At 44.8% G+C, this 60,001-nt stretch overlaps 2 protein-coding genes across 2 annotated transcripts; one reads left to right on the forward strand and one right to left on the reverse strand.

Annotated features, from left to right (window-relative positions):
• The first annotated feature begins 31,121 nt into the window (after positions 1-31,121).
• LOC125756775 (growth hormone-inducible transmembrane protein-like) lies at positions 31,122-46,614 on the forward strand. The gene is made up of 4 exons (XM_049411714.1): positions 31,122-31,300; positions 32,359-32,656; positions 43,394-43,565; positions 46,351-46,614. Exons 1-4 carry the CDS (start codon positions 31,142-31,144, stop codon positions 46,433-46,435), a joined length of 714 nt encoding a protein of 237 aa, XP_049267671.1. The 5' UTR covers positions 31,122-31,141; the 3' UTR covers positions 46,436-46,614.
• A 5,648-nt stretch (positions 46,615-52,262) lies between these two features.
• Positions 52,263-58,093, reverse strand: LOC119378183 (SH2 domain-containing protein 4A; the record flags this gene model as incomplete). The annotated part of the gene is given in 3 exon segments (XM_037647405.2): positions 52,263-54,050; positions 55,552-55,781; positions 57,975-58,093. Coding segments are annotated over 3 exon segments (451 nt in total), but the record flags the coding sequence as incomplete, so codon positions are not given.
• Between the last annotated feature and the right edge of the window lie 1,908 nt (positions 58,094-60,001).

Raw genomic sequence — 60,001 nt, forward strand, 5'->3', positions numbered from 1 at the left:
TCTATCCCATTTTGTTCTGCTATGAATTAGCATTCCAACACCCCCACCTCTCCTTTCTGATGTGATCCTGTTACATCCTTCCCAAATATAATTGTCAATATGTGGTGGCTCTTCCAAGTCTCTAAGGTGTGTTTCTGTAACCGCATAAACACCTATCTGTTCCTTGTTTAACTGTCCCTCAATCTCTAACCATTTTTCCTTTTTTCTGCCACCCTGCATGTTAATGTAACTAATTGCAACACGCGCCTTCTCCCTTCTTTTACCTTTTCTCTGGTTTTTCGCTATACTGCCTGTCAAAGAGTCCCCCTGGTTGTTTTCCTCATTACAAGCTACCCTGGGCACCGAAGGGCCCGCGTGCCCCCCAAAAAAGCTACTGCGCGTCCCGCAAGTCGCCAACCCACCTCATGACCAAGCCTCCTATCGAAGTGTATTCCGTCTCTTTGAAAACCACCCCACCTGTGCACCTCTCTGTTTATTTCCACTACCTCGATGCCTTTCTCTCGACTCATATGCCATATCTCTTTGTTTGCGTCGACAACCGCTCTTTGCAGGTTGACGTCACGCACCGGTACCTCCGGTATTGTGCATACCACTATCTGCACCTGAGGGGAAATGGCGCGCATATCATCTACCCCTTTCGCTAATGTGGTCGCTAGTTCGGCTGATTCTTCATTCAAGACGTCGTTTAGACCTCCCGCGATTATCACGAGGTTACGTCCATTAGCCTTAGTTGCGAGTTTTGCGCTAGCTTGTCTCATCACTGATCCCATCCCATGTCCCGGGAACTTCCCTATTAAAACTCGTTTGTCGCCTCTCACCCGTTCTTTGACTGCTTCTGCGCATCTAACTAAATTCGAGTCCCCGGCGATTATCACGTGTTCCGACTTTTCTGCTGGACTCTCCCGCACCTGGCCACTGCCTCGGTTATTAGCGCGTGCCACTGCTGCTGTATTGTCCCCTCCCCTTCCCAAAACTACTTCGCGGAAGCTAGGTCCTGTGACCCTTGCACCTGTCTTTTCCAAACCTGTTTCCCCCTTCGCGTCTACCACTGTAGGGGTCGATGCCCCTCTGTTCCCGCTGTGGCTTGCTTGCTTGTTCGCCATGACTACCTTTGCTAACCCCTCCTCGGCTGACTTAAGCCTTTCCCCCATAGCCATCGTTTTTTCCCGCTCTGTCGCCAACGCATTTTCCAGCTCGGCGATTCTTACCATGAGCTCATTCTGGGCAGCCATCATTATTTCCATTTTCGCCTCTAACTCGCATTGCTTACACTTGGCGTCAGCTCCCTCTGTCTTCTCATCCGTACCAACCTCTATTTTCCATCCCATTCCGCACCCTGAACACTTTACGGTCTTTTTGACCATGGCTAGATCGTTCACACGGCGGATTAAATACACTTAAAGCCAAATGATATCACTAAACTCCGCAAGTATGCTACACTGCAAATCACATGTGTACCTTTCAGCCACGTGGTGTCCGAACAAACAAATAATAATAAAAAAAACCCCAGGCAACTGTCACTCAGGAAACAGTACAAAGTTGTAAGCCCTATTAACCTTCAATCTAGTGGCTTATGTACTCATATAACTTAAAAAACAAGCTCGAATCATGCAAAAAGCGCTATACGGTTGACAGCGCTTCTGACGGCGAAATCAGTTGTCGCGGCCGCGGCGATAACACGGACGGAAATTACATGGCGAGCGCATCAGTGACGCTGCGCATGCTCTGATGTGGCCCGTTTCAAGCTGTAGATGTCGCTCATGCAGTTCCGAGCACGACGCTCCGGCGTTATAGACATGAGAGTTGACCACTGTACCTCCAGCGACTTGAGATACAGGCGTGATTTACAGTTTCTCTTCCTGCCGATAACACTCGCATTTATCCACTCAATGGTGTGATAAGTCATAGCTGCATGCTCGGCCAGTGCATTAGACGCCACTTTCTTTTCCACATCGTTCTGATGCTGGCGCACGCGCTGTCCGAAGTTGCCGGTCTCCCCGATATAGACACTTTCGCAATCCGCACAGGGGTCTTGTACACAACACCAGGAAAGGCTTCCTTCGGTAGCTTGTCCTTCCACCTTTGCACTGCTTGATACCTTTCTCTTCTGCTTGCTGTATGACATGTGGTGTTGCTTCAGAGTGACCATTTTCTTGATGGTTCGTGATGTAAGAAGGCGTGACTAACACGGCTCACAAGGATAGAATAACACAGGATGGCGCGCTAACCTAATTGCACTGAACCTATTTTCTTGATGGTATAATCTGCACTCCATATTTTGAAGAGAGGCATGACTGCTGCTTCTGCAATTGTGAAAGGAACTTTACCGTTGTGCACCGAAAATATCTTTACGATCAAAAACCAACCAAACTGCATTTAAAGGCATTTTAGTTGGTTTATCAGTTTAGAGGGCTGACAGTACATTCATGGCCTCACTATTTTACGTTTGTGTGTAGAGCATGCATATAAACGGCGGGTTTCCTTTTCAGCAATTGAAACTGTTCTAAAAGTTTTGAATGCACCAAGATTTAAGTTGTTCATTTTGTTGATAGGTCTCGGTCGATAGTTTCAGTTTCTCGGAAAAGCAATCTTGTGGTTTACCTACTCTGAATATTTGGCTACATCGTCGCATTTTCAAGAGTAGGTTCTGACATCATTTTTGTGATGATTCTCTTGCTATTTTTTATTTTCGCCACTGCATGCTGCTTGACATTCGGGACAACTGGTTTTGTAGCAAACCGCTTGAGTTCTCTGTTGTAGCATGGATTTCGGGGTTCAGTAGAATGATATTTTTGTCTTGTTTATTTTAAATTCGGCTGATGACTGCGCTCGTACGTACACATGGGGGGGGGGACATAAATACATGCATAAGATACTTGTTTCTGAGTGTGAGTGTTGTTCTTGGACATGCTTTCTTTTTGCCAGGTTGTCTTACGAAGGAAGTGATTTGGGCGGGCTGTTTTCTTGGAGTTCGGTGTAAATCACTCTTTGCTTCTGTCCGATTCCAACTTGGAATGCTTGAAAGTTCTTCTGAATAAAGTGTTCACCATCATGCTTTTTGGCTTACGGGGTGGTTCCAGTTGAAATGCACGTGGCGCCGTGTATGTGTTAGTTTGTGGTATATCGACAACGTTCGTCTCCTGTTTCGGTTACTCGTAGGTCAAGGAAAGGGAGTGAGACATCTATTTCGCATTGTCAAGTAAACTGAATATCCACGAAGTTTAGGTGGATAAGCTTTAGAGCGCAGTTCTTAGGCGCCCGTTCCTGCATTGAGCGGCGTCGCCGTTGGCGTTGTCGGCGTAGATACAGCGAACAAGGACGAAAGAGAGCGAACGCGGAGTCTGTCGATATAACGAGCCACTGACCTCTAACCTCGCTTTCTTCCTCCGTCACGCGTGCGAGCCCCTCGGTCGGAGCTTGTGCGCATGCAAGGCTGGCACGTGCGCTGCGACTGGCTTCGCTTGTCGTAAGAGGGCTCTCAGCGTTTTGCTTGGTTTGCGACGCCTGCAATGCACAGAGTGGTGTGCGTAGCACTCGAGAGCTGGCAGTTTCTGTGGCAATACGTAACGAATGTTACATTGCTACAGCTGTGGATAGCAAAACCTTCAAACACAGTTGGCGTTGCCCCAACGCGAAGCTGCGCTTAGAATTTCCATTAGGCAGTATTGCAATCGTCGCTGAATTTTTTTGACTTGCCTCTATAATTCATGTACAGTCAACCACGAAATAATACGGGCCACGGTAGAGCGTGCCGAAATGGCCATCTACGCCGTTTAGGAGCTTGCCGTCTGCTGTCGAGAGTGCGGCTCTAGAGAATGCGTGGCCACAGCTGTGCTCTCGACAGCAGATGGCTCACCACTAGACGGTGCAGACGGCAATTTTGGCACACATTTGCGTGATCTGTACTATTTTGTGGTTGATTGTACCTGTGTGATGAAACGATAAAAAAGACGAAGACAGCAGCGAGAAATGCGACACGTTGCGGACAAAAAGGAGAGCGCGTGGTGGTGGCGGCGAAAAAAAAAAGGAAGAAGAAGCAAGGAGCTGGCGGGAGTGGCCACGGAGGCACAGCGTTCGAGAGGCCACGTTCGCGAGGGCTACCCGGGACAACCGCTGGGCAGCCTCCTGACGGGTCGCGCTCCTGCGGGCGCTGGTGACCAAGGTGTCCGTGTCCTGCCCGGTACCTGGCCGGTTCCTGCCTGCCTCTTTTCTGCGCTTGCTGGTTCCGGTTTGCCTGCCTGAACGCGTGGTCCACCACCACTCACCCTGCTGCTCACCTAGCCCACTCCGCTACGTCCCGTCTATCTGCTGAGACGGTCGACCGTCGGCCTGCTGTGCTGCAGACGTTTACCCGGGACGTGAGCAGGACGTCAACGAATGTGAGCGCATCACTCTAGGACATTCCACGCGTATTGACATTTTCGTTTGAAGTGTATTTGGGGGATATCTGTTATGCGTGTATTGTCTTCGAAGGTTGTTGCTGCTTGATAATATATGTTGCTTACCAGCCTTATCGTGCACGGCTCCTTCCTTCATTGCACCGTACATGAATCAAAGTGACGGTCCGCACATCACCTCATTCTTTACATTTCTGGCGTCCGCGACAGGACTAAGCTCTCTTAACATCTTTTGAGAGCCTCACTTTGTTCACGTGCGGTGGTTGAAAGATGGATGCCGAAAGACTGATAGGTGTTGGTAAAGAGTTGGGACTCACAGGCAAGGCACTCCAGCAGTGGATAGAGAAGGAGCGCGATAGAGAAAGTGAGCAGTACGCGCTAAAGCGTGAGGCAGCTAAAGAAGATCATGAACGAGAGTTACAGCGGCAAGCTGGAGAACGCCAGTTGCTTGAGCTTCAGCTGCGCGTGCAGGAATTAAAACAAGCTGGTCAAGCAGTCCTCGCCGAATCAACTGATCGTGACACAAGCACTCAAGGGTTTCGAAGCCCGCACAAGCTCATTCCTGCGTTCAACGAAGCCCGCGACGAGCTCGATGCTTACATTCAAAGGTTCGAGCGAGTGGCCACTAACCAGGGATGGCCTAGAGATAAGTGGGGCCTCTCCTTGAGCTTGTGCCTAACGGGGGAAGCTCTGTCGGTAGTCGGACGCATGTCCGCTGAAGATGCGACTGACTTTGTGAAGCTTAAGTCGACATTGCTTCAGAGGTTCCGGTACACAGAGGAGGGCTACCGAGTCAAGTTCCGAGAGGCCAAACCGGAAAATGGCGAAACAGGACGTCAATTTGCCGGCAGATTGCTGGGGTATTTCGACCACTGGCAAGAGATGGCGAAAGCCGAACAAACATATGACGCCTTGCGGAACCGGGTTGTCTCGGAGCAATTTTTGCTTCAGTGTGGACCAGGGGCTCGCTGTATTTTTGAAGGAGCGAGGCTGCAAAGATTTGGACAGTCTGGCTGAAACAGCAGACCACTACCTGGAAGCTCAAGGCCTCACTCATCTGGCTAGAGGTGAAGAAACTGTATATTTGAAGAGTGGGGCACCACACAAAGAGCCACCAGGCGCTCATGACAAGCCCCATTGCTTCATATGCAACAAGCGAGGGCACAAGCCATCAGATTGCTGGTCTAAGTCTACGGGAAGCAAGTCGGCGACAGGTTGGAGTGGAAAAAGCCGGACAGGTTTCCCAAAACTACGAAGGGCTGCAACGAGGCTTTGTGTTCTTTCTCTGAATCTGCCCAAACACCACAAGAAGATAATAACCTGTCCATACAACACCGAAGTGCTGCATGCATGGAAGGCGTCAATTTTGACAACATTGGATCGAGTGCACAAAGCTTTTCTGGACTAAAATGTCGATCAGAAAGAATGGCAACAGTGCAAGGGTACCTAGAAGGACAACCCGTTACGGTTCTGCGAGATTCCGGCTGCGACACAGTCGTAGTAAAGCGTGCACTCGTCCCAGCCAGCACGTTCACTGGGAAAACGCGGACTGTTTATTTATTAGATAGTTCCATTCGGTACCTTCCTGAAGCTAAGGTCTATATCGACTGTCCGTTTTTCAAGGGCACGGTACTTGCTATATGCGTGGAGCAGCCACTTTATGATGTTGTGTTGGGTAACATTAACGGCGCCTGCCCCTCCCTCATGCTTCCTGAAAGCAGAGATGACGCGAGGAAGCCTACCACGCTGGAGTCGCGAGGAACAACACAAGACATCCCGCATCACAAGCATGCAAGCTACGTTCATGGCAATTACGTGGCTGCTGCGTCACAGTGTCTTCCAACATCACCGAAGCCGTCAGTAGGCATCGCAAACCTGTTAGACGTCGATCCCGAAGCATTGGCGACGTTACAGAAGGACGATCGAAGTCTCAGAGGTTGCTTCGCGGACGTGGGCAAGACCATAACAACGCGATCTACCACTGCCACCTTCGTCGTCCTCAACGACCTTCTCTTCCGGCGCTATAAGTCCGCCACAAACAGAGAAGTGGAACAGCTCGTTGTTCCGAAGGACCTTCGAGCATCCGTCTTGAAGGTCGCGCATGAAGGTATCCTTTCCGGACACCAAGGGACAAAGAGGACGGCGGACGGAGTTTCGGAAGAGTTTTACTGGCCTGGTATGCAAGCTGATGTCAAGCGATACGTGAAGTCATGTGGCATTTGCCAGAGGACCGTTCCAAAACACCTTGTAGGACGTGTACCTCTTACACAGGGGCGGATCCAGGCGCTTGCTTTGGGGGGGGGGGGGGCGGTTGGTTGTTGGGGGGGGGGAGGGGGGGGGGGGGGGGCGTTGCCCAACTTTAAAACTTCACGTTAGTAACCAAATGCTCATTATTTTTGTTCTCAGTTGCATTGCTCAGTGCCATTTCATTATCTAAAATAATATCTTGTAGAAAACCACGTGCAGTTTTGAAAACAATTTATTGACATGGTGGGCATGGTCAAATCTTGTAATATCACAAAAACCTAAAAGTTTACGCAGGAATCTCAGTAATATCGGCGACAAATATGAACACAAGAGAGAATGCAAATCACGCAAGCAGCATTAACCAGCATAGAGCGGCGATTTGTACGTTTACACGAAGTCTCACCGAGCTTTGTACATAGGAAAGTAGAGCGACACTCATCATTCATGAGTCATACACAAGAAGTACAATGAGGTATCTAGAGTGATACAAAACAACTACAATAATGTTTACTAAAAGTAAACATAACTGCATTATACAGTGTTGATGGCAACTTTGAAGAAAAACAATTCAAGGGTTTTTAAGGACTTTCAAGCACCTAACGAAGAATTTTCAAGGACTTCAAGCAACACTTGTTGAGATCGTAGAAAAAGGAAACACCAGCTTTTACAGCATGAAGCACATCCTTCATTGCACACAAGCCAAAGTAGGAACATTTTCACAATTAATAGCTAACTAAAGGAATTCTCACCGTTCCTTTTTCGCTCATATTTTTTACACTGTTTTCCACGGGTTTCAGTGTTCTTCTGCTAAGTTGCTTAAACTGATTCACCTCACAATATGGATGTATTGCGTGAGCGCGTGTGCACATGACACATACACAAAATGTGCATTGCCAGCCTTAAAATTTTTCAACTTATATGTATATAAGACATAATCGCCGCTAATATAACACAAAAACGCAGGAAAAAACACAAACATGACAACATGGGCAGCACTTGCAACTTATTTTGTGACATTTTAGGGGCAATTATGTCACATATAGCAAGTACCAACTAGGCGATGAACACGTTCACCTGTTGAGCATATATGCCCCCACACACACACATATGCAAAGGGGTCGGGCTCCCTTCGCTCTCTACTGCCACAAAATAAAATCCTCGTCAACCCTCTGATCAAAAGTAGGCTCGTGCAAACATAACTTTCTAGGCTCAAAGTGAATGGCAATTAGTGTCGAATAATTTTGTAGTGATTTCATATAGTAGCGGGATTTGAATTGTAGTAGGATGCAAACTATATGTGGAAAAATAATTTAAGTTTTAAAATTTCTCATACGTAAGCAATATAAGACGATAATAAAAGGAATGACTGAAGTGCAGAAGTGTGGCTTCGCGCTGGGACGGATTTCCCTGACAAGGTGGTTTTTCGGCACAGCAGTCCCGTGTTGCAGTGAAACCATCTTTAAAGCGGGTTACATGTGTTAGAATATGTCTGTTCGTTCTTTTTAAATACTTTCAAATTCTAAATTAATGTCATAGCGAATTGGAACCGTGTAATATGAACTCGATTATTGGCACAGAACTATCCAAAATGCAATTGCTAAAAATTGGCGCAATAAAAGTGTATTGACAAAATTCAAGGACATTTAGGGACCTACAAGAATTTAAGAGTTTTCAAGGCCTTAAAAGTGCTATTTCAAAATTCCAGGGTTTTCAAGGGTTTCAAGGACAGCTACGACCCCTGTAGCATAAGAAAAGGCGGCAATCTTAACCAACAAAACAAAAGTCGGAAAGAAACATGTGCAGCAGAAAAACGATATTTACACACGAATGAATGTGTATATTCGTGATAAAAAGGTTCACAGGTTTGTTAGAAAAGCATGTGGGGTTGGCATCTTCGGCAATTAAGCTTGTAAAGACTCAAACTATGGAGGCTGGTTAAATCACAAGCTCTAACCTCCGCTGTCCGCTACATTTGGTTGCGAACCGCTCAATCACTTTACTCGTGTCAATGGTAATGTCCCTATGAGCATGTAATAATGCCAGCCCAGTCAAACGCTCTTCACCCATTTGAGAGCGCATCCACGTCTTCAGACGTCGTAAAGCAGAAAAAGACCTTTCGGCACTGGCCACACTTACGGGTAGAGTGGCCAGTATCTGAAGAAATGTGTGAATTAAAGGAAAGATTTCCCTGTCGCACGTGTCCAGTGCTCCCGCAGCGGTAGTGGGAACTTCCCTTCCGTCTTCGGCCTCGCGCATCCATTTCTGTCGCCATAAACCTAGCTCAGCTTCAGCCATCTTTGCTGTCGTTGACACATTTGTGCCCATGAAAGCGGAATAGCGCCGAGAAGTGTTTGCGAGATACTTTTTGTCGTCCTCTTTTGTGGCGTGACTTTGGGACGGCACAAAAAGAAAAAGTTCGTAGGCACTTTCCGCCTCAACAGTGAATCGCGATTTTAAGTCAGTCAACACATTGTCCAGTAATGGAGCGTAGACTGCCGTCCTATAGCAGCTCTCTACATCAGGCATAGGGGCGTTGCATCTGTACGTCTGTCTTTTAGTAATGCGTGGCGACCGAATCTCTGTTTCCAGTTCATCTGCCAGGACGACGGCGTCCTTGTAGAGTTGCGAAAATGTTTCGGCAGAGTCCACTCTTCGCTTATCAAGAACAGCCATGGTGTCCACCAATGCGTTCTTGGCCGTTCGGACGTCAATACACTGTCTCTGGAAGAGACGACTGAGCGGAAGCGTATGGGCCAGCATGTCGGCCAAGCAGATAATAGTAAGCAGGAATTCGCCGTCTTTTATGGCGGCAAGGAGCGTTTTAGCTTTCGCCGAACTGATGCATTTCAGTCCAAGTGGAGATGCTCTCCAAAGCCTTGGCCACGCTCCCAAGCGAATCACGAAATCTCATAACGCCGTCGTGCCTCTCAATGCATCTCGTTTCGCAAAGACCTTTCAGTTGACCACCAAGGATGGTTTTCAAAACAATATTTCGTTTCGGTGACGCTGTAAAAAAAGAAATCACCTCTTTCATAACACCAACAGCATTTCTAATGGACTGTAGCCTTGATGATTTTGACAGCGACAAGTTTAGTGCGTGGTTGAAGCAAGGACAGTGCACAGCATTGGGTGCCGAGCCTTTAATTTCAGATACAGCGCCACAAATCTGAGAGACCATGACGCTGCAGCCATCGGTACCTATACCAACGCACTTTTCGAGATCAACTCCTAATGCCTTCAGTGCCTTAATAACTTGTTGCCCGAGCGTTATTCCTGTCACAACGGGCTCACTTATGCCAGAGCCAACAGCCGTGCTACCAATATCACTACGAATGTCTACGAACTGTACGAAGTCTTCTCGTATGACGTTGTTGTGGACATATCGCAGAACAAGACACAATTGTGACATATGAGCAACGTCAGTAGTTTCATCAAACATAACACTGTACATGCCGGATTCTTGTACCTGTTGAATTATCATAGAAAGCACTTCTTCCGCACAGCACGTGATTAGTTCATTCTGGGTTGTCTTGCTTATATATGTTGCCCGAGATGACGCATTGGCGAGATGCCTCTCGAGTTCCTTGTCACCACTGGAGACCCGAAAGCGCAATAGTTCACGAAAGTTTCCCTCGTTAGCGACTGGTGAAGCCTCTTGTGAGTTGTCGAGAAGCGAGCCATCGTCTCTATGTCCACGAAGCGGTATGCCTTGACGCCTTAGAAATATGATGCTTTCTATGATGGGTATCAGACGGTTTCTATTCTCAGTCACTTGAAGTAGACGCTGTTTGGACACTTGGTTCGCGACATCTCTTTCCGGTGCACCAGCACAAGCAAGAAAGTTTTTTGCGGCTTCCACTGCTTCCTTGTGGTATCTGGCGGCTTCATGCCGAGGAAGATCGCCATCCTTGCCTAGTAGCCTCGCAAATGTCCTGAGCGGTCTCGTCACAAGTTTCTGAAGTGGAACATTTCTTTGGTAGCCTCCAACGGCGCCTGTTGCGAACAATGCGCAGTATTTGCAATATAGACCTTTCTGACTGTTCGACAGAACAAGCCACTTAAATTTAAGCAAATGTGCACTGCTCAAATATCTTTTTTCCTCTTTGCCCCCTTTCTTGTGGATGGAGTGCGGGAAGCTATAATTTTGTGGCGGCTGCCAATGGGACTCCAGCAAACACCTCTTGGAGAAGTTGTCAACTTGCTTTTCCACGAAGTTTGCAATGTCCAAAGAACCCGACACCATGGCAGTGCCTCCACTGTCGCTGGCTGTCAAGAGCGTGGCGTCCGATCTTTTGCTTTCGTGTTCGGCATTCTGCATGCAGACAACATTCGCATCAATCTCATCTACGTGCAACGAAGGAGCGGGGAATGGAGTCTCCGTACGACTGGCTTGAGAGTCTTCTTGGCGAGTCTTCTTGGCAGCTGGACGGAAGAAACTGTCGATCGTTTTAGTACTCGCCCGCTGCATTCTTCACAGTAACTGTAAAAAGAAAGGAAATTCGCACTAAACGTTTTTCACTATCGAAGAAAAAGATGTAGGCAAAACAAAGCTGAATTTTTTTTTCAACATTTCTTTTGGAATGGTTTCAGAAGTGCAGATAAGAAATTGTAAAACAGTTTTCATTTTCAAGCGGTACAAATGATTACACAAACGTACAAAATCGTTTGCAAGCGTGGTAGCAATACAAGAAACGAATAGAGCGTTTTAGAAAATTACGGTAATACCGTGCCATATATGGTACAGTATTACCGCACCACTCCTCCTTTCTAGCTCGTTGTGTTTTTGCAGCTCCCCGTACCAGTTACTGTGCGTCCCCCGAACAACAGGTTCCTCCTTCACCATACAAAGACTGAGAGGCAGCACTTAGGCGTGACAATTTCATAGTCATTTTTGAAGAAAAGCATTTGTAGAGCTGATGTACCCTTACTGGAATTAGGAGCGGCAAATGCACAAGAGAGAAAGGAGGAGTGGTGCGGTAATACCGTACCGTATAGGGCACGGTATTAGCGTAACTTGCTAAAAACACTAATAGAGCGTTTTAGCAAGTTACTGAAATACGGTACGCAAATCGGTAAGGCAGTATGGCAGCGTTCCTCCTTTCCCGCTGGTTCTTTTGCCGCTCCCCGTTCCAGTGACAGTGCGTACCCCAAACGACAGGTGTCTCGTTAACAATGTGTAGGCTGACAGGCAACGATCAGGCGTGACAACCCCACAGTAATTTTTGAAAAAGCTTTTGTGGTGTTGGGGTTTATATAGGTGATTCTGTTCAGAAATAAGAAGTGGGGTTTGGTGTGCACGATAACTGTCTCTCGAATAGGACACCTCAACCAGTACACACACGGGGAAAGGGGATGAAAGAAGACAGAGAGGAGAAAGACACTAAAGGAGAACTTGCGGGAAGGTAGGACTTGCCTTCACTGGCAAAAGGTCGACGACCGGGAAGGAGGAGCGGTACCGCCATACGGTAGCTCCCACGCTCAAGTTTGCGCAGCGCCGTCCACCGCCCCAGCGGAGAGAAAGGAAACCTCTGGTAGCTCGGACCGGGCCAACGCCACCTAGACTACTGAAGGCCCCCGCACTCCTCCTTTCCAGCCGTGTGACGTCACCCTACTCTGCCCGAGGAAGCGAGCCGCCGCTCCTCAGGCAATGTTCGGGCGACCTGCGTGAGATGGCGCTAGCTGCAACTTTCCCAGCATTCCTCGCTCTGACTGCCTCGGTGTTGGTGCTGCGTTGCCAAGAGCTCCTCGCTGGCTACGTGTGCCAATTTTCTTCGCGGTTCTTCGTGTGGTGCTAAATATTCTTGTTTTTCGTGCCTGTCTGCTACATATGCGGAAGAATGGGACGTTGCTGTGTGCCAAACTGCAAGGGAATTACGACACTGGCCCCAAAGTACGACTGTTCGAGTTCCCTCGCGATCCTGAGCGGAGATCACAATGGCAGCGAGCTGTGCGGCGCGGCGACATAGACGTTGCAAAGCTTAAGAATCCATTGGTAAGTGTGTTTTTACGTATGTCACCCAAAAATATTTGGGTACAGAAGATTACTAGAAATGTAACTTTTTGCAAAAATGCGGCTGATAGTAGGACCTGTCAATGTGTGAGAAGGGAGCTTCCTCTGTGCATATTTTCCACGTGGTACCTACGAAATATGAGGGCATTTACCTATTTTACATGCACGCGACTTGCTGTCATGTGGTTGTTTTTTTTTAGAACTCGTTGTTGAGCTAGTTGGAAACTCGTCATAGTGTAAGAACTTAGCGCAACTTCTTATTCCCTCGAAAAACACGCTCACATTCACACACATCCAAGCAAATGTGGGGTGCGTTTTTCGAGTGGATGCGTGTTTTTCGAGGAAATACGATGTTGCGCTAAGTACCTGCAACATGGGTTGTTTTTTCACTCACTAAAATTGCAAGTGTTAACGTGAGAAAACCTATATCAAACCGGAGTTGTGGCATCATTTTGTTTGGTTGCACGCATCAGCGCAATTTTGTTTACAAAGGATTGTGTTGCTGCACTCTTCCAGGCATGGAATAGGACACCGCGATTTTTAATAGTGACGCCTGAACTGTCCTGTTGTCTTCTTGCCTTTCATTGCTTAGTTTTGCTACATGTGCACAGAGGCACAATTCACATGGAAACAAACTAATTTTGATTTATGTCTTCTGTGCAGGTATGCGAACGTCACTTCAAAGAGGAATCTCTCCGCACGACGACAAAATATACCGATTGCGACGGTCGCACCATTGAAGTCAAGATGAAATTGACGCGACTCACGCACGGATGCTGTGCCTACAATTTTTCCGGACAGCCCTGACTACCTGTCGGATACTCACCAATCGAGAGAAGAACCAGGATGAGAAAAAAACGAAGAGAAGATGAGCAACTTCAGAAAGCTATTGAGGAGTCCGTGCTGGCGCACAAGAAGGAGTTGGAAGAAAACAAGTTGAACATGCCTGGACGACATAAATTCTCGCCTGCACCTGCTACAAGAAAAAAAATATTGGTCAGTTGTGAATGCCGACGGCCATGTCATCTTTGCGCACATCGAAGCAACAATTGAAGTTCCCGAATCTATTTCGTCTATAGTCATATCATCGAATAGTCTGTGCGCGTCTTTGTGGGAGGTGCTCGCCTTACGTCAGACGAACGGCTTGACATTCCAGAAGTAGTTCACGACATGCGTGTGCTGGTGCAACTTCTGGACGGCGTACAAGAGTACTGTCCGCAGAAGAGACTTGGAAAAGATGAAAAAGTGAATGGAGTGTTAAAGCTTGTGGTTTCCCTCCTCGAGGATATTTCTAGGGAAGACCTTCTGGATGATGAAAGAGTAGAAGCAGTAATGTTTTCTCAGGGAACAGTGCCAGCTCCTGATGAGACGAAGCAAAAGGTATTCAGCTGAACTATTAATTCTTTCAACTGTGTTTTACACTATTTATCCCCATGGTTACAACTTTTTGCGAAGCAGTGGTAACATCGTATTGCCTCACCCTTCGACAATTAAACGTGTGTGTGCCGCTCATGATGTGAGCCCTTTGAAGGAACAAATCAAGAAGGGTTCTTACGGTACATGAAAAGAAGGGCCAGCCTACTGCCGTTGCATGAAAGAAATGTCACATGATGCTTGATGAAATACACTTGCAACAATTCTTTGACTACAAGGCAGGCAGGTTAACAGGAGCTTCTGTTAACAGCATTGAACCAGCGAAAACAGCGCACGTTTTTATGGTTCAGAGTTTATTGTCAGCATATAAAGATGTAGCACACATATTACCAGTGTCTAAAATTACAGCTGAAGAACTACATAAAGTGCTGAGAGAAGTAATAATTATTCTTGAAGATTGTGGCCTTCACGTAGTGGCAGTAATAACAGACAATAACTCAATTAACAGAAAGGTTAATGTCACTGTTCGCAGGAAGCAACCATCTAGAAATAGTGTATCCTCATCCAGCGGATCCTCAAAAACCTTTATTTCACATTGTTGACACAGTGCATTTGCTAAAATGCATTCGTAATAACTGGATTAACCAGAAAAATGCTGACAAGTGCCTGTATTATCCTCATTTTGATTGTTATGATGAGGAGAACAAAAGGCTGGAAGGTGCATCGTTCACCACATTAAGAAAACTGCACGAAGCTGAAGAAAATAGTGTTGTGAAATTGCCTATGGGCTAACTTACAAGGCTCTGAACCCAGTAACCTAGAGCGACAAAATGTTAAGCTCGCTCTCAAGATATTTAACACCTTCGTGTCGTCTGCTTTGAGAATTCAAGATGAAACTTTGCATTTGGTCCTTGCTGACGGAACAGCAAATTTCATTGATTTAATTGTAAAGTGGTGGAACATCGTGAATGGTGAAAACTCCTCATAAAGGCTGCAGGCTAAAAGATGTGTGGCAAGAGCCAGTGCGCAATATCAGCTGCGAGCAGCTGCAATATCTGGACAAGTTTGTTAGCTGGCTTGATTCTTGGAAGGACAGAAACGTGCAAACAGGCGCTCTCACAAAAGAGACCCACACAGCTTACGGCTAACTACGTATGCCCTGATCGAGGTGTCTAGGTACTGCATGGAGGAACTTAATTTTAGATACGTGCTCCTTGGTAAATTCCAAACTGACTCGCTTGAGGCTCGGTTTGGGAGATACAGGCGACTATGTGGTTCGCACTATAATGTGTCGATAACACAAGTGTTAGAGGCGGAGGCTAAGATCCGCCTACAAAACACATTGATTTGGCAGACATGCCTGAATCACACAGTCAGAATGAAAATGAGCCTAATGCTGAAGAGACAATTAGGAAGTATGGCATACGCTTGACCAATGCTGAATTAAACAAGCCACGACAGGACATGGCTGCATTGGTCTACATCGCCGGCTACTGTGCCCACGCAGCTCTTAAGCGACAACCATGTGATGACTGCCGTGACATACTGACAGTCGCGGAACGAGAGCTGGAAGAAAGTGACCATGTGCTGATTGACAGCATCAGTCGAGGTGGACTGAAATTTCCACAGCCAGCTGTTATTCATGCAGTGCTCTGCGCGAAGGTTGTTTTCGATCGTGTCACTAGTAAGAGCATGAGCTTCAGTTTCATGCCGAAAGTAATCATCGATTGACTCTACTTAGTGTTCTTATGTATTTGTTGAATGACAACGAAGAATTTGATGCTTGTGCAGCTGGCCACACTCCAGATTCAGTAATGAAAAATGTTTTGCTGCCAGCGATAAACATCCTGCTCAAGAACTACGCTTCTCTCAGAATGAAGCGCTGAGCAAAAAAGAAATCGAATGGAACGAAAAGAAAGTTAGTTACTTTGAAATGATTTTGTGTTTGCATTTGTGTGTATGTGTTTGTGTGTGCATGTTTGTGCGTATTCACTCTCGAAATAAAATTTATTTCTTGCTCTGAAACTCTTCTCCGTTTGGTATCACTCTCCAACTGCTTGGAAATTTCGATAGTGCACATATTTAAAGAACAGTGATGACAGAATCCTCCATGCTGTAAGATTATGTTTGGTAAATTAGTCTAAACCAGGCGACGAGAAATTACAACTCATAAGATATTCCACCCTGTAAACCCAACTACAAACAACAAAAAAAAAAAAGCTTCCGGTTTGTTCATTAGATCAAAAGCGTGTCTTGCGTAGCATTCGGTGACAAACACCAGCTGTCATGTCCCGCACACAGGTAACAAAAAAAGACAGAAAAATACGAGGACGCAATACAGCTATACGTGCAAATGTACGCATGCGGTCGAAACAAAAGGCACAAAAACGGTGAAAATGCCTACGGTGAAATGCCTCAAGATATGAACCAGCCTTGCACTAGCCTCACGATCATCGCATTGACTAATTTAACGCGAATTAAGAAAAAACTGCGTTTATAGCTACAGCGGCCGCAGTCCAGAAACGCCGCGTACGGGGCTGAGTGTGGTGACGTCACGGAGGAGTGCGGGGGGCCTTCAGTAGTCTAGGTGGCGTTGACCGGGCGCGCTTGCTTGGTTTTCCCATTGCGCGCGCGGAGAACGTGCTCCCCGGGGCTTTTATTTCGCATTTTTCACGCTATGGGTGCAGCTCCTTCGTCGTACTGGAAAGCAGGCACGCAGCCCTGCTGCATTGTGAACTGTCACAGAAGTTTAAAAATGATGAAGAGCCAAAAACTCCCCGTCAAGTTCTACCGTTTGCAATGCAAAGCGTGCGAGGAGCAGAGGCGTCAAGAGTGGATTATGGCAGTTAGCCGCACTAAGAGAGGAGCTTTCGCAGTCTTGTCACCTTGAAGCAATTTTTTGTTCTACACAGTATTACGAACTATTAATGGGGAGAAACGCGATGATCGTGCTCATTTGAAAGGGAAGTGCGTTTGTGAACCGAAGCTACAACAAATAGACAACCGCTGTACATTTCGAGATTGCGCGCTTGTTTCCGAGTCAACCATTTGTAATGTGACAGCAGCGGAGCATGTTGGCTTAATGCACAACAGTTTAAATACCGCACCGTGAGTACTGCAAGTGTTTTATTCAGCTGATTGCGGTACATTTCCTGTCGCGGCTAACTGTAAACAGAATTAAGCTGCATGTTTTGCACTGAGCGTTTATATTAATTGGCCTTGCATGCAACACGCCGTGATTGCTTAGCAGGCTGAGGGTTGCGCTGCTAAGTTCGAGGTCATGGGTTCGATTCCCGCATACGGCACCTGCATTTTGAAGGGAGCGAAATGCAGTAACACCGGCGTACTTAGATTAAGTGCACGTTAAAGAATCCCAGGTGGCCGAAATTAATCCGAAGTCCCCCACCACGGCGTGACTCATAATAATGTCATGGTTTCGAATAGTAAAATATTATAGGCTTGCATGCGCGCGAGCCGCGGGCGATATACAGCTGCCGCTTTGGAAACGAGCTGACAAAAAAACCAAGGCGGCAATTAAATTTTCGATTGATTGAAATAACTTTAATGTGATTGAAATGACTTTAATTTTCGATGGCTTCGCGAAATCAGACGGGCTTAGCATCGGGCACAAAGCTCGGCATTATCATAAATATGCGCGATCCAGTGGGTATTGTATAGTATGATGCTGACAAAGCGAGCTGTCGAAACCAACCAAAGTGACATTCGAATCAGCGAACAAGGTGCATTATCAGGCTTCGATATTATCCAAAATGAAACAAGAGTCTGCAAGAAACATGCTTGGTCGAAGTGGGTATGAAACATTTTTTGCTCGCATCATTATGCTATCCAAGGGAGCTCTAAAAAATTCAAGGCGATCCGACGTTGTTATCATCCGATGCAAACCTCGGCAAAAGTGAAACTCCCACGAAACTGAACACTGCATGCGCATTGCGATCCTGCCAGGGCAGATGTAAATTTATGCTCTTCACGCTGAGCTCATAATAAATTTAAAGACACGCGACAAACTTGCATCCAAGCAATCGAAAGTTATCAATCGAAAGCGCACGCGAAAGCGTGGTGGTTGTTTGCTGACAGCTCCGAGCAGACACGACTGCCGCAACGAAGGTGTGGTTTACCGGTAACATATAATTACAGAACTCGCGCAGTCACCTCCTTATTCATGTCATAGAAATGTGGCCTTTCACCATCGGCACGCACGTAGCGCTCGCCCAAACAGCATCGTCCTTGACGACCTGCTCGGTCCCGCAAAGGTGGTCGATCAACCGCTCTCCTCTGGTGAGATTTACACCGTGAAAACGTTTTTTCCATCTTTCCACCTTTCTAAACCTTCAGAGCAAGCGACAAGTGAAGCTGCACGTGCAAGGCGAGCAGAGAACAGCGCGTGCAGGGTGCGTGAACGTGCTGAGACAGCGCAGTCCAAAAGGCAGGTGCGGGGAGCAGCGACCGGTTTTTGCAAGAAAGGCAGGCGAAACGCGCGCGACGCAGCGTCCCCTGGCCGAGCTTGGGAGGCCTGGCCGGGTAGACCTGCACGTGCGCACGCTCTTTCCTTAGCGAGCGCGCACGTGCAGTCCTAGCCCGGCCGTGCCGTAACTAGCTAAAAAAGGAACAAGAAAACACTGCATTTGAAGCACAAACACTCGACTTCGCCCATTTTTTTTTTCGCAAATGTATCGCATTTTTTAACTTTTAGAAAATTTCGGGAAGTAATCAAAACCATTTTCGTCCTGTCCTCTCCTGGCAGCTACACTCTTAAAAAACAAAGGCCGGCAACATCACTAACCTAATACTAACCGTTACTAGTCACAAAAGCACTACCGTCTTGGCAATGGAAGATAATAAAATGCGGGTTAGTGAAATTCACTACCGGGCTAGCAAGTGAATAGTAATAACTCGAACGATTAGCCCATTCTAAGTTCTTCGTACGCATAGGTCGGCAAAAAATGTGGAGCTCACTCAGACTCACTCACTAAACATATCTTACCCTTAGGGCTCACTCGGACTCAGACTCACCAAAATATAATTCATTCGAACTCACTCAGACTCAGGCTCACGGCTCGATCTGAGTCTGAGTGAGTCTGAGTGAGTCGACTCATGAGTCCGCTAGCCTATAATTAGCCTTTTTCTAGCATAATGTCAATGCTCTTTAACGCCAATATCTCGCATAATCGGTGCGCTACTTAGCATCTTTTGATTTCGTACCTTCAAATACGAGTTATCTGAGTTTGTAGTTCATAAGGACCTTTTAATTGAATGAGATGACTAAAACACGAGATATTTTATCAGTAACTTCCCGTGAAAAAGTTTGGGGGGAAGAGGTCAAGAGGCGACTCCTCCCCCTCTCCCCTCCTGACCTCACGCATCTGATCAATAAATATTGAGCTGACCTAGAACGGTAGCGCGTTGAAGTATGTGGGACTATACGTGAGTATAAACGTGAGACGACATAAGGCTGATAGCAATGCTGAAGTTGAGTAGACAGGACCATAGGTCGGCAAAAATGTGGAGCTCACTCAGACTCACTCATGCAATATATTTGGCCTTTGGGCTCACTCGGACTCAGACTCGCCAAAATTTTTTTCTACCGGACTCACTCGGACTCAGACTCACCAAAATTTTTCCCGACCGAAACTCACTCGGACTCAGACTCACAAAAACTCTACTCACCCGGAGTCACTGAGACTCAGACTCACGTCTCGATATGAGTCTGAGTGAGTCTGAGTGAGTCGACTCATGAGTGAGTTTGCCGACCTATGTTCGTACGGCACAGCCATGGAATTTTAGACTACGACTGATCGGAACGGCCTGCCCCGCGACATTGCCGAAATCACCCGTTCAACAACATTTACAATAAAACTAAGATCTAGCACCACTTAATAAATGTATGGAGCCACGAATTTGAAGAACTTTGTAAACCCACTTCTCATGTAATACCTCAAATGTGACGTTTGTAAGGAAAATAAAGTGAAGTAAAGTGATGTGAAGGGATGATCAATATTTGATACCTGATAAACGCAAAATATGGCTTTCACTTCATTAAAACCTTGCTAGGTGACACACAAAGGACAGCGCCATACATTTTACCCGCAGCATTTCATACGCAAGGATTAATAATAACAAAATTTTGAAAACTTACGCATTGGTCGCCGCAGTAGGCACCAGGAAACTCGGATAAAAAGCTGGTCACCGGCGGTTCAATCTTCCAAGTGCTAGTAGGCCGGAGTAACGGTTCCTTCCATGGGTGCCCGAAGACCACGATGGAGATTGGGCGGAGACGAAAAATGGGACTTCGGAGCTGACACTCTACAAGTGGCACCTGAGAGTCCTCACTGAGAGTACCCTCTGACAGTATTGCGCTGCTGCTTAAATACTGGTCCAAGGCAGGTGCCGCCGAGCAAGCTTGCGAGAGCAATTGAGCGTGTCGAATCAGTCCATTCAACAAAATTCAGCAGGCATTCGTCAATTCCCCCTCGGTGCATGTATAACCGTGTACTTGGGAGGACCTTTTTGCAAGTGTGCGGGGTATAATCGAGCGCGACTCCGAAAGCTCCGTTTGACCGTCCTTAGGCTGCGGAGATAGAAAGGGCATTTTCTGGCAACACGACCGGCCAGAAACGTTTCCGAGAAAAAAAAGAGAAAAAACAGGTGGTAGGACCATTAGATCGCAGAAGTCTTCTTCATTCTTAAAGTGGATAAGTAAGTTGCCCAGCGGTCGTTAACTTCGGATAAAGTAGGGATGGATTATCTTGGTGCTTACTAAAATGACCGCCACGTGTAAGGGCTAGCCACGAGAGGTCAAAAGCGTTTTTTTTTTTTTTCATGTGCTCTGGGATGAATAAAAAAATGTCAGTTGCCAGTTAGCGCCGGTGCCGTCGCCTCGTCTTCGGGCTCCCCGTTTCTTGTGCACATTTTTTTCTTCCAATGATACCAAGAAGCCCAACATTCCAGTCTCCTCAAAAAAAAAAGGCAATGGGGAGGAGGGGGCGGGGTAACAAAGGGAGGCTTACTCCGAAACTACGTTCAAGGAATACTAGAGCTCGCCGTTGTGGGAATACTCATTTATCGAGCAGGTGGCCTGCCCTTCCCTCTTTCACCCTCCTCTTACCAACAACACTGATACGTGTTCCCCAATGTTTAGCGGAAATATGCGTTTTCTTCATCATCAAACCAATACTGTTCATTCATTAAGTGGCAGCGCCAACCCAAGACAATGAACGAGAATGGAATGCAAGGGACCAGACAAGCGCCGACTCGTGCTCAGTTTACTGCGGAAAGGCAGTTACATGAATATGCAAACTCTAGTAGCGCACGTGAGCAAGGCCATACAAAAAAAAGGTATCACATTGTACAACCAATTTGCAAAATAAAGTATTTTGTCTACAAAAACCACAAAATAATCACGTGACACTGCCACAGGAAAATTCTTCGTTAGTAAGCTTTACGGCTCGCTTACGCAGTTATCTGAACGTCTCCTGATATGTAAGGCATCTGTTATATTACGTGCAATTTTGTTTCTGTAAGCAAAGAACATCTTTGAATCAGGCCAAACTGGCTCACAAATTTGACACTCTTTTGCAATGATCAGCTAAGTGTGAGTAATTAATTATTTTTGCCTGGTGGTTGTCCATGCTGTTTCAACCGGCTGTTATTATACCAGCCGGTCTAAACGATGTAAACATTATCGTAAGTTGGTGGCTACATGTAACTACATCCAGCTGAATATCTTTTGTTTTAAGACGCAGAATTTTCGTTGTTTCTTTTGTCGTTTTTTATCGCCCGCACGGCAGATTCGTTTAAAGGTATCGGGGCATTAAAAACATTAAAGGTATCGGGGGCATTAATGCCGAAACGGCTGCTTGCGTCCGTGGAAAAAGCGATGTATACATAAGGCAGAGCAGTGATGCGTTTACGTTGCGGCTTGCGTGTCGTTTCTTACACTATTGTGCTGTGGTGCAACAGGTTTCATTATCTCAATTATTCTTTAAGCCACTCACAAGTAATGTTTCCGCTAATCAAGCCGCTTTGAGTGGGTTAATTTGACGTGAAAATGCTAGATGCATTTTATAAGGGCACGATTTTTAACAAAGAACAAAAATATAATTGCAGCACGAGGCTCCAATTACGTTTTTTTATACTTTTATAATGGCCTGAGTTATGTTTAAGAAGTGATTTTATTGGTGTTAATTCATATGAGCAACAACGGTGTTTGGAGGTTAGCTGTGGTGACAAGTAAAGGAGATGTAATTCTTTATGCTGTGCAAGTTCATTTGCGAAACTAAAGTCGATGCCATTATCGCGGAACACTTTTAACGCATCAAGAACAATGCACCCTCGTACAGCTTTGACATAAATAATCAAATAATCATCTAAAAACCGAAAAACGTTTTAAGTAAACCATTTCCAATCTTTCTGTAAACTCTGGCCAAGCAAATAGCCCTGAACATTGAGGCAAACGTCGAGCCAGTACATAACCCATAATTCTGGACATACGTGGCGCTTTCGTATCTGATAAATATATATTTTACATCGGAAGCTACAATTTCAAACAATGTTTTAGCAGATCTTGTGCCATTATTTCCGAACTTGTCTTTCACAGATACTCAATATGCAGCTGTTAGCTAGTGTGAAGAATCGAGTAGTAGAAGTGCATGTATAGTGAAAACACCACAACCCACTGGATTTTTTTCTCTGAAATGCCTGACGACCACTTCAGAATTCGGTATGACAAGTGGGTCGCAGATCTTTAGCCTCGAAAGCTGATCCTGAATAAAGTGTGCTATATGTTGTCGCCACGTGGTTCTTTGAGTAAAAGTGGCTCTAAATGGCCTTGTTTTTGCGCTTTTTGCAAGAAAATTACACTTCAAGTTCAATATGAATGTTTTTCATTGGTTTATGGGGTTTAACTTCCGAAAGCGACTCAAGGTATGAGAGATGCCTTAGTGGAGAGCTTCGGAATAATTTCGACCGCCTGGAGCTCTTTAATATGTGCAGAAATCGCACAGTATACGGGTCTCTAGCTGTTTAATTGCCTCCATAGAAATGCGAGCCCGGCCGTGGTTGAATCTGCGTCGTTCGGGTTAGTAGCCTTCCACCATAACCATTAAGCCATTGCGGCGGCTCTTCAAGGTGCATATTTCTTGTTTTCTTAACCGAAGAATACAGACGTTCTGAAGTGATCAACAAGTAATTCCACAGCGTGATGCTTAACCTTCTGCAGTCTGTCGTCTATTTTCCCTTTTTTTTATTGGCATCACCATGGTTTTATACAAAACATGTCATGCGACATTAATGCACAAAGCCGCCTTCTTTTACTAGCAGTGATAATACGCCTAGAAGCGAGATCAACCTTTCGGGGCGTTGTCCATCGTCACCCCAGCTATCGCAAAATGCATCTAGCATTTTCACGTTAAATTAACAGATTCAAATAGGCTGGATTGATAAGATAATAAAAACTGCTGAACCAGAGCACTCTAGTGTAAGAAGCGATACGCAACGTAAGCGCGTCACTGTTCGCCTCATATACAGTCGGCGTCAAAGTTTAGAGACGACTAAGTCTGCATCTGACAAAACTTTGAATTTAGTGATTTGTGAGTGTATTCGGTCGAAATACACAGTACATGTTGTTAGCACATTTTTAACACTGCGGAAATCTAAATTCAACGGTGCCTGCCAAAGCAATCGGAATATTCAGCTTTTACATATGTTTCATGGTCCACAAACTTTTGACGCTGGCTGCACATGTATACATCTCATTTTCCACGGAGTTAAGCACGCAAGCAGCCGTTTCGGCATTAACGTTTGTTTTTAATGCCCCCGATACCTTTAAACGAATCTGCCGTGCGGGCGATAAAAAAACGACAAAGAAACAACGAAAATTGTGCGTCTTAAAACAAAAGATATTCAGCTGGATGTAGTTTACATGTAGCCACCAACTTACGATAATGTTTACATCGTTTAGACCGGCTGGTATAATAACAGCCGGTTGAAACAGCATGGACAACCACCAGGCAAAAATAATTAATTACTCACACTTAGCTGATCATTGCAAAGAGTGTCAAATTTGTGAGCCAGTTTGGCCTGATTCAAAGATGTTCTTTGCTTACAGAAACAAAATTGCACGTAATATAACAGAAGCCTTACATATCAGGAGACGTTCAGATAACTGCGTAAGCGAGCCGTAAAGCTTACTAACGAAGAATTTTCCCGTGGCAGTGTCACGTGATTATTTTGTGGTTTTTGTAGACAAAATACTTTATTTTGCAAATTGGTTGTACAATGTGATACCTTTTTTTTGTATGGCCTTGCTCACGTGCGCTACTAGAGTTTGCATATTCATGTAACTGCCTTTCCGCAGTAAGCTGAGCAACGAGTCGGCGCTTGTCTGGTCCCTTGCATTCCATTCTCGTTCATTGTCTTGGGTTGGCGCTGCCACTTAATGAATGAACAGTATTGGTTTGATGAAGAAGAAAACGCATATTTCCGCTAAACATTGGGGAACACGTATCAGTGTTGTTGGTAAGAGGAGGGTGAAAGAGGGAAGGGCAGGCCACCTGCTCGATAAATGAGTATTCCCACAACGGCGAGCTCTAGTATTCCTTGAACGTAGTTTCGGAGTAAGCCTCCCTTTGTTACCCCGCCCCCTCCTCCCCATTGCCTTTTTTATGGCCGGTCGTGTTGCCAGAAAATGCCCTTTCTATCTCCGCAGCCTAAGGACGGTCAAACGGAGCTTTCGGAGTCGCGCTCGATTATACCCCGCGCACGTGCTCTCGGAGGCTTGCTCGGTACTTCGGCGAATATAATTCACAGCACCACTGCCTGCCTTCCTTCTTTTTTTTTTTTTTTGGACCAGCCGCTGAAGGTTGACTAAAAGGTAACTTGTTCTGCACGCTTTGTGGGACCACGGCCGGGCTAGACTGCACGTGCGCGCTCAAGCGCGCACGTGCAGTCTAGCCCGGCCGTGGTGGGACGAAAGATGCCAGTTTGAATGACACAGAACAGACTCCTGTCTCTGAGAAAAAGATGGGAGAATTTGAAGACCCCTCGCTTTGCTGAAGAGCTGATGGCCCTGGGAGTGGGGAGGAAACTTTAGCTCGCTTCCATAAAGGCAGCAGTTGTTTTAGCAAAATAGTTGAGGCTTGTGCTCGTCGGTGCCTATTTGAAAGATGCAGGACGCAGAAGAAATCTTTTCTAGAAAGCCTGTTTCGCTCTTAACAAAAGCGCTGGGCTGTGTGAGGGGTGCTTCCCTAGTCTCGGATTGGGATGGACACAGCGACCACCTGAAAAAATTCTACGTTCTGAAAAATGGCCTTCAGTGAGGTGAAAAGCGGGGGGGGGGGGGTTGGGTTGGCTTATAGCTTTGGGGGGGGCGATCGCCCAATCGCCCCCCCCCCCCCCCCTGGATCCGCCACTGGTTGGCTTAAGAAGCTCTGAATGTACTTGTATGTTCTTTCACCACAGTTGGTGTTTGCGAGCCCCTCCAGTATTCCTTGGTGGCTGATGTTGTCGAAAGCCCCTTTAATGTCGATGGCTAAGAGGACGTGTTAACCGTTGCGGGGAACGTTGCTGAGAAACTCTTCCTTGAGTTGTATAGTAGTACGACCTGCGACGACAGGCCAGCACGGAAACCGAACATGGGGTCGGGCAGGTGCTTATTATCTTCCAAGTGCTTCTGCAGTCTTGTGTTTATGATTCTTTCGTACACCTTGCCGAGGCAGGATGTCAGCGAAATGGGTCTGAGGTCTGAGGTCTGATGTCCGATTGTAAGTGGTCCCTAGATTTTCAATATACTTCACCTCATCACACCCCGGTATTGCGGCAAAGCTGCCTTTCAAGCTCTGTTACGGTCGACCTTAGCCAAAAGACAGTCAACGTCCTGTTCACGGTGTTAGAATAGGTTAGGTGTACCGACGTTCCGCCTCCGCCGCGCAGCCTCCTCGCCGAACATGGGGACGCGCTTCACGTTTTTTCCGACAGGAGGCGCTGGGTGTATCGAGGCTTCAGGTCAGCCGCTTCAACTGGGGCCGCGTCGCCTACAAAGCTGCATTTGCGACAACTCTTCAGCTGCTGGCTCAGGGTAACCGCACATATCAATCTGATTTGAAAGTAAATGCACAACATCAAGAAATTCAGTGGCTGTAGCCAACAGATGGAAATACATAGGAAATAGAGCTTCTGCAAATAGCGATAATGAGTTTACAGGTGAACACGAATTTCAAAAATATTTTAGCTCGTGCACAAATAAGGCCACCGTGGCAAATTGGTTGAGGCCGCCGCGACAAACTGGGTTAATAATAACATCTGGTGTTTTACGTCCCAAAACCACGATATCATTATGAGAGACGCCGTAGCGGAGGGCTCCGGAAATTTCGACCATCTGGTGTTCTTTAACGTGCACTGACATCGCACAGGCCTCTACCATTTCGCCTCTACCGAAATGCGACCGCCGCGGCCAGAATCGAACCCGCGACAACGAAACACCGTGCCTGCGACCTTCGGGTCAGCAGCCGAGCACCTTTGCCACTGGTCCACCGTGGCAGACCCGAACTGGGTTAGTCAAAAAGAAAAAAGGTATTCCCTGAAAAAGAAAGCGGGGTTGAGGGGGGTTGACGTCTCACTATATGATGCTTGTAAGAAGAAAGCAACACATTTGACAATGGTAGGTTAGAAATTCCTTTCATGGGTTGTCGTTGTGCATGCACCATATCGCATGGATTCAAGCAGCCGCCCACGGTGTTAGTTGTTCAGCCGCCTTTGCAACGTTTACACGTGCTGGCTGGCGCGTGGTAGGGAAGATTAACGTCCGTTTACCGACCAATCCATCATGACTCACCATGTGCCATTCTGATTCTGCCTCTCGTTATTTGTCACAGACATGCTGTTTGTTGCAGTAGCAGAGTAGAACTTTGTGCCCTGCTCTGGGTGCCCAAACGTGAAATGGTCGTGCCCGTTTCCTTTTCAGCGTCCTAACCATTTGCTTTCCGGTTTCTTCTTTCGGGAATGACAGGAATCGAGAGTGACACCATATTCCGTGACGTCACCCGTTAAAACTAACACGCCAAACCAGACGAGGCCCCATTCGTGCACATACGTTCGCCAGTCGAAACGCCTGCCGCCTAAACGCTATAGCCTATTTGAAATAGCTTATCCTTGTTCATCGTGTCCTTATTTACACAACTTATATTGTCCAGATGGGAAAGAAGTGCTTTGGGCCGCGATGCAACTCGGGCTACAAATCGTGGAAAAAATTTTTTAGCGCTGCAAAGTTGAGGACGAAAAACACATGGACAACACAGACGAAGCGCATGCGCTTCGTCTGTGTTGTCCATGTGTTTTTCGTCCTCAACTTTGCAGCGCTAAAAAAATTTTTCTACAGTATGTTCCAACTAGCCCCCACCCAAGCTCTTCTACAAATCGTGCACGGAGAAAATTTGCTTTTGCGCTGCTCCGAAGGATAGTGACCGCTTGAAAATGTGGCCACTGCTATTCCACGGAAAAATCGCGAGTTGCAAACAACACATTTTGTTTGTGAAAAACATTTTGATGCGCGATTTGTGACCAAATCATGAGAAGCGCTATTTAAAAGGACACGCGTTCTTGTGAGGAAACATTCTCTCGTATCATTTAGCCGCACCATACAATACTCGAGCTAAAGCAGCTTTTTTGGGCAAAAATATGTAAAATTCGTAGATAGTGCCAATACTGTGATAAAATTCTCGGCGCACCATAACGTATATATCTTGCAGTCTATTTATTTTGAATATGTCAAAGAGCGGCTTCGTAGTCATCGGCCACAAGCTGTCGCCCACTTCATTGCATTCTCTTTCAATCATGTATTTTCCGACGTGGGAGCGGCGCGTCACCTGCTAGTGCACTAACGTCGAAGTCTGGGTCAGTTTCGGGGCGTGCACTAGCACGCCCCGAAAGACCTAAATAGAGTTATTTTATTCCATTACGTCAAAGCGTCCGTCTTCTCGCAAATGTTTACGGAATTTGCAAATAAGTGGTTCGTAGTAAAAGATTCTGAAGGCTCACTTGATCTCATATGCGAAATGCCCCTTAACATGACACCTGCTCTTTATATGATGTTGACCGCAAATACATTAATTAATCTTTCGAGGGCAAATGAAGGGTGAATTCAACACGCGTCACGCAACTGCAGATTTACATTTGTAGACAAATGCGGGCACGATCGCCTAGGCCATGGTGTTGCCGAGGCCGAAGGTGGTGTTTATGAGCTTCACGCCGCATGCCGAACCGTCATGCATAAAACACTACTAAGTGTTTATATCTAACTTATGTATATGATATTACAATACCACACAATCCTCACAGGGCCTTGCGATATTGCTAAACACGCTAAAACACCGAATGTTAGAAGCGTCAGGTTTGTGCTGGGTATAGCCAGGTGGCCACCGTCCCGCGCGCGCCTCCTTTCGGCAAGAAAGGGAAAGAGGTCCCCGATTTCTCCTCATTCCAATGCGCCGTTGCTCCACCTAAACTATTCTAACACCGTGGTCCTGTTAGAAGTGGTCCCTAGATTTTCAGTATGCTTCACCTCATCACAACCCCGTATTGCGGCAAAGCTGCCTTTCAAGCTGCGCTGCGGTCGCAAATGTACTAACTCAAGAAAACGCTGGTTCCAACATGGAGATGAAAGATGTGGCAGAGGTGGGGGCTCAATTTATGCTGTTTTGGACCTGAAATTCGGGCAGGAAGTCCAAATAATTGGAAGCCGAAGCTTTTTAGCATCCAAAATTTCAGATGTTCTTATATTTGACGTCTATGAGACATATTTGGAACTCCGGACTTGAAGGGAGCACACCCTTGTCCGCCACATCGGTTGGGCTTCCACAGAAGTTGAAAGAGGAGGAGAGGCTGAGGAAATGGCATCTTTGCCTATCAGGTGTAAAGTGTTGTCGGCAACCTTTTGGTTGCACCAAATCATGTACATAAATAGAATTCGGCCTCTACATTGCCTCATTCTTGATAAGACAACTATGAAACACCACCCCGCCAGTGCTTCATCAACCTTCACCACGTGGATATGCTGTGATTTTTTCTGCAATTTCGCTTCAAAGTATTTGAAAAATATTTGATTCGATTCGCACTCACACTTCAATATTCGAATTCGCTTCGCACCCAAAATTTTGCTATTCGCACAGGTCTACTTTTTAGTAATGAATGTCGTTGACCATCTTCACTGTCAGCAAGCCATTGAGAGAATGACGGCATTCTGTCTGGAAAGGGGCGTTTTCTGGACATGCTTAAGTTTTTTTTCCATTAGATTAGAAATGAACAAAAGTTTCCAAGTCTTGCAGTCTCCAACCAATTCTTGTGCTTTGTCACGGCATCGCCAATAGCCCCATTAGCCTTTTTATTTGTATGCACGTAATGATGACTATTCGAGACTCCCTGTAGTGCGCTGTTCTATCTTTCGGACTATGCCTTTGGGACAGCATGAAGACACGGGCATTACTGCAAGCAGAACGCAATTTAAAATGTAAACGTCTTGCTTTGCTACATTGCCAGTGCATCCTCGAAACCAAAGAAGTGCAAGAATGCAATTTTAATTTACACATGTTTGTTTTTAAGCAAAATGAGCCTACCTGCGAGGATTTCTGGTCCTAGCAGTAGATTGAACCACATCGGCGTTGGGTGACGCTAGCGGTTATTCTTTCACGATTTTCAACATCGAATTAAAAATATAATTCCTTTTTTATGGGACAAAAGCATGCTCGTTGCCGCCGATGTGACGAACGGTCTTCTCATTTTCACCACAATCAGAAAAATTTTTCCGAGCAGTAGACAGTCCCTTTAAGATTAATCAGTTACGCACAATGTAAGTAGCAAGAAATTAACAATAGATGCGAAAATTAGCACAAGAATCACACTTCACTAACGGTTCAAAAGTATATGGTCAACAGTGGTTAGCTGAAGCAAATGTTCAAAAGTAAACAACAGATGGCATGCAATGACCGGGTAACGTTCATGAGTCCCAAAAGCCAAGAAGTCTAGCAATCTCACAGAGTGCTGGCAAGTCTCCTTGCATAGAGTGGGATTGCAGTGCCTTTTTTGCCAGGAGTCTAGTTCTGAAGGCCACTGTCGAGCAGGTTGAATAACTTAAGATGTACCATAGACTTCTGCAGCCGCACCCCACTTTCTTGAAAGATAAAACCCTTTCATTGTCAAGCTACAATGGTGTTTAACAATGCCGACTCTACAGCTTATAATCCCCATCCTGCTAGTCAACGATACTTGCTCCTTGATGGTCGCACAGGAGCGCGGCACCCATTAATGAGTGTGACGTCAGGTCGCAAAAAATGGCAATCCGTGACGCCATGTTTATATGGCCAGCATGACAGTGGCCAGAGAGAGTATGCTGGCCTGGTGGCATCTTTATGTAAGCATGGGTACACAGCTGTAAATTCGCAAGCTCTCCTGGCCACTTCAAAAATAAACACAATTTCTTGCTGCAGTAAGTTCTTGCTTTTGCATTTTGTTTTCGCTAACTTTGTGTTTGGCATTTCTGGAAATTTCTGCCAAGTCTGAATAATTCATCAGCTATTGTATATCACCGTATATCAGTGTGCAAACGTAATTTCAGTCTTTTGGGGCATGGAACCCCAATGGCACCTTTGCCTTATGATTGAATGAACATGGTAGTTGAATGGAAAATAGCTACTGAAGAGGTTGCGCAATCTTTTTCGTTATAGTTGAGCAAGGTGGTTTGCTGGGCCAGTTAGTGCATAGCACTGTCCTGTGTGTTTTCTTTTCCAAGTGCTTGCGTAGCACGTGCTGAAACCATCGCACAGTTTTTTTTTTTGTGAATATTTTCTGTATTGACCTCAAGCAAATAACTAGCCTTGCAAATTTTGAGTGGAAGCAATTCTTTCACTTGCCAAGTCAAAATGGGAGAGACTTCCCCTTTTGTTTTACATTATGTTGTGGCTGCATCGTCTTTATTTTTATATACTATGAGGCGTGAAGTTTTGTTAGACCCAGCAGTTGCGTTTCTAAGCTCACACTCTGAGTGGTTATTCCTCCTTCATGTGCACTCTCTGATCTCACTTTTCTTTTAGTTTTGAATGAGTGTTGCATGAAAAAACATTGCAGGGTGTGGCCAGAGTACGTGCGGCAGAGGGTGCGTGACACCTACACCTACTTTGGAGGTAGCATTGTCATCACGGCAGCTTCAGCATTGGCAGTGAGCCGGCATCCAGCCATGCTGAACTTGGTGATGCGCAACTCGTGGCTGGTGAGTGTGGTGTTATCCAGGAGATGTGCAGGAGAGGGTGATTCAGTCTTCCTGTGCATGCATCCTCCTCAAGGCGACAGGTAGCCAAATGCATAGGAAGCCGGTACCCCTTGCAGGCAGAGTTCTTCACTCATACCAGTTGCGAAACTCTATTCCAAGATCCGGACATGCCCATGGACAACATCGCGGAAGATAGCGAACTGACGCGGCACCTGGGAGTGACGGTAGAAAACACACATCAGTGCCACGATCGCTGCAGTCTTCGCTGTCATTACACGAGTTGCCATGGCGAGAATTAAGAATCACTTTCAAGAAAGGTCGCGAATAGTTCTACGGCTGCAGTACCATCTGCAAGTTGCAAGCTGCAAACATAAACACACGGCTCGCTTCATCAATAACAGCATTGCTTACGGGCTTGTGCAATGCAACACAAAAATGCCATTTATTTGCTTGTTTTTCCGCATACGGGTGCCACTAAAATCTGAAGACCTTCTCAGTTTTTGCTAATGGCATGTGCGTATTTGGATACATGGAGCCAATAGGGAGCTTCACAGCTCGTATAAGTGCAGAACTCTGCTTCGCAGGTAATCTGTGGGGAGGGGGGGTACAAAGGTCGGGCAAGCTGAGACAACTGGTAGCTACATGTGCACTATTTCCTCGCATGCCTAGTATAGGTAGTTGGGCTGTGTCAAAAGCTTCAGAGGCAACTGACACAACGTTTTTCTGGAAGGCGCAAGAAAGTTTGTTCAAAATAACCTTAAAGTAGCTTTTAGAGTTTGAATTCATGGGACTTTTTTGTTCGAATGCCTACATCCTTTCAGTAACCAATTGTGCAGTTCGAATTTAGAGGTGCCCAATTATTGAGATTATATTGTAGTGTAATTCCATCCTTTGCACCTTCCCATGAGAAGCGGCATAACAAATGTAGTTGGCTTCTCCTTGTCACCTGTGCTGTGCAGACAGTGTTATGTCGTGTTCCACTGCCTTTGCAAAGCTTTCTTCTTCTCCTTTTGTGCCATACTGATGAACATTGCTTCTGTCTCCTTGCAATAATGCAGGCCATAGGGGCAAGCTTTGCAGCCATGATCGGCACAGGCATGGTCGCTCGCTCGCTGCCCTACAGAGAAGGGCTGGGTACCAAACAGGCGGCCTGGGCCTTGCACTGTGGCGTCATGGGTGCCCTTGTGGCCCCCCTCTGCCTCTTGGGTGGCCCTATAATGATGCGTGCTGCATGCTACACTGCTGGCGTGGTGACGGGCCTGTCCACGGTGGCTGCCTGTGCCCCAAGTGACAAATTCCTCAACATGGGTGGGCCCCTCGCCATCGGACTGGGATTTGTGTTCGCCTCCTCTCTTGGTGCGTGCCTTTCTCTTGCTTCTTGGCGTGTGTTTCTGGTCCGACGATAGGCAACTAATAAGTGGATCCTGCAATTGAAAGTCACAAATCTTGAGGCATGTTAGGTTTCATTAGCAGGCACCAAGATAAACTGCTAAAATTGAGTTTCAAGCTGTCTGTATGTGTAAAGTTGAACTCCTTTTATAAGAGACACTCACAGGGGAGCAGTTCTTGTCACTCTCAGTTTGTAAGGCTTGGGTCAGTTACAGTGTATACTTTGAAGTGCAGTACATTAGTGATTGAAAGGGGGTTGTCAGAAGAGGGGGGGGGGGGAGCGCACTGCGCAAGAGTTGCTTCGCTGCATGTCATTATAGTGATTGCACCCGTCTTCGTTCACTTCCTTGTTCGTGTTTCCTTTGTGCAGCGCCCTGTTTAATGATGTACGACCGACTCACCCAGCAACATGCATTATTGTCATTATAGTGTTCCTCATAATCAGGTTATTGATTTGGCGTATAAAACACAGAACTTCTTTTTATCTGTACACCTACAGTAAAACCTCATTAATTCGAACTCGGTTATTTCGAAATCCCGCTTAATTCGAAGGGTTTCTGCGGTCCCGTATTTTGCAATGTAAATCTGAGTGGATATTTTGAAGCGGCGGTCAGCGCCAGCCCGGTTAATTCGAAAACTTTGGGTGCCATGTGCCAATTCCCGATCCCGATTTCGCCGCAACTCCGCGGAAGCGACGGCCGTTAGGAGCCACAAGGCAATGCAGTGTAGCGATCTTAATGAGTGACAGTTGAAGCAACCCAGCCTTGCTAGTGCTAGCGCAAAAAAAAAGTAATAAAGAAAAAAAACGCGGTCTCGTAGTCAGCTGCAATGTGCGCCGGCTGAAAATAAGACGTGCTTCACTGCAGCACAGCGGGGACACGCGGGAAGCATGTCACATGCTTCTCACAACGTCAGCGCGTCATGAATTACCCATTCTTTTTGGGAAAAGAAAAGATAATAAAGGACGACCTAACAGAATTCATGATGTACGCGAATCTCCGACTGGCGGTTGCTCCGGCAATTTGCGCACTTGCACTGCTGGCGGAGTTCTTGCCTGTAACGCCTACTTCGAAAACTTCAATGATGATGTTTTCCAGCCAGAACAGATCGCGGATTCCGTCACACTGGCCATTATCATATTCTTTATTTTACCAGAAAGAATGGGCGAATGGTCGCATCATGACTCCGTGACGCTGCGAGGAGCAGGTGACATGCTGCCCGCGTGTCACCACTGTGCTGCAGTGAAGCACGCCGTTTTTTTTCCGCAGGCACGCATTTCAGCTGACCACGAGACTTCTTTTTTTCTTTTCTTTTCTTTTTTTGCGCTGACAGCAGCGAGGCTTGCCGTTTTCCCGGGTTTGCGGCAAAAAGGGGACCGGGTATTGCTGAAAACAACCCTTGGAGCCGCAAAATAGAAGGCCAAACGACCACCTCTGATTACTTTTAGTAATTCAAAGTTCCTTGCATCCCGCTTTTTGTATGTTTCGTTAATTCAAAAAACCGCTTAATTCGAAAGTTTTTCACAGTCCCAGTGACTTTGAATTAACGAGGTTTTACTGTATAACTCGAACTTTATTTCTGAGGCTCGTTGAAACAAGCATGCAAGCAAACCTAAAAATTGCACACTGAGCTCTTATCGTTTTCTTCAAAACGTTCACTGCTGCAGCTCAATGTCTATATGGTGCTCTGCTGCTCAGCGCAAGGTCATCGGTTCCATTCTCGGCCACTGCTATTGCACCTCGATGGCGGTGGAGTACAAAAAAAGCACCCACATACCGTGCCTTGGGTGCACATTAAAAAATAACACCTCATTGTCAAAACCAATCCAGAGCTTTCCACTACGGAGTCTGTCATAATGCACTGTGCAGCTTCGGGACATTGAACCTCACAATGCCACTGGGAGATGTAAAAATTGGTGCCGATGAGCTGCATGTAATGCGTCATGCGTTACTCAAGCATACAAAAGTTGTCTCCTTTTGATTACTTTTCATGATGCTTCCACTCATATTTCAAACAAAATTTTGCATGAACTCATGCTTTATATTTAGGGCTCCTTGTTCTCGGATAAATAAAAAGAAAAAAACTATAAGCGCTAAAATTTTAATGTTTAACTGTAAAATTTTTGACAATTCGGAGTTATCCGATCAACTCCAATTATATAAAGGCTAGAGCTGTGCGAATAGCAAAATTTTGGGTGCGAAGCGAATTCAAATATTGAGGTGTGAGTGCGAATCGAATATTTTTCAAATATTTCTAGAATATTTCTAGAATATTTTTCGAATACTTCAAAGCAAAATTGCAGAAGAAAAAGTTAGAGAGGATTCCTAAGCATATTCTTATGAGATAGCAACATGAAAGTGTTTCTTTTCGCTAGGTTGATGAAGCACTGGCGGGGTGGTGTTTCATAGTTGTCTTATCAAGAATGAGGCAATGTAGAGGCCGAATTCTATTTATGTACATGATTTGGTGCAGCCAAAGTGTTGCCGACAACACTTTACACGTGATAGGCAAGGATGCCATTTCCTCAGCCTCTCCTCCTCTTTCAACTTCTGTGGAAGCCCAACTGATGTGGCGGACAAGGGTGTGCTCCCTTCAAGTCCAGAGTTCCAAATCTGCCTCGTAGACGTCGATATATAAGACATCTGAATTTTTGGATGCTAAAAAGCTTCGGCGTCCGATTTTTCAGACTTCCTGCCCAAATTTCAGGCCAAAAACAGCATTAATTGAGCCCCCAACTCTGCCACATCTTTCATCTCCATGTTGGACCAGCGTTTTCTTGAGTTAATACATTTGCGACGTAGCGGGGCTTGAAAGGCAGCTTTGCCGCAATACCGGGGTGTGATGAGGTGAAGCATATTGAAAATCTAGCGACCCCTTTCAATCGGACGTTGACTGTGTCTTGGCAAAGTTCGACCGTAACAGAGCTCGAAAGGCAGCTTTGCCGCAATACGAGAGTATAATGAAGTGAAGCATATTAAAATAGCTAGGGACCACTTCCAATCGGACGTTGACTGTGTCTTCGCAAAGTTCGACCGTAGCGGAGCTCGAAAGGCAGCTTTGCCGCAATACGAGAGTATAATGAAGTGAAGCATATTGAAAATCTAGGGACCACTTCCAATCGGACGTTGACTGTGTCTTGGCAAAGTTCGACCGTAACGGAGCTTGAAAGGCAGCCTTGCCGCAATACCGGGGTGTGATGAGGTGAAGCATATTAAAAATCTAGGGACCACTTCTAATCAGACGTTGACTGTGTCTTGGCAAAGTTCGACCGTAACGGAGCTTGAAAGGCAGCTTTGCCGCAATATCGGGTGTGTTATCGGGGTGTGATGAGGTGAAGCATATTGAAACCTAGGGACCACTTCCAATCGGACGTTGACTGTGCCTTGGCAAAGTTCGACATTAACGGAGCTTGAAAGGCAGCTTTGCCGCAGTACGTCAGTGTAATGAGGTGAAGCATTTTGAAAATTTGAAGGGGTCACTTTCAATCGGACGTTGACTGTACTTGTTTTTGGGAAGTTCGAATAGTAAAATTCAGTGCGAATCGAATCGAATAGCAAACATTATTCGAAAAATATTCGAAATTTCGAATATTCGCACACCCCTAATAAAGGCCAATATGACCGTCTTCCATTCTTTATCCAGGGGTGGAAGTGCTGCGCCATTTGCGCCACGCTGCGCCAATGCGCTTCTGCTGCGCCAATCTGCTCCAAAACGCATTATTGCGCCGAAACTGCTCCCAGGTGGCCTTTGTTGCCTTCATGTGCCGTTGTCATCCTCGGCGTGGCGCGCCCGAGTGAGCTCATATCAACCTGGCGCGCTCTCCGTGACACTCGTGACGGCACGAAAAAGCTAGCGAGCAGAAAAGGGCAGGAGAGAGCTGGCTACTGGAAAGTAGCTGCTCAGTCGCTTTTCCGTTGTCACACCAGTGGTGACGGAATATTTTGAAGATTTCAGTTCTCTCGTCTTCTCATTTGTACATTTCAGCTAGTGTTTCGTTAATATGAACATAAAAAAAAATCTCGGAAGTGTAGTCAGGTTTAGCTACGCAGTGCATTGCTTATCTATATTTTCCTGTGGGTTATCATGTCGGCTGTGGGGCTTTAAGAACGGGAGCATTGGCTTTTTAAAGGTATATTTGTCGAGTCTCATTGTGTCTAGAATAAAGGTAACCTTTATTAGCTTAAATGTTGTCTTTCTTCAGTTGTTCATGTCAGCTGTGGAACATGAACGTTTACCGTAAAATTCAGAGCAAGTGCCCCCCCCCCCCCCCAACAAGCCAAAATATCGGCAAAGTGGGGGTCGGAAGGCGGATTCCTGGAACGGCACGTAAATTCAAGATGGCGGCTGCAAATTTCGCCCCGAAAAATAAAAATAAAAGATGCATGCGGACTTCCTCACAAGTCTTCCCGCTTTCCTTCGTGGCACGACGCATAACAACGGCCCTCGAGCACAACAAACGCAATGGCAACGCGATCAAACCGCGGGAAGCATGACATGGAAGCACCTCCGATGATGTTCCAACGCAGCAGCGCTAAGCAACAAACACCGGTCTGGAAGGCCTTACATTAGCTGACTACATCGTCATAGTTACGACCTTGGAATATAGATCTCGAAGGCCATGCTTTTGCTCACGGGACCCTGAAAATCGTCATGGATGCCTTGCGCTAAGTGCGGGGTGCAATCATTATTCGGGAGAACAAAGAATCATTTTTACAACACATTTCACCCGCAGGCGCTTAGAGATTGGGCTGCTAAGCAGGTTTGGATGGGATTCAAGGAGGCTACCGTTGCGTTGACGCTTACGTAATCGGGGTACGAAAAAGGGCGGGGGGGGGGGGGGTGAGCTTTCCCGGAACTGCGTGAAAATGTGAAATTAGCAGTGGAATTTGAAACGGCGCTTGCTCGAAATTTTACGGTAGTGCAGCTATCCAAAGCATCGCTTATCTGTTGTTTTATCTTAGTTACTGCTGCGCAAGCTGTGATGATTTTATCATGGAAACATATTTTGTGGCAAGTATGGTCGGTTCATCAATATTCAATGTTTGGTAAAAACCATTCGAATTTTTTTTGTTTACCTGAAACAGAAATTTCAATTAACAATGATGTTTTACCCTAGAAATGTGCTCCAAAACTAACTTGCATTGCTCCAAAACACACGTTTTGGTGCTCCAAAGCTGCTCCAAAAGACTGAAGCCCGCTTCCACCCCTGTTTATCGAAAGGACATGTTCTGAGCAGTAATTGATAAATGGGCCGGTTTGGCTGATATAAAGTTTGCTTCACATCAACAGTATCTCGCAGACTGCACCCATCACACATTTAACAAAGGGCTTGTCGTGCACATTGTGAGAGACGTCAATGTATGTAGGGCCCCCGGAAGCGCGAGATGACATCTTGATATACGGTCCCCTGGTGGCACTGGGGCATGCCAGACGACATCGAAAATACGGACCTCTTAAAGTATGCTTGCATCTATTACAGCAAGCTATAAGGTTGTAATATGCACAAACGTAGGTGTTTTGTAATCAAGTACTTGTGCTTGTTTGTATATGTGTTTGTGTGTTCATACCTTCCAAACAAGTGAAATACGCTTCATGTGTTCTGATGTTTTCGTTTTCAGATATCATTTCATCTAAAATATTCGAGTATTGAGAATAATGCAAAGTTAAGCTCCGAATTTCGGAGAATTGGCGATCTATGAGAAATAAACTCCGATAAATGCCGAATGTCTGCCAAAAAATAAACTCCTAAACTCCTTCGAACTTCAAGAAAAATAAACTCCGAAAACACGGAGCCCTACTTAGAGCATATCTACAGTGTCTGATACTGTGCTCTCTACACAGTCCCTTCTTTTTTTAAATGGCCTTTAAATCCACAAAGCATACTGTATTATTTTTTGTTACACTGAGTTTGATGGCTCAGAATTATAATTTTGGCCACGTGAAACATTGCAAAAAGCCCTGTAACAGCTTCAGCAAACTTATTTGCCAAAGCAAGTTTAGAAAGTTAATAATTATTGCTCTAATTACCGCGTGTTTCCAATTACAAGTAGACTCCAAAATATCCCGACAACCCCCTAATTTGCAACCCCTTTAAGTTAACTCAGAGCACAACCTAAAGCTGTGGCTCTAGCTCACAAACAAGGTTTGCAGAAGATCGAGTCCAGCAAAGAAACATCTATTTGTCCGTGAGAAATCACTTACAACTCGTCGCTTGAGAGAAGGATGCAGTCGCGGTCATTGCCATCGTGTGAGCCACTGCGGCTACTCGCCATGGGCAGCGGTGCCGGCTGTACCGAGATGCCGCACTTGGAAAACTCCACATGGACCATGTCGGTTGGCAGTCCATACCAGGCATCGCTTACCTATTGCACCACTTTTCTCAGAGAAGTACGCTTCAGTCGCCCTGTCGGTGTCTTCAGGTTTTCCTGTTGGAGTCATTCGTTGTAGAAGGTGCCGGTGAGGTCTTTTAATGGCTTATTCAGCGCCACGTCGAGCGGCTGAACAATAGGTGTCAGTCTGCCCAGAATGACGACCAGCTCACATCCAGAGTCCGCAATCGCTTTCTTCGCTCGATCCGTGACGTGGCCGCAGAAAAAATCTAGGATGACCATGCTACGGGGCTCCTGCACCACACAAGACGAAACCATTCGAGGACAGTTTCATCGTTAAAGAACCCCGTTTCATTCGTGCGCATGATAACTTTCGGCAGGAGCTTTTCTTTCATTGAGATTATTTTCCTTTGGAACAGAAGAAATAGTGGTAGCTGGTGCCCGTCGGCCGTACAGCACAATATGACAGTGAAATGGTTGGGCATGTTGCCCATTGTTAGCAGGGGAACCTGGCGCTCCCATTTTACAGACACAGTCCTCTTGAGGCAGGACTGAATGTTTTACCATCGGGTACTCGTGTAACGTAAAAACGCGCTTTCCTTCTTCTTTCTCTTTTCTCTCTCTCTCTTTTTTTTTATGCTTTGTGTAACATTTGGCATACGATCATGCATCCTCTTAGGCTCAGGCCATTGTGCTTTGTGAAGTTCGTGATCCATTGCTTGGATACTTTGAACTCAGTTTGCAAGATGCATGTATCCTCCGTGACAGTACGTTCTTTTGCTTTAATATTATCATAGCAAACACTCAGGCTTTTGCTTCTGTGGTCCTGAACCTAAATCTCGAACTGCCTCCTCAACGGCAGGATATCGTCTTGACCTCGGTCCACGAAAAAGACCGGCCTTTAGCAGCACACGCAAAGACCTTGCTTCTCTGTTTTCTGCATTCCTAACACTTTTTTTTGACACATCGAACTTGCACCTTGTTGCAACGTTTTCCAACTCTACCTGGAGGATCACTTGCTGCTTGAAAGCAGTGCTGTACTGTTGCTGGTGTGGTGGCAGTATTTTGGCGTCTGTTGAGCAGCAACAAAAATCGCACACACTACTATTTGCAAGCGAAGCATAATGCAGAAATGGAAAAAAGGCACGCAAAGAGTGCAAAAACATGCGAGAACGCTTGTGGGTGCATGGGTCTGGTCATGCGGTTTAGTTCCCCACGAAGTGCTGCCAGCTTTTCCGTGGAACGCCCACTGTCTGTCAACAAAGTGTTTCTATCGTGTGTAAACAAAACTTTGTGGCAAATCATAAGATAAACACCTCTTTTAACATCGAAGCCGTTTAAGCTAGCCATAATGTGTCCGACCCTATCTCGAAAAATAAATGGGTATGTGCCACAGAAATTGGGTAAATCCCGCTACTCACCTCTGGTCCAATAAAAATGAAGAAGGCAACAGTTAGCCCAACAAACGGGTATGTGCCACAGAAAGTGCGTAAATCCCACTGCTCACCACTGGTCCACTAAAAATGAAGGCAATAGCTAGCCCAACTGTAGTGAATGGAAAAGGCAACGGTGGCTATGAGAAGACCCCAAAGCGATTGAAGGCCTACACCAACGACGACGTGCCCATAGATCTATAAGAGGTGCGAACGTTTGGTTTCAGCGCGGGTTTCTGTCTCTGGAGTTTGGACATCCGTGTCGTGTCTGTGACTGTGTGTGGTTTAACTCGAACCTCTCTGCGCTGAAAATCAACGTAGAAACAACCTAGCATCACCTAGCGAAAGCCCAGCAACGGCCTAGAAGCAACCTAGGAACGGCCCTCATCAACCTAGAAGCAACCAGATTAGTCTTAGAATCGTCCAGTTTCGCTGTTTCAAGGCTTGCGCGGCTTAGTGCTTAGTATAAGCTTGGCCAATTTTTTTTAAGCGGCCTGCTTTCGCACCTTGTGTGATGGCTATTGCAGAATTATGCAAGCACAGTGTGTATACTACCTGCAGCTTGATCAAAACTACTTTCACCCCCACAGACAATTTGACTCTACGGCTCCGATTAAAGGTCGACCCCCAAACTTTAGAAGGTCATTTTATGAAAAAAAAATGTCGACTTATAATCTGCAATATACGATAATTTTTGTTCAAGTAATATATCATCGTTTAATTGTTTACTGATGTACTCTTCATGTTCAGAAACAAAGGTGAACATATTGTCCCGATTTTTCATATCAGATTCATACCAGGTTAGTGAAGCTGTTGCTTGCAGCATTTGTGCACTACCTTATATAGATAATTAAATTGAAGAGCCATGGGTGAATTCTCCTTGGAGCTAATTGCTAGCGATTTTCATGAGAAGTGCCAGCACCTTCATCATTTTAAAGCAGTGGCAGAATTCATCATTTAACCCTATGAGGGTTGATTTTTTTCTTGCAATGCGTCCCAAAAATGTATGTTTTTTTATTTCTGAATAAATTAAGTTCTTCAGACGAATCTATACCAGAAAAAAATTCTCTAAAATTTTTTTGGGTGACCGTAAAGTGACAAAAAAATCTTTTGTGATGTTACCATGCACATGGTTTTTTCATGAGTAACAGCAAGGTAAATTCTAAAAGAAAAAAACCTATATGACTGTTAAAAAGTTATGCGTTGCAATAAACGTCTGTTTAGTTCATAGACATACAAAAATAAGCGCACGTAGTGCCGTCAAGTGGAAACATGGAGGGAGAAAAGCCACTTTTTATCCAGTCGGCATCGTCTCGCCGTGCACGCTTTTGAGATGTCGCTCACTCCTCAACATCTGAATCTTAACTTGTAAGTAACGCCTCGTGTGACGGGCTGGCATTTACTGAATCAGATTCTGATTTGGCCGGTCGAGCGGCGATTCCTCCGAATCGCCGCTAGACTCACTTTTGCAGCCGAGAAACCGGCGTGCATTTCTTTAGCGCAAGTAAACTGCGCAGGTGAGTGCACTGAAGAAAATTGTGTAGTTGTGAGCGCGTCCAGAAAGCAAAAACAAGTCTGAAACCTATAATAATCATTTGTCTTATTGCCAACAGAACGGAAGCGGTTATTGCAAGTTCCCAAAACAGGAAACACAACCACAGCAGCACCGTTTGTGTCAGTCAGCACCTGCACGGAAACGGACGTAATCGCGTACCGGGGAGCAATGAACGAGATAGTAACAAATCGGTCACCTTTTGAAAGATTCTAAACCAGAAAGCCATCAGTTGTGCGGGCGCAACAAGCGGGAACCGGCCGAAGAACGAAACCAAAACTAGCCGGTGCACCGCTGTAGTAAAGCATAAAAAAAAAACAGACATATCGGCGCAAGGAAAAAATTCTACGCATTCCCGCAGTGTGGCAGCACATGCCAAGCAAGAGAAATGATCAAAAAAAGGTGCACGTTTTAAACATACTGGCATGATGTACATGTACAATTGGCGTCAAATGAAACCCAAACAGCGGCAAGCCTTTCCATGGTATATTGCGCGTCGTCCTGTCATCACCATTGACAGGCACACGCATCCAGTTTGACCACACTGCGCATATGCGCGCCTGTCCATGGTGATAACTGGACGGCGCGCACTATACCATTGCGAAGGCTCGCCAGTGTTGGGTTTCATTTGACGCCGATAGTACATCTTTGACCCTCAAAGGGTTAAAGCAGTGATTTCGGGAGAGTGACCTAAGCACATAAAAATGCTGCTAGGGAAAGCATTTGCTACCTTGACGAAGGCAAGTCCCCTTGTCAAAAAGTTGGCTCCAGTGACATTCATTGTTCAACGACATTTCATCATATTCTATAGACATTTCCAGTAAATTTCAGAACATTCGTATTTCATTTTATACATGTATTTAGCTTTCTGCTCACTTCTATGCATGTCTCCTCCATTTCCGTTGCAATGTATAGGAAATCTTGTCATGCGCTACCACAAGTCCAATCATACACCGTTTTTGAATTCCATTTATAAGTTGTGTAGTCGTTTGTATGTACTATGGCAGCTGAAGTTTCGAAACAATAAATTATGCTGATGATGTTGCCATGGTATCTAGCTGAAGGAAGTGCTATTAAGCTTAGAGTTAGCCAGTTTCAATTTTTCTGGAGTCTACTTTCACACCACCATGCATTGCTTGTGTTTCTCTGTGAGAAATCAAAGCTTACACAGACCACATGGGTGTGTGATGCTCGCAGAGGTAGGTTTGATCTCGTGAACATCTTCAGTTGTGTGAATGGTCTACATGTAATGGTGCAAATCAGCTCGTACCTGTGTATACGTTGTATGTGGCACTGATGACTTGCAGTGGAGTTTTATTTTGCCATTGTGCAGCCATCACTTTCTTTTCTAGGCGCGCAGTCTGAATTTGGCTCTCCTCTCGTTTTCTAGGCTCGATGTTCCTGCCTCCCACCACAGCCTTGGGTGCTGGCCTTTACTCACTGAGCATGTATGGGGGCTTGGTGTTATTCGGCGGCTTCCTCCTCTACGACACGCAACGCATTGTCAGGATGGCGGAGACTTACCCACTGTATGCTGCAAAGCCCTATGACCCTGTCAATGCGTGAGTACAGCACGCCTTGGTTCTCCGTGTCTTGGGGCGGACGGACCGCATAACAGTCACAACCGACACAAAAAGAACCTTTGTCATGTATTTTATTTCTTACTTGCCGATATTTGGGAGGATCTTCTTAGGCTTTCCTTAATTATGTGTGTCAGGGTTAGTTGTAACAATGTTTAACTCTACACTAATATCTTGCATGACATATTAAATTTTTAGATTAAGCGAGTTTTGCTTGTGTGATGTTACCAGGGTAAGGAGGCTGTAAACATGCAAGCACATACTTATAACTGAAACCCTCGCTTCTTCCACAGTAGTCTGTGGTTTCAAATGAGTCCTGATCTAAAAAAAAGTATGCAAAGGTGTCTGTTTCTGTCATGTTCCGAGTCCCTGTGCCACATATGTGGCTGCAGTTTGTAATAATTTCTGCCTCCTTCTGGGCTAAAAATTTTTGCGGGGCCTGATTTCACATAGACAGGGATGCCACAGCTGCGCCAATCGCGCCAATTTGATACAATTCCTTATTTTTGCGCCAAGCTGAGCCAAAACCGTGAAATTTGTTAAAATTGTGCCACGCTGCGCCAAAATGCCCGACCAGATTAAAATTTTTTCAGTTGCGCAAATTTGAGCGAGAAATGGAGGCCGCATTGGTCATCTGCAGTGTGGGCATCGTCATCCAATACAGACGCGCAGACCCTAACCCCCCACGAAAAGAAGAGAAAAAAAGTCAGTTTTACTGGAAGGACGAAGCAATGAATGCGATACCCAACTGAAAAAACGACCTCGGCTCTATGCTGGCCCAACGTGCATGGCCGACGTTGGAATTGGTTAATAGCCTTACACCGGCCGACCTTTGGCTGCTAACATAGGTCCAAGGTCGTAGGCCGACCTTGCAGACATCAGGCGGTGCACAGCTGGATCGAATAATCTTGTGCGAATAATGTAGTGCAAAAAATGACAGCCGACGCTCAACACTCATAAAAGAAATTTTCGCTGACCAAGGAATAATGCGCATGGTGTAGGAAAAAAAAATTTGCGCCCACAGATATAAAGCAATATCGGCTGGTCGCTGGCTCATAGTACCTGGCCAACGTGGTAGGTAGCAAAGCATGGCCTTACGGAGGACCACATTTGGTCTCCCGAGCATTGGGTGCCGACTCTTTCCCTATCATTTGCCGACCGTTGGCTGAACGTCTTCGGCCAACCAATAGCCAGCATAATTGGTTGCCAATCAGGGCCCCACTTTGGGTCACCATTGGTCGGCCAACAATACCGGTTGCCGAGGGCTGCCCATTTGTTTGCCAACCATCGGCCGTCGGCCAATTTCAGTTGGGTAGTACTAGCTGTCAGGGACACAGCACATTTTGTTCCTTAATTACTCATTCGTGCACGCACCGTATAATTATGAGTACTAGTATGATCGCTGACGTCTAAAAAATTATTGGAAATCATTTGGAGCTGCTGTGTATGGCGTTTCTGCGGCCTTGAGAAACAATAGACAAAAGCATATGCCAGTTTTCTTTTTTCGCTACCCCCACTTGCTCCTGCTTTACGAATCTCCCAAATTTTTAGGCTGCGAGGTTCGCAGGTCCACATTAGCATTTCCAGTGCCTGTCGAATTATTTGACAGGTCCTCCAAGTGCTAATGTGGACTTAGTCATTGTTTGCACTGTGGGGTGGCTCAGCACACTACTTTTATTGAAATAGCAGTGTTCATGTGCACCTTGCACGAATTAGGTGATGTTGAATGGTTTTTACGTATTTTTGTTTTCTTTTCTAAAAGTAAGCCTTCTTTGTTATACTGCTCCAAATTTGGGATTTCGGGCTAAACAATTCAGTTTTTTTTTTTTTTTTGTCTTTGCAACCTGATCCAAATTTGGATTTTTGTGCTCCAAAAGCAACATTTTGCTGCTCCAAAAATTGCTCAAATCCTATTTCGGCTGTTGCACCCCCTGCATAGATATCGGTCCACATTCAGTTGCAATTTCACGTGACATTTTAGTGGCACAGTCATATCATGACATATTGAACTCTAAGGAGATTGCGAAATAGTTTGATAATCGATGATTTGATCAAAACTGCAAATTTGCTGATTTGTTTCTCTAAGACCAAGTCGAAGGCATAAAGGTTTTACCTCCTATTCATTTTCCATCCACGCCTTATTGTGGAACATGTTTATCAGACCAGGTGGCCTTTCGCGTTCTCAAAGCAGTCTGGAGATCCTCTCTCTGATGACATTTGCAAGTAGTATGCTTCACTGTAAGACGGTTAATTCTTTCTGCTGTTATTCTTCACCACATTGCATGGCTCTGTTGGGGTGAAGCTTACTGAAGCAAATTCGTAATTATAGAGCACAAATAAAAATCCCTGCTGCACGAGCCATCCATGCTTCAAGGCGTGCACCCTTCTCATTTTCCTTCACAGCTTGCACTGCCCTTCAGATGCAATGCCCCATTTGTCAGCATTTGCCAAAATAGTATTGTTTAATCGGCGTGAATATCTGCAATGAAGCAAATGATCGCAATCCACTCAGGAGAAGCACACATGCTTCATTGTAATGTATTTAGTAGAAGTGCAGATAGGAAGTGTTTTTTGTTCTTGTTTTCAATCTGCACTTATCTTTTTATTAACTTCTTATTTTTGACCTTTTTTCCCCCCCTTCTTTCTCCCTCTTTCCTTTATTAATTTCTTATGACAGTCAGGTGTTAAACTAAAATTTAACATGTGGTGTATATAATATACCATGCACACTCGCTCACAGAAACCAATACCTCCTGAATTTTTTCAGCTCCATCTCCATTTATCTGGACACACTGAACATCTTCATCAGGATTGCCATGCTGCTGGCTGGTGGCGGTTCACGGAGAAAGTGAAACGGCAAGATTCAAAAGGTGCAATGGTTGTAGTGCTACGGCACTCATGAAGATGCAAAATTCTCTGCTCTTGAAAGAAGAGGAAGCAAGTTCTGTGAAAACAAATCCCTCTGCAAAGTCTCCAGTATAGTTCTAAGCAGCAGGTTTAAATAAAGTAACATATAACCATGTTCAACTTCGTATTTGTCTGGCATTTCTTGTAAGTAAAAGTTGTTTGTAGTTAGAGCAACGCATATGGAAGAAGTCTTCTATCGTTCTAATCTGGGGCACTCAAAGAAAAGTAAAGATGGGAATGATACGCAAATATTTTTTTCTGTTGTAAAGTTGTGAAATGCTTCTATGAGTTCTCGAGCCATCTGATCTTTGTCTTGTATTTAAGGTTGTAATTATGAGTGCATCCTATCCTGCTCACATCTCTATGCCTACTGTAGGTACATGGCTGCAAATATTTCAGGGATATGTGTCATTGCACAAAACTTGGAAAGCACATCAGCTCATGCAAGCATTCCATGTCGAGATAAACTACTTGTACAGCTTAATTCGTCTTCACACGCTCCACTTAATTGAACCGCTCATAGAAAATTGTCCAACCATGATAAAGTACAACAACCTGCGGTTATTTTTACTCAACTAATAATACTAGGACATGTATGGTCAGGGTGTTGAACAAAACCAGAACTTTGCCTGGAAGTGAGCCAGAACCGATATTCTTGAACTTACCCAAGCCATACCCAAACCAAAAAATATGTTGGTTATCAGTTCGGAACAAAGTGGCTCAAAGTAGAAATGATAATGGTTGTTGCAGTCTACATGGAGAGACTGATTGGAATGGAGATTCGTCAAGCGATCTTGGTAAATTGCTTTTTTTGCGTAGGCGACTGGGTCCCTGAACACACAAAAAAAAAAGGTCACTTACGCAAAATAGTTACTCGCTGTTGGAACATAAGCATGTCTTTCCTTTACGCAGCTTATCAATTTGCTGTTTTGATTAGGAGGAACCAAGTTGCTTCACCCATTTGAACATGTTTGTATTCCTTCAGAATGATGCACAATGCTGTGACCTTTAACTCAACAAGCACTGCACTCCACACTAGATGCATCTATGACATACTGCTCTTATTTTATTATTAATTTCAATGCAGTCACGCACCAGATGTAATCCTGCCGTGTCACGAATGGTGTACATGCATAGAATTACGTAAAGTTTTGTTGCTGAATAGACTATACAAAGCTCTTCGTTTTACTTCATTTCAATCGATATTCGATGCTCTTCTATTTTTCTACAAAATTCCTATTTGAACGGGCCTGAAATTCACTCTTTGAATATCCACACAAATTTCTTTTGTTTTACCCATTCTCAATATCATTAGCAATAGAAAAAAACGAGGGGAAGAGAAAGTTCAGAGATGGATACGTGAAAGGGCTGCTCACATTTGCCATACAGCGCAGGGCGAGAATATCCTGTTTACGAGCATACCTTCCGTAGCTGTTTTCACTAAGTGTCACTGATATTTATGTAAAAAAATTGCCGACAATTACGATACTCCCTAATGTGATATGCGAGCACAGCTATACACGTGTTTGCCATTCAGCATTCTATTGAAGCAAAGAATTTTAAAGAGGTGTCTATGTACGTACAGTAACAGAGTGCTTTTTTTATGTTTATTTATATTTCTTGGCTTGCCGTAACCAAGCGAACGAACACAGCGAAAGATGAAAGGGTGAGGAGGAATGCCTCGCATACCACGACGCTTGTATGTCCGCTAATCGGAGTTCAGAACAAAGTCACATGGTGTGACATTTTGGTTTCTTCCGATGCCACCAGATGGCCTTGCCCACTGCGTATCTTGGCAGAGCTGGCACATGCATTCAAACCTTTTGATGAAAAGCCATACTGTTGGTGTTAACATGCATTTGTGCATCGTGTCCACCTTTCGCTTCTCACTGTCACTGCGTAATGTTCAAACGATAAAGCAACATTCAACGATTGCACAGCAATCGTTCTTATTGCAGTGTGCAGTAATTTTAACAGTATATTACCTGTGCGGAAATGCACGCAATTCATACCATTGGTATTTATGTTGTCTTGCAACCCGGAAAATGCATAGAGCTGCACTCAAGTTTTGTATTGGAGAGTATCGAAAAATTTTATTTTTCCGAACCATAACTTGAGTGGAGCAAAATGGGGTGCGTCGAACTCGAACCAAACCTGTATTGTTTTTTGTTCAACATTCTGCATAAGGTACACGCTCTTACCTTTTGACCAGTGAATATCTTTCCATCCATAGTAAATGGGCCAACACACTAACCATCCTACATACCTTACTACAACATCGTCAAGCAGATGATAAGAAAGAAAAAGTACTTTTCTTGAACATATAAACAATGTTCCATTACATCCAGCATCATTTCTTGGTGCAGAACCATTATTCAGCACCAGTTCATTTTTGAGTTTTTGAATGACATGCACTTGCAGCATGTTATTGCCCCATAACCTCTCTCGAGAAGCTGCTGCTGCAACCCTTTCATTTAGTATTGCAAGCGTTTTTGGGCCTTTGTGGTCAAGGCCCTCTGTGAGGCAATATTGCAACATGTAAAATAGCGCAACCATTATGCTTTAATCTTTCATCCCTTTCTATAATGCTTTTAGGCTCAAAGCGTAGTCATTGTCGTATTCTTAATAGACATAGATTTGGTGCACGTTTGCAGCGCATGATTTTAAAGCCCCTTTACAACCATTCTGCACCCAATTCATTTGTCATAGGCAATATATGCAGTCGGACCAGCATATATCGAATCTGAAGGAGATCACAAAAAAGTTCTATATGTAGGTAATTCGATACATAAAATATTTTATGCATACAAAATATATTCAAGGGATTTTGCAATTGTTCAATATACACAATAATTCGTAATATGTGGGTTCAAAAATATATGCGGGTTCGAATGTATGTGGGGCAGGGAGACATGCACACTTTTTTTTTTCTGGCTGCCATTTTCACCTGTTAGCGTTACAAAGTGCTCTGCACAAGATATGTCTTCATGTCTTGGAACTTTCACTCATATCGCTGCTTCTACAGTGAAAGTATCCTGTCTGTAATGAAACTGTATGTGCAACAGGAATAGTAGTGTACATGCTAAATTGTGTGCGAGCACCAGTGACTATGTTGGAATACGTATAAATAGCCAATGCATTTGACCCATGGATCAGGTTTCAACAACCTAAGGCTTTTCTCATCACTATATGACTGTGCTATGAGTGTTGTTTGTTTTGCTGGGCACTAGTTCAGCCCAAGAAAGAGTCCAACCCTAATGCTTTGCAGCTCTATCCACCAACATGATATCCAATCAAGGTTCTTCTGAGTTTATGTTGTGGACAGCCCCGCAAAGTCATGACCCTAAGCTCTGTCGAGAACAAGTGGAGTTATCGCACTGAATGTGCGCTTTCTGCTGTCATTGCCATGAGCATGCTGGAAGCTACACGGGAGGAGATGGCAAGGAGGCAGTGCGCCACCCAAAAGTTATGTCAATGTATGTCATGACCTTCAGCATGTTCTCTTTTTTTTTTTCTGATACCATATTGGCCACTGCTTCTGGCCACTACTGTGTGCACCTACCATATTGGCCACTACTCTCCATGCACCTGCATTACGTACACGATGCAAGGTGAATGTGCCAGGTAGGTTGCATAGAATCAATGCACTAAGCAACAGCTACCGCCATACTCATCCTTCTTGCCCATACCACATTCATCTCCCTACCCTATCTTTTTCCCTCAAGTCTCTTTACCAACATGGAGTAGCAGGCTAAAATCGCAGCACTGAGGCAAACCTCTCCACCTTCTTTCATAAAGTTCTCTCTCTCTCTACACAATGCAGCATGTGGCCTCAGAGACTATCCTGCATGCAACCACACACAGAGCAGCCCAGTAATAGTCAAATTTATTGTGAAAACACATTAGCAACAAACACGTTACCATCACATGACGCTAGCAACATTTTAAGCAGTACAAGCAGAGCTGCCGCAGTGGCTAAGTGATTACCGTGCTAGGCTGCTGACCTGAAGGTCCCAGATTCAATCCTGGCTCAGTGGTCTCATTTCAATGGAGGCAAAATGCTAGAAGCCCACGTACTTAGATTTAGGTGTGCATTAAAGGGGCCATGACACCAAATTTTCTATCATAATCTGTGTTATGTGGGTTAATCCTTGTGCATTCACAAATAAGCTGGCGAAATTTTAGCGCATTTGGTCGAGTACTTAATTTATAATTGGGTATTTTTATAAACACGCGAGCAGCCTGAGAGTCGGGCACACTGGCGAGTAGTGACGTAACAAGCAGCTTGCTGTGCGAACGTCTTCATTCCGACGAACGATAGTGTTCCGTGGTCAGCTGCGCATGAAATCCGAGATATTTTAGCTTCCTTCAGCTTGGCAATGAAATTGAACGATTTGCAGCGGCTGAAATTTTGGTAGGAGTCAACAACTCCACTCCATGCAGCGCATGATGCCACGGATGCAATGGCAAAATGGTGGTCGCCGGCGGTAGGCGGGGTTTATAGCCAGCAACTTCTAGGGCTTGTTTTGCACTGAATATTCTTTTGCAGTTCACTTTTCATATATGTAGGTGCATAATAGACCTTGCACTTCTATTTATCGCCGAAAACCACAATTTGTTGGGTGACCCTGTCATGGCCTCTTTAAAGGGGCCCTGCAACACTTTAGCATGGTCACAAAACGCTGCCAGTAGGTAGTCGAGGCTCCCGAGAACGTGATCCAAACATAAGAGCAGCACGCCCCAGCCTGGAATTTACAATTCTCAGTCAGCTAGAAATCGCTCCCTCTTCTCTCGACAAATGATGCCATAAACCCAAATGACCGCGTCATAAACACAAAGTCCACGACCAATGGCTGATTTGAGCATCGTGAGCCACATAGTTGCCCCAGCTGCCGCGGTAGCTATGCCGCGACACGCCCATGTGCGCGCTCGCGATCACACTTAAAGTAAGCTGCGCGTTAGAATAAAAAGAACAAAAGTGCTCAACGTCATGACATGCCGACGAATGGACCTAGCTTCTTGCCCCTTTGTCATCTCCCCCTGAGTAGCTTTCAGTGCACTTGCTGGTACAAAAGGAGAGAGAAATCGCTTTAGGCGTGCAACCAATCTATGCAACTCCGCTCGTACTTGATGGATTCAAGAAATTTTCGCGGCAGTCGATTCGCGAGGCAATAAACTCCCTAATGCAGTCATTCGACGATTACTTGAAGTGTTGCAGGGCCCCTTTAATAAAGCAGAGGACAAGGAGTGAAAAAGTGATGCTACATCTTGTACTTTCGACAGGTGTTGCCTATCTGGTCGTATTGCAAACTTCAGCACTTGGAGTTGCACAGCGCAGATTCTTTAGAGACGACGGTGCCGCAGCTGTGAGCGCCTGCACCACAGTTCAATTGCTTATAGACATTTCATTGATGCTGCTTGGGCGACATTTCGTCGTCCAAGCAGCAGTTTTAGCAAAGTTTATTTCGTTAGGTTGCCTTTTTTTTAAAGTACTAGGACAAACTGTCCGTGCATCAGAAAAACTTACCTGTGTTCTAAACACTAGGTGTGTAGCACAGTTTAAGAAGATAACATTGCAAAATGAATTTTAGTACACTTCTGCAGCAAATGAATTTTTTTTAATTGCCTGCTACTGGATGCATGGGTTTCGACTATACCGAGATGCTAATATCGTAACACTTCAATTTCCATGGTGCTTTTTTACTCCCTTCAAACATCATTACAATATTTTTTTGTTTGTCCCCCCAAGTCTTACAGAGCAAATGACACAAGTCACACAAGTTCAAATAATTTATTTTGGTAAGTATGTTCGATAGAAATGGTGAAATAAGCAGCAGCAACATTTGCACCCCATCCTCCTCATTTTTTTCGACCCAAACCAGCTGGGAACAGAGGCTTTATGGACCGCACTTTCTCGAACCAAATTCAACCCGCTGCTTCTAACAAAACCTCCAGAAAACCTGCCTAGTTAAGCATACCATAAACACACTTGTAGCAGCTCTTTTCATGTCTTTCATTTAGAATTTCAGCATGAAAAAAAAGGCATCCATATCTCAGCCAGCAAACACATACATTTGTTCACAAAACAAATATGTCTGCTCTTAAAAAAAGGTAACAATTTACTGCAAGTAAGCAGCCATGCACAATATTAAAACAAAACAATGACACCAGCGCAACTACAGACTGGAGGCAAGTCACAGGGAGGGAGACAAAAGCTTGATCGTGCGAAAATAAAATAATAAAGTTTGCATTAGCTGGCATCATCAATGTATCAATTAATGCCTTAGTTGAGTGCACTATGACTGCAACCCCTCCCTTATGCTGCAGCTTGTGACACAGTTGATAATCTGCAACAGTCATTTGAAAAAGTTTAGAATAGCAGAAGCAGCCTGCCATTTTGTATATTAGTACAAGTGTGATCAACATCATGGGAAAGCCAGTCATCTATGCATTAGAAACATTGCACTACAGCCAGTCATAAGCATTAAACAATGTGCATGATATGTCAAGAGGCTATGGGGGTAAAAGTACACATGAAAATCTAGCCAATATCACAATAGGTTTAAACTATAGACTAAGTCACCAACAATGGGGATGTAGTCTGTGCAGATATACCAGTTTTCGACATAACTTCGGTTGGTGTTGTACATAAAAACTGTTCCAATTCAAATATTGCATCCCAAAGTCTTGGAAAATCACCACTGGTAATAGCACCATAACATATGGCATTGGGTGCATGTCAGTCAGTTTTACTACCTTTACACAGACTGTTATCAATGTAGAGAACTGTTGTGACCACCCTACGCATTCATGTACAGCAGTTTCTTCTATGGAACTTGGTTTCTGCTAAAAAAAAACAGCACAGGCAGCCACACGGGCCAACAAAATACACAGTTATGGTAAGCTCAAACACAGTTCTACAGACTCCAATGTAGCACTAGGACGCACTGCTGACATTCAAGACATTCAAGCACACATTGCGCCTAAAATAACAGTCGCAAGGAAAAAAAAAGGGATGTACAGCTTCAGCTTGTACAGGGAAACAGCCTATTGCAATCACATGCACTGACTAAAGTTATGTACAATATATTACAATCATAAGATTTAAAAAAAAGCTATGAAAAAGGGGCTATTTGCCTCTGCAGTTGCAGCCAGCCACATAACAGGGCGCCACTTACTATTAATCTTTGGACGTGTAAACCGGAGTGGAGACTGAGATGGGTGTTATACAAGTCGCACTACGAGAAGCAGCATAGGCATAACTGCACACAGCAACTTGGTTTACCCCCTCCTGTTCTTCGGTTCAATCACAGCGGTTGGTAAGTGGTGTTGGTGGTAATGGGTGGCCATTCTTGTGATTGCGCACGGCACACACACCACATCAAGTCACGTCACGATGTCAATGCTTGGCACTTGTGTTGTGAGAAGTGTTTTTTTTTCCTTTTCACAGCTGTTCTTTCACTGGCCAAGTGTGGGCAGCAGTGAAAATAAGTTGTTGCTGTTGTTGCGGGGGCAAGGGTCGAGCAGCTGTTCTTGTCCCAAAGCTGTGATGGGGTTTGTCTGAAATGGTAAAGTGATGCATCAGTGCTTGTAGAGTGGCACAGAGCAGCAGGTATAGTTGAATGCTGACAAATTTCAGCCCATTACATATTTTGTCAGCTAGTCACTGGCATGTAACCAAGAAAGCTACATTAATTTGCTTGCAAGTATATATACTGGTATGTTCCCTATAGCACTCACGGACACTTTCTGTGGCAATGAGTGAAGTGCATACAAGAACATTCCTAGAAATAGCCCTCATTTTTATCTGTACAAGCTTCAACTGTGGAAGGGAAAGCATGCATATTCTTTGCAACAGCCCATTAAGATAAAATACACCAGTGAGTGTTCAAATTTGACTTAATTTTCTATGTTCCTCATCCACATTCACGTAAAGACAAACCCATTGCATGTGGAAGCTATGCTGATTCAGTAACTGTTCGAAAAAAACGGAAGCGCTGTCAAGTGGCAATGCATTACTTGACACAGTAATACATTGAGATGTATCACCCACAGAGCTTTTTCCTTCATTTCTACAGAATATTTTCCACAAATACAGAACCATGGTATAATTACTATATCAGCTTGCTAGTTAATGGCATGTCATGTTAGTGGGGGTTGTGTGGTGACCAATTGGTGTTTGTGGACTAGGACTGTGTTGTCACATACTGAACAATCTGATGCCCAACCCCGCTTTTCAACCCAATCCACAAAGCACTTGGAAAACACCTGATATCTAAGGCAGCATAACCGCAGTTGATATCATATGCCCAACCAGATCATTGGCTGTGATAAAATTTTAATAACTTCTCCAGGATATAACAGCCAGTATGAAATTGTATGAAATACCCAAAAATCATACTAGTTGTGAAAGCTACTATTAGTTCACAAAAAATAGCTTTGCAGCTGCAATGCCAGAGGTTGCACTCTGGGATTCTACCAAGTAGGCTACAATGTACTAAAGTGATGTGAAAACATGCTCTATACTTATTACGACCTTTTGCAAGCTGAAGTCATTGCAAACAAACAAGTATGGTCAATGTCCCAATGTATAGTGCAAGAACAGCTGCAGGTTCTTATAGTAGAAGCCACTCTCCCCCTGTCAGCATAGATGTCACAGTTGTGGCGCAAGTCAAAGGCATAACAAATGTAGCACAGAAATAGCAAGAAGTGGTGCAAACTCAAGTATTTCTGTAAAATTCAGAGCATGCAAGACAACCTCTGAAAATGAGCTGTGCAGCATCAAAAGAACAGACAAAAAAAACAAGGTAGGGGAAGTAGGGGTTGCAGCATAAATGCCATGTGGGCCCTCGACTTCAATATGGCAGAGGGCTTTAAGCTTTAAAACTTCCAGTGCCCAATTAGAATAACCAACCATGTCTGGGGAGCATCCCTTTGATACTGCCACACAAACGAGTTACAAACTTTCCACGAAAGCACTGTGCACCATTTGTTCAGGTGTGCTGCCTGAACCATGAAAATCACGCAACGCCTCTACTGGGGCTAATGCTATTATACTTACAGTGTGGTGCAATATCAGGTCCCTGAGCCGGGGGAAGACCAGCTGATTGGAGCCAAAGAACTGGCAGTGTCCAAGTGAGGCATCAATGAGGTAGTGCTTGCAGCGGTCCCCGGCCCAGTAAGATATGACATAGCCCTTGATGCGCTCGTGAACTCGCACAAGGAATGCACCTGCCGCCGCCCCGCCATGCCTCTGCAAGAGCTGCTCCGACTCTGGCCGCCCAATGAAACCTGTAGAAGTTTAGGCCAAAAGCAGAGTTCCAGTGGGTGAACAGTGTGGCTATGCAGCGATGCCACTTACTGTGCTTGTTTATCTCTATTAAAGAACACAATTTCTCAGACACACTTGTTGCTCATCAGGGTAACAATTTTTTCAAAGGCATCTGCCCAACCTGCAGAAGTGAACTGCTCCAGTTATCTAAACAATGGGATCACAGATGAATAGAATCAAGTTTGTGCTCCATTAATCCTGAAGCCTTACTTATAATTTTAAGTTATGCAGTGTCCCAGTGCGAGTACAGTTAGACTGCTTTACTTGCACTCAAAGATGCATGAAAGAGAAAACTGTCGTTAACCTGACAGCAGCAACAAGATACTAAGAAAACCTATACAGGTTTCCTTTGTAAAGAAGTCGAAGTCGCAGTGGGAAACAATTTTTTTCTTTCATGAACCTGTCTTCACAGTGTGGGCTTCTGCAGAGCTCAATTGCCATACTCTAAGACTATCATCGTCAGTCTTTTAATGTCCACTGCTGGACAAAGGCCTCTCTCAGCTATCTCCGATTACCACTGCGTTGTGCGAGCTGATTTCACGCTAAATAAACAAATTTCTTCATTTCATCACCCCAAGTAATTTCTCTGCTGTTTTCAACTACACGTCCCTTCCCTTAGCACCTGTTCTGTAACTAATATAGACTATCAATTAGCTACCTTTACTTTTTTTTTCTCTATGTCAGCTGTAATATCAGCTACCCTTATCTGCTGTCTAATTCCCACTGTTGTCTTCCCGTCTTAATGTAATGTCCAACATATTTGATTGCATCACCCACTGTGCAGCCGTAATATTGTATAACTAACACACACTTAAAAAAAAGAATGCAACAAGAGTCCTTCAATAGGCCAGTCCCATCAATCCTCCAAGAAGCACCAGCTTCCAGCAGTGCATTTCAGTGCATAAATATACACACACATGCAGAGTCTGCTTTAGTGTGCCACGTGACTATAGTACATAAAAGCATTCTTTACACAAAGAACAGTAAAAACTAAGAAATAGTCAACCCACAAGGCATATATCTTTATAGTATGTCTGTGTTAATGCAAGCTGCGAACAACTAGAATGATAATAAAAGCAGGCACACATAAGGTGTCCATTGTACTACACAAACATTTGAAATCGCAAGTCCTTTCCACCCTATATATTAGCACAGTTCTCTCTTTGCATCCACATATAGACGTAAATTTAACACTATTTATTAGGGGTGTGTGAATATTCGAGTTTCGAATTCAAATCGAATACCTGATCAAATAATTCGATTTGACTTTCGAATAGCTAGTATTCGAAGTTTCGAATAACTTGACAGGACGAATATCTAAAACGTGACAAAGGCCAATGGTACAACTTTGTTAGGGTGGGGTGGCTAAAGCTAACACTAACGCCATTAGAGTAGGCCTTTCGTTAAAACTTTCATCAATATCCTGGTTCAAAAGCGAGCGAATGTTTATTTTAAACAGCATTTGGTCATTTCTGCACATCATGGCTCCAGCAAAGGCCAAAGAACAGGCTGGGAGGCTGCCGAACTGCTAGCATCAAAAAATAACCAGCACACTGAGCTCAGACCTTATAGTCAAGAGGTTCAAAAATACTTCAACGAGCCCCTGATCACAAGAAAGGCTGATCCCCCTGATCTCAATAAAGGATGATCCTTTGAAATATTGGAATGAGCACGGAGCTGTACTTTATCCAGGCATCGCCAAAATTGCTTTGAGATACCTTCCCATCCCTGCTAATAAGGTGCCCAGTGAGCGCATATTTTCAACTGCAGGAAACACCGTAACATCTCGGCAAGACAGCCTGACGCCAGGTCATGCGGAACAGCTATTGTTTCTGCATCAAAATTTGTAGTTTTTTTGGTAGCAGTCACTCACAGCGTTATATGCTCGAGGACTTGAGCAGATTTCATTTCTTTGTTCTTTATTTCAATTCTGAATAAAATCTTTTGTATTCAATATTCGATATTTTTTCCACTATTCGACACTATTCAATTGGATTTCTATTCGAGGTGAAATTTCCCTATTCGCACACCCCTACTATTTATACAAAAGGGTGTTTGCCATAATTGATTATAATTCATCTACTAAGTAATCAGATCAGATTTTAGAAAGTGGTTCTACTACACACAGAAAATGTTGTTTCAAATGCACCTACCGTGGAACCAGACAGCAAGGTTGTTGCCATTGTGGTCTGTCACAGCACCACGTGGGTACTCCTCCTTCAAGAACCACTGTATTATGTCGGCTCGACTGAACAGCTCAGCATCCTTGCTCCTAAGGCAAAGAGGCCAGCCAGTTAACGTTAAACAACATACGGAACTTATGTATTCAACTCACAACACTGAAATGGCCCACAAAAGCTAATAGTGTCATCTCCAGCAAGCACAAGTGCATTTTCCCTGAATTTTCCCTAGAACTGCTTTGACCTAATTATGTCCAATTGCTTAAGGGGACCCTGGAACAGTTTTGATGATCGCATACAAACCCATTACTAAGCCACTAGCGTAAGTTGTTTGGATCATTAACAAACTGATTCAAAAGAAGTGCATAAAGTGTGTACATAATACCCATGCCACATGGGCACAAGAAATGGCATTCAGTAGTTGAGGCATTAAGTCCCTGAATGACATTTTTTTCGACAAAGCATCCACACGTCTAAATTTAATGGCATTTGACCAGATTATGTCGATAACAATGACTTTCGAAAGGAAAAGTTTTTGGGTAATAATAAAATATAAACACGCATTTTAACAACTCTAATCTGCATTCAGGGATAGTGAAATGTTGAAGTAAGGATATTATGGTGCCATTAGCTTGAGTTTGTTGCTATCTTTTACAACGTTGCAACTGATCACAGCAGCTTTGGTCATTGAAAGCTGAATCTGAAGCTCGAAATCCCATACGACGCCAGTCATGTCGAAGCCGTTGCAATGCTGAAGTGAATGTCGCTATAGTGAAACAGGGAAATAACATGCAAGTTGTTAAAAGTCATGTATAAAATAATTTTCAGATGGTAGATGCTATTTCAAATGTTTTATGTGTACTGCAGTAAGCAAGTTTTGGTGTCAAGAGTATGCATTTCTCAGTTGAATGGGCTCTAGCGAAGGCATTAGGTGATGAATGGTATTAAAGGGACACTAAAGAGAAACAATGAATTGGTTTAGATTGATAAAGTGTGCTCGGAGAACTCTTGTGCAGTTTATTCCACCACCATAGGTTTATTATTAGAGGAGAAAACCAAGTTCAAAGTTTCATTTCTAAATTTCGCGCCGAACTTTGTAATTCGTGACGTAAAAGACTTCAAGGAGCATTTAACATATTTTGGCCCCACTGGCTCTACGAAATTTCTACAAACTCGTTATGTCAAGTCTCTGGCCCCCTCAGAGGACAATGTACTTCAATTTAACCGATTAGGAACTACATAGGCCCAAGTAGGCGCCGTCAAAAATATGTGATGTCACGGCAAATGGTGCGGGAATTCCAAGGTGGCGTCGCCACCTGTATTTTCTTTTTGCGCGTTTTCTCGCTTATTAAGCGTCTTTGCGCAGAAAGCGTGGTGTTTTTGGTATCGTGGAAGACTACTTTACTAATGCGAGAAAAATCGTTTTGCTCTTTAGTGTCCCTTTAAGGTTAATGCCATTTGATTCGCCAGTGTGGCACCGTGCAAATGGCATTAAATCTTAAGGCATTAGGAAGTTAATGCCATCTTCTGTGGCCATGTGGCACAGGTATAATTTATTATAAGGGTCTAAATGTGCGCGAAGCAGCATCACTACTTCCAAGTTTTCACTCTGAGGCAAAAACCAGTCAAAAAGACGCCGGACAAGGGGAAGAAGTGACACACACAAGGACTGTGTGTGTCACTCCAGTCCAGTCCTTGTGTGTGTCACTTCTTCCCCTTGTCCGGCGTCTTTTTGACTGGTTTTTGCCTCAGCGTCATGTACCAACTGACCCAGACTTCGACCTTATTGCATCAAGTTTTCAGTTACCCTTGCATTTGAGACGTGACATGGCTTTCACACATCACTCATGCGATCACTCTTATTGGAATCTTAGCGTTTGTACTGAAACAAACAATGTGAGCAGCAGTGTTTGTGGTGTCACCTCGCAGCGCAAAGATCAACCAGACAAATATGAAGTATAACCTACGCGACCTTCCATACGCTGGCAGGCGACCATGGA

Source organism: Rhipicephalus sanguineus, unplaced genomic scaffold (assembly GCF_013339695.2).
Source record: "Rhipicephalus sanguineus isolate Rsan-2018 unplaced genomic scaffold, BIME_Rsan_1.4 Seq725, whole genome shotgun sequence".
Taxonomy (NCBI): domain Eukaryota; kingdom Metazoa; phylum Arthropoda; class Arachnida; order Ixodida; family Ixodidae; genus Rhipicephalus; species Rhipicephalus sanguineus.

Coding starts and splice junctions, on each gene's coding strand:
- LOC125756775 (XM_049411714.1), top strand. CDS start 31,142: ATGAAAAAACATTGCAGGGTGTGGCCAGAGTACGTGCGGCAGAGGGTG. Junction 31,301..32,358: donor TGATGCGCAACTCGTGGCTG/GTGAGTGTGGTG, acceptor GCAATAATGCAG/GCCATAGGGGCAAGCTTTGC. Junction 32,657..43,393: donor TGTGTTCGCCTCCTCTCTTG/GTGCGTGCCTTT, acceptor CTCGTTTTCTAG/GCTCGATGTTCCTGCCTCCC.